This window comes from Schistocerca americana, chromosome 2 (assembly GCF_021461395.2).
Source record: "Schistocerca americana isolate TAMUIC-IGC-003095 chromosome 2, iqSchAmer2.1, whole genome shotgun sequence".
Classification (NCBI taxonomy): Eukaryota; Metazoa; Arthropoda; class Insecta; order Orthoptera; family Acrididae; genus Schistocerca; species Schistocerca americana.
Genome location: NC_060120.1, coordinates 953,805,343 through 953,877,431, shown reverse-complemented (window position 1 = coordinate 953,877,431; position 72,089 = coordinate 953,805,343). Strand labels below are relative to the sequence as shown.

General features: G+C 38.9%; 2 protein-coding genes and 1 non-coding gene across 3 annotated transcripts; 2 read left to right on the top strand and 1 right to left on the bottom strand.

Moving 5' to 3' along the window:
• The first annotated feature begins 39,195 nt into the window (after positions 1 to 39,195).
• Positions 39,196 to 59,905, top strand: LOC124593764. Its single transcript, XM_047132112.1, has 3 exons — positions 39,196 to 39,329; positions 39,470 to 39,652; positions 57,573 to 59,905. Exons 1-3 carry the CDS (start codon positions 39,263 to 39,265, stop codon positions 57,791 to 57,793), a joined length of 471 nt encoding a protein of 156 aa, XP_046988068.1. The 5' UTR covers positions 39,196 to 39,262; the 3' UTR covers positions 57,794 to 59,905.
• Positions 52,741 to 52,815, bottom strand: Trnat-ugu. The gene has a single exon. It is a non-coding gene; the product is annotated as a tRNA-Thr (tRNA).
• A 9,284-nt stretch (positions 59,906 to 69,189) lies between the features above and the next one.
• LOC124595903 lies at positions 69,190 to 70,369 on the top strand. The gene is made up of 2 exons (XM_047134813.1): positions 69,190 to 69,407; positions 69,492 to 70,369. The coding sequence occupies exons 1-2, from the start codon at positions 69,206 to 69,208 to the stop codon at positions 69,989 to 69,991; spliced, it is 702 nt and encodes a 233-aa protein (XP_046990769.1). The 5' UTR covers positions 69,190 to 69,205; the 3' UTR covers positions 69,992 to 70,369.
• The last annotated feature ends 1,720 nt before the right edge of the window (positions 70,370 to 72,089 follow it).

Here is a 72,089-nt window from a genome sequence, read left to right as displayed (position 1 = left end):
AGTCAGTTATTAATGTTTGATGGTTTCCAGTCTTGCCCAAGGATGGCTGTGTCATCTGCGTAGATGGAAACCATCGTGTTTTGTGTCATTGGAATATCAATAAGTAGAGATTAAACAAGAGGGGCCCTAGGATGCTACCTTGGGGTACCCCTGCTTGGATAATATCTGTTGATGAGGTATGAGTGTGTGAGACATAAGAGTCCATTGGGGAACCCAGTGTCCGTGAGTTTGCGGATGAGGCCATTGTGTCAGAGATGATCGAAAGCTTTCTCGATGTCAAGGAACACTGACCCAGTTGCTTTGTTCGTTTTGTAGCGATGTGTTATGTATTCTACGACTCTCAGTAGTTGTTGTGTTGTCGAGTGGTGGTTCCTGAATCCAAATTGCTCCGTGCGCAGGGGTGTCATTGTCAATGCAAAACCGAGTGAATCGTTTTAGAATCACCTTCTCAACGACCTTACTGAGCACGCTCAGCAGGCTGATGGGTCGGTAATTTTGTTGGAGGGAGTGGTCTTTCCCTGGCTTCCTGAACATCAGGACTTTGGCCGCCTTCTAACAGGCAGGGAAGTGTTCGTGTTTGAGGATGGCATTCGTAATGTAGGTGAGATATTCTATGGATTTGACTGTGAGCTCCTGGAGGACGCGGTTCTGAATGCCGTCGTGACCAGGTGCTTTCCTAGGTGTGGAGTGCATAATAGCCCATGTGATTTCATTTGTTGTTGTGCGTCTGTTTTCGGAGCACGCTGGCTGGGCTACAAGCTGTGTAACCACCTGGTCAGTTTCAAGTGTGAACGCTGGGTCAGAAGGAGTTGCTAATGTGGTGGCCATGAGCTCCGCCTTCTCCTCCGCGGAGTCGGCGGGGCCGTCCGGTCCCTGTAGCGTTGGGGTGTAGTGTTTTTCCCTGGTGAAGTGTCGGGCTAGCTGCCACACTCCAGGACGTTTGGTATCTATTCCAGCGAGTTATGAAAGGGTTGGCACAGAAATGGAATTAATGGCAGGCCACATTGAACTGAATTGTATTTTATTTGATGCTGTAGGATTACCTGGTATATAGTAAATTTAAATGTAATAGGGACATATAAAAAACAGAAAGCACTCATTATCTCACTCTTCACAACCATTTTTCTTACATTTCAACATCATTGATTATAAATAACAATACATACAAATTTGTTTTCCACGAGAGAGTAATTGAAATTCTCTGGAAAGTTAGTTTCATGTACACTGCCATGCAAGTTTGTAGAAGACTTCTGAGTGATTTGCTACCTGAGTACTGAGGTATTTTTCAAGCATTGTCAGTTGGTGGGGGATGCTTCATATGTCATTCTTCCTCCGTGTGTTGTGGGAGTGTACACTAGTATTTGTAATCCACTCTTTTGTGACATATATTATTGTTTTATCTATGTACAAAGATGTATAACTTAAATCCAAAATGCCTAAATTTTTGAAGAAGTGTCTACTTGTTTGAGAAGTGTTAAAATGATCTTAATTGCTTGTTTGTAATGTGAACACACTTTTTGTTTCCTGAATATTTGAGTCCCCCCCTCTCCACTGTGACTCCATATTGTGAAGGTATGGATCAAAGAGTCAATAGTATACTGTGCACAGCTGTTTGTCTGCATACTGCGACAGCTGTTTCATTATTAATATGATGGAGCTGAGTTTCTAATGGACAGAATTAATATTTTGTTTCCATTTCAGTTCGTTATCCACAGTAATACCCTAAGAGTCTAGTGGATTCTACTTTTCCAGACTTGGTTCAACCAAGTTGCAAAAATACACTTATTTAAAAAGGCAGCTAAAAAGTACCTGTTATGCAATACATTTTATACATTGAAGGATTACTTAGATAAAACAAAGTAGGGGTTTGATAAAAAAAAGTTATACAAATTAATAATAATAATAATAATAATAATGATTATAAAACATCCAATGTTCCACATAACACCTTCCCTTTATGTTTTTTACTTCTTTTTTTTTTCTTTCTAAAATACTTACCCCCAAGCTATGCAAAGCAAAATACTAACACCTCTTCCTTTTTCTGAGCTAAACATCTCACTCATTATGTAGGAATGCTGACTCAGTTTTTCAGGATAGCAAATGGGAAGTTGCGGTACAGAAAACGGCCCAGAGATCAACTGTGTGTGTGTGTGTGTGTGTGTGTGTGTGTGTGTGTGTGTGTGTGTGTTATGAAACAATGTGTGTATAGTGTGTGTGCAGTGACTGAGAGTAAGATATGATTGAACAGTATGGCATTACATTATTTAATAAGTTATTTGTAAAAAAAAAAAAAAAAAAAAAAAAAAAAAAAAAAAAAAAAAAAAAAAAAACAGGAGTAAATCTAATGATTGTCTCTAACTAGAAGTCTATAAGTATATGTGTATATGAATTAGCTTATTTTAAATTGGTCTAAACTCGTAAATACTTTGACATGTCCTATATCCTTGTACAAAGAGATCTATGGATGAATAAAGCTACCACCACCACTACCACTAAACCCATGTGCCCATCTCCTCTAGGCTTATAACCAGTCCATTTTCCAAGAGCCATTGAGGTGAGATGTTTGCAGAACTGTATGCTCTTCTCTCAAGCTGTTCCACATTTTGGTCACTGCTCAGTATCATCATACCATCTGCATACAATATTTTCTTCTCACCCTCATCAACAAATATATATTTTAAACAAACAGATGAAGCAACGATAGTGACACCCCATATTTGATGCCTTTGGTTTCTGACTGATATGCATTTCCTGTTGATACATATTTTTGAATAAGTATGATTTTGTCCACTCCCTTGCTCATCCTCACATACCATAGTTTTCCCATTGTTGTATCAGTATTTTCTAGCCAATGGTTCAAATGCTTTGGAGAGATCCAGAAACATTGCAGATACAACTTTTTTTCATGTAAGGACTGTATAATCTATTCTGTCAGACTGACAGTTGCTGATTCTGTTGATTTACCTTTTTTGAAACTATGCTAATGATTGTGTAAGAATATTTGTCCAGACACTCATCTAATCTGTTATACATAAGCATTTGCAGGACTTTTGAGAAACCTGGTATCAGTTAAACTGACCTGTAGTTGCTGTGGTTGTCCTTATCCCATTTCTTGTGCAATGGCACTACCACACTTGTCTTCATTTTTTATGCATAGATTTCCGTCTCTGAAAGAGTTGTTAGCTATGTCCAGCAATGATGTGATTATTTTCTCAATTACTAGCTGTATGATGTGATTCAATATTTCATCACCACTGGCTGATTTCTTGGACTTCAGTTTCTGTACAGTTGACAGTTGTCTTTAATTCATCTTTTGTGACTGGTTTCAAGAATATGTTTCTGCTTTACTTTTTGATACCATAGCAACTTCTTGTTTGGACGGTGAGTATGTTAACTATTTCTCTACTATCTGTAACCACTGTGTTGTCTGTTTTCATTGACCTGGTCTCTGTTTCTTTGTTTGATCCATATTTTTCCTTTTTTCCACCATTAATTACATTCCAAGCTGACATTATCTTGTTTTTGAGTTCATTATGGTGGTGTTGATTGCCCTTGCTTTTGGATCTCTTTTTGTTTTTCTGTACTTCTTTTGTAGTATTTTACAGTGTCAGCTTTGCCCATGCACCTTAGAGCCTGCAGCTTCCTATACCTAAGGCCCAGGTGACAAGAGGGGGGGGGGGGGGGGGGCTTTTAAGTGTCTTTGTTTTTTGGAATTGGGAGCTGTTAGCTGTTTTAGAGGAGTAGACTGCCCAGGAGACCTGTTTGTGGATAAGATCTGTGGGAGATCCTTGGAAGATGATGTTAGTTTAAATAATGAGATTCAGTTGTAGAGCAGATATGTTTACTGCATATTACTAGACTCTATGGAAGGAGCATTTGCAGTGGATCGGGTGGCAGCTATCAGAGAGTTTGTACTGGTGCATATTGGTTGGCTTTAAGTGGGCCGAAGTTTGAATATAAGCTTTAGTTAGATGGAGGTCAACAGCAAAGATGGTAGCTTCACATTTGGAAAAGGACCAGGTGAGTTTGAGTTGGAAAAGAGTGCTTAGCTGTCATCAGAAGCAGAGGATTTCTTCTTCCCCATGAGCCAGGCCACAAATATGTGACAGGTAACCACAGGAGGGACTTGTTGTGTCCATGGATCAGCCTCGCCAGTCAACACAAGTGTGGAATTGTCCATTTGCTTTTGAATTGCTGTTTCATATTTGTGGCTATATGTTTGGCATTTACCTGTAAATGGCGAAAGTGACTGGCATGTTGCCTCTTGTATTTTGTGATACTTTTTCTTATGGTGTGGACTGTTTTTATGTCACCTCAGTACTTTGTGAGACTATTCTGCTTGATACTAAAATGAAAGCAGTGGTTGCTTTACAGTATAATTGCACATCTGTCTGTTGTTATACTTCTTGTCTCTCTCTGCGCGTAGACATGCCCAGAGGCAAAAGATGTTATGAATGTGGATGGCTGCATTGACTTGTTTGATTATTTGTCTCAGCATCGGAAACTCACATGATCATTTTTGTTTATTGCCCTTTCTTTTCTTACTGCAATATTTTTCTTTGAGATCACAAGAGCAGTTTACCCAGAATTCTTGTATGGAGCAAGTGATTTGTGTTTCATGGGCTGCTTTAACCTAATCTGCTGCATGTTGCCTGCCTACTGAATGCAAGTGCTAGTGGCCATATTGCTGACACATAAACCACTCTTAGGGGTTTGGGATGTATGGCCACTCTAACAAAGGAATTATAGTTTAATGTGCTACAGTATGTTTTGCAAGTCAAAAGTTATAGTAAAGGTAGCAGACTTTTCAGGCTTGCCGATGACCCACTTCACATTTTTTCTGGATGCCTGTTACCCATTCATCAGTCTATTCCATATTATTTACCTATGGCAGAAAGTACAATAATCCAGCAGTTCGTTTAGCTAAATCTAGTTTGTTGTTTCCTAAGTGTAGCCAATCTTTTTGTCAAGTATCATGAATTTTACACCAAATGAGAAGGTAATATTGTACATATGATTCCTACAAGTCTTTATAGTAGTTCTACTGCCTGTTTTGTTTCTCTTGGTTGTCATGCTTGCTGGCTGCTAATAGAATGAGAATATCTTCTTATGTCTATGTAGAAAGGCAAAGGAGATTTGGTTGGTGTCAATTGACTTGTTTGCTGGATGCTTGATGCAGTCTGTCCAGTCATGGCTGGTAAACGACACAGATCTAGTAATAAAGTAATAGTAATGAAAATAATGGAAACACACACAGTCCACAACTCAGCATATTAGACAGTGGGGGCAATGATCAAATGTCATTTGTTGTTGTGTTGAAGGCATTATACTACGAGTGGGAGTTGTAAAGTTTTAATTATCGCCTCGGAAACATCACGCTATGACCATGAATCTTGAGACAGTGTTAGACGTTCTCTATATGTTCACCCTTCAATGTGAAATATTTTTCCTCAACAATATATAACATGGAGGGTACCTTGGTTGTAGAAGTGTGCATTTCATTAGCTCAGGAAAATTTCCTGAACTGCTGAAATGCACACTTTAATCATTTAATGATCCACCTCTAAAATCACCCTGTAGAGTATGGAAGAGGGGGCAGGATGGGGAGGCAAAATTTTGAATGTTTGGGCAGACATAAGCTTCACACTCTTGTTTTTAGCAAAGATCTTGGAAAGTTCTTGACCAGTTTACTTATGCGTATAACACTGATCGTTCATTTTTCAGTCGAGCAAAATCAAACACATCCCTATGAGTTTGTCTCAGCTTTTCAAATGCAGATGTAGGGAAATTTGTTCTGTACGTTTCATACATCTTTGGTCCAACAAAGATATGAATTCAAGTTGACGCAATAATTCAAATCTTTCTTCAATTTGCACCACTAAATTGTCAACAATATCACAGTAGAGGGACCTTCTGAAAATAGAGGGAAGTCCATTACAATACTGCCATTTAGCAGGAGGTCCATCTTCAGCATCAGCATGTTGTGCCTGAGTGTCACTCCACACCAAATCAGCCTGGAAACTATGGTTCAGTATTTCCCTTTTCGTATCTTCAATCTTTTGTGAACAATACAGAATGTCTAGGTGCTTAGACTGAAGAATATTGAAAACTACATCTGCAAAACAAAAAATTCTGCTGAATTTCAGTTCCAAAAAAAATTGTTTCAGGGCTAGTCATAAATTTCAAAAATCCTTGAGCTGCAATTACTGTTTCATTGTCCCAAACTGAGCTTTAATTCAGTATGTGTTCAAAGAATTCAACAAATGAGGTTCACTGATCTTTCACAGTGGGAACCAAACGGGGTGAAAAATTCCATCATATTGGGATATGTCTTAGCATTCTTTTCACTGTAAATTCATTTACTGCATGCCTTTTTGAGGATTTGTGGAAAAATGACCCCAAACCTGTTAGCGTCTGAAAAAATATTTTCTTTTATACAAGAAACTGACTGAGACAGAACTATATTTAAGCTGTGGCTAAAACAATGAACAAATATGGCCTTTGGATATAGTTTTTGAACTTTAGTTCTTAGTCTACCCGAATGGCCGGTCATCACAACTGCACCGTCAAATATTTGAGCAACCAGTTTAGGACTTAAATCAAATTCTTCGACAATCTTGACCACATGCTGAAGTAACCCACAGGCTGTTCTATCTGCACTAACATCAGTAAATAAGAAAATCTTTCATGAACTTCTCCAGTTTCAGAATTCACGTGCCTTTGTGTCATTAGGGGTTGAGAAGAATTCATTATATCTGATGTTTTGTGTAATAACAAAGCAACGAATGTTGACTTTGTAATTTCTTCTTTAATTTTTTTAGAAGTACTTCACTGACAGCAAGTATTATGTCATTTTGTATTCTGTTTGAAGTTCCGCGAAATCTTCTGGACGTCTGAAGATGATTACTTAATGTAGCATCATACTGAGATAGTAACTCAATGAGAACCAAGTAAACACCCTTGTTCAGAGAATCTTCTCCCTCATTATGTCCACGAAACGGAAGCTCATGAACAGCAATGGCACGTACAGCGTCCATTAATCTTTTCAGTACTTCTCTAGTTTTCCTAACAGATTCATTACGATGTGCAATATCAGTCCGTAACTGTGTATCAAGCTGAATATCTATACGTGTAGTGCTCAAAGTTTTATGTTGCAGCATGGGTAAAATGTGAGAGTGAGATTTCTTGTTGTTCTGTATGGCGTTGTACAAATTGTTCAGGTTGTTATATCCATTGTTTGATCATAGAGTTTGTTCTTTTGTGAAAAATAAAAATGGGCAGCAAAAAAGTTGGTTAAGCATCAAACTCCCTGCGATCCAGTCTGCCTTGCTATATTGAGACATTTGGAAATGTCGAATGTATTCTTGGCTTTTATCTTTGTGAGCTGCCTTCAGAGTAGGCAGTTCTGGGCAAGGTCTACCAGATTGCACAATTTCTTGTTTTTCATTAAACCCCTTAGATGAAACGGTCTTCGCAACAATAGTTGTATTATATACTCCACCTCCACTGTACTGTAATTAGAGAATAAAGAAAAATGTAATCAATAAATGAAATTTTCTTGATTCCTGAGACATCTTTATAGTCTTATGTATCAGTGATATATGTATGAGACTGAAGCAAAGAAATAAAATTTTTGCTGATGCTAAGATTCGAACCCAGTACTCCAATTACCAGCCAGACACCCTATCCATTACATCACCCCCATGCTCGAAAGCTTGTGCACGGAAGGGAATTACAAATTTAAAAAGCTTTGCGTGAATATTAATTTGTCGTATAAGTCTCAAATATTTCAGACTATAGTTGTTTATCGTATCCTAATCAACAAACCAGCCCAATGAAACATAAAATAAATAAATGAGTACCATACTTACATTTTACTGATATTGTGTTCTGAACTTCGAACGTCTTCATGCAACAATTCTAATTCAAATTTCTCTTTCACTCCAAAGAAATAAATTGTTTTCTGAACTTTTAATATCCTCTAACACAGCTCCCAATTCCAAAAAACAAAAGCACTTAAAAGCAACCACCCCCCACCCCCCCCCGGTCCCCCTCTTGTCACCCAGGCCTTGAGTGCCTCAATTCCTTACTTTGTCAAGGCTATGACTTCCTAAAGTCAAGCCTGAAAATACTCACTGATATTTTCCCACTAACTGTTGCCTTCTTTTGCAATTCTAACCTCTGTAGCATCCTAGTCAAGCTACACAGGGTGGTCCACTGATAGTGACCTGGCCAAATATCTCACGAAATAAGCCTCAAATGAAAAAACTACAAAGAACGAAACTCATCTAGCTAGAAACCAGATGGCGCTATGCTTGGCCCGCTAGATGGCGCTGCCATAGGTCAAATAGATATCAACTGCGTTTTTTTTTTTAAATAGGAACCCCCATTTTTTTTTTTTTTTTTTACATATTCGTGTAGTACGTAAAGAAATATGAATGTTTGAGTTGGACCACTTTTTTCACTTTGTGATAGATGACACTGTAATAGTCACAAACGTATAAGTACGTGGTATCACGTAACATTCAGCCAGTGCGGACGATATTTGCTTTGTGATACATTACCTGTGTTAAAATGGACCGTTTACCAATTGCGGAAAAGGTCAATATAGTGTTGATGTATGGCTATTGTGATCAAAATGCCCAACGGGCGTGTGCTATGTATGCTGCTCGGTATCCTGGACATCATCATCCAAGTGTCCAAACCGTTCGGCAGGTAGTTGCGTTATTTAAGGAAACAGGAAGTGTTCGGCCACATGTGAAATGTCAACCATGACCTGCAACAAATGATGATGCCCAAGTAGGTGTTTTAGCTGCTGTTGTGGCTAATTCGCACATCAGTAGCAGACAAATTGTGCGAGAATCGGGAATCTCAGAAACATCGGTGTTGAGAATGCTACAGCATCATCAATTGCACCTGTACCATATTTCTATGCACCAGGAATTGCATGGCAATGACTTTGAATGTTGTGTACAGTTCTGCCACTGGGCGCAGAAGAAATTACAGGATGATGGCAGATTTTTGCACGCTTTCTATTTCGCAACAAAGCATCGTTCACCAACAGCGGTAACGTAAACCGGCATAATATGCAGTACTGGGCAATGGAAAATCCACGATGGCTGTGACAAATGGAACATCAGTGACCTTGGCGGGTTAATGTATGGTGCGGCATTATGGGAGGAAGCATGATTGGCCTCCATTTTATCGATGCCAATCTAAATGGTGCAATGTATGCTGATTTCCTATGTAATGTTCTACCGATGTTACTGCAAGATGTTTCACTGCATGACAGAATGGCGATGTACTTCCAACATGATGGATGTGCAGCACATAGCTCGCGTGTGGTTGAAGCGTTATCAAATAGCATATTTCATGACAGGTGGATTGGTCGTCGAAGCACCATACCATGGCCCGCATGTTCACCGGATCTGAAGTCTCCGGATTTCTTTCTGTGGGGAAAGTTGAAGGATATTTGCTCTCGCGATCCACCGACAACGCCTGACAACATGTGTCAGCGCATTGTCAATGCATGTGCAAAAATGAAGGCGAACTACTCGCTGTTGAGAGAAATGTCGTTACACGTATTGCCAAATGCATTGAGGTTGATGGACATCATTTTGACCATTTATTGCATTAATGTGGTATTTACAGGTAATCACGCTGTAACAGCATGCGTTCTCAGAAATGATAAGTTCACAAAGGTACATGTATCACATTAGAACAACTGAAATAAAATGTTCAAACATACTTACGTTCTGTATTTTAATTTAAAAAACCTATCTCTTACCAACTGTTCGTCTAAAATTGTGAGCCATATGTTTGTGACTATTACAGTGCCATCTATCACAAAGCGAAAAAAGTGGTCCAACTAAAACATTCATATTTCTTTACGTACTACACGAATATGTAATAAAAATGGGGGTTCCTATTTTAAAAAATTAAGTTGATATCCGTTTGACCTATGGCAGCACCATCTAGTAGCCCAACCATAGCGCCATCTGGTTTCCCCCTTCAAGCTAGACAAGTTTTGTTCTTTGTAATTTTTTTTCTTTTGTTTGACACTTATTTCATAAGATATTTGGCCCAGTCATGATATATGGACCACCCTGTATAACATCCCTACCCTAACACTCTTATCCCTGAAAACATTCCCATTGTAAAACTCGACCCATACACACATCAACTGCCACTTGCTTCAGCCCCACAACATGTAAATCCATCAATATCAAAGGAAGAGCAATTTGTGAAACCACATTCATTGTCTACCAACTAACTTGTGCCCACTCCATACTATTATATATAGGAATAAGTACCCCAAATTGGTTACAGGTATGAAGAACTGTTTGTCTTGGACACTCAGTATCCAGTTGCTGAACATGCTCCTCAGTATGGCTCAAGGGACATGAGTGCCTGCTAGACCACACAAGCTATCCTCCTACCTGACACTAGTTTCCTAGAATTCGAAACAGAGCCTCAAGTCCTGACACTATCCTGGATTTTTAATTATCTCGTTATTTTGTTTATTGGTTTACTTTTTATCTTAATTGTCCCTTCCCTCTTTCTCATTTTTTTCCCTTCCTAATTCTTAACTGCACTACTTGTTTCTCTTCATTTAATCCATACTTACTTCTCACTTTGTCAAACTAATCTATATTTTGAATGAATATTTCACCCAGCACTACAGTGTGTGCTTGTGTGAAACATCTGACAAATTAAAATTGTAGGCTCACATAGGGCTCAAACCTGGACCCTTATCTTACATTGCAAGGCTCTGAACTATACACACGAGATTCATGAGCCACACCATTGTTCCTTTCCTATAAAGGACACTAGTGTCGGTAAGTGCACAAGAGAACTTTTGTGGAGTTCGGAAGATAGGACAAGGTACTCACAGAATGGAAAATGTGAAGGTAGATCACGAGCTGAGCCTTGATGGATCAGCAGGTAAGAAGGCTATCGTCATAACTTGACTTTCACTTGAAAAAAATTTGTCACGATACGTTAGCTAGCTAACTGTACAGCGGAAGGCTCAGAGCTTTCCATGCGCACGCCACGCATGAGCTAACAGGGCAGCAGAAGCGTCACAGCTTCCTCGAGTCGTTCAAAATCTCGCCTGTGTGCATGCGCACACCCATGCACTTGCATGCGCACACCCATGCGCTCCACACGCGTATCGCACAACAGCAGCTCTTAGCTCAGTGGGAAGAGTTGCAGCTTTTCCATTGCAGAAACACGAGTTGTGGAAGGAACATTTGTGTTTCCAGAACACAGAGGACTCATAACAGAAAAATTTGAGTTATTTTCAATACTGAAAATTCGTATGGGTAAGCAGTGCTTATCTAGCATTCCCGGATTGCGTGCCTCTGGTGTGTCTATATTTATATACACCACCTGGAAATGGTGTACCTGCAATGACAAGAACTCCATTGGTCAGTATGCTGAGGTTTGAGGGTCTCACCGAGACCGTAGACAGACGCTATCCCCCAGATCTCCTCCACAAACAGATATCCCCCATGCCATTTCCACTCACATCCCCAATCATTCTACCACCCCCAAGAACCAGCCACATAGGAGTGCCCCCTTCATCACCCAGTATCACCCCAGACTGAAACAATTGAACCACGTCCTTCACCAGGGCTTTGATTACCTATCATCATGCCCTGAAATGAGGGACATCCTACCCAAGATACTTCCCATCTCCCCCATAGTGGTGTTCCATTGCCCACTCAACCTCCACAACATGATATTTCATCACCATGCCATTCCCAATCCCAAACCCTTGCCACAAGGGTATATCCCAGTGGAAGACTACCCAGCATTTCCTATGGTCCTGTCACAGGATGTCATAAGGGCCTGGGCCACCTGTCAAAGCAAACATGTTATTTACCAGCTCTGCTGCAATCATTGCATAGCTTTTTATATTGATATGACTACCAACCAGCGTGCACTAGGATGTACAGACACCGCCAAACTGTGGCCAAGAGCGAAGCAGACCACCCTGTGGCACAACATGCAGCTGAGCAAAACATACTTGATTTCAATGGCTGCTTCACTATCCATACCATCTGGATTCCTCCCTCCACCACTAGCTTTTCTGAACTGTGCAGATGGGAGATATCCTTACAACGCATTCTGTGCTCCTGTAATTATCCTGCCCGCAAATGACAGTAACATAATGTCCCCACACCCTCCATCCAACAGTTTCCGCCTCCTGTGTCCTATCATCTCCTCGCCATTCTCGTCTCCCACCCTGTTTATTTGCCGCCCTCTGCCAACGCACTCGCCCATCTTTCTGGTTCCTCTTCTTTTTCCTCACCTCCCTTCCCCGCAACCTCCTGAGGCTGTGCCTGTTGGCATTCTAGCCCCTGCTCATTCCACTAGACAGCATTCATCTCTCTCCCCACCTGTACACTACTATCCCTTCCCTTTCCCTGCTTCCTCTAGACTGCTGCTTGCATCCCACAAGATAGTTGCATTCTGGCTGAAGATGATGGAGTTGGGAGGTGGCGGTCATGTGTGCTTGGGGTGTGCTTGCTTGTGCGTATGAATGGAACATGTTTGTCTTTTGCTGATGAAAGTTGTGGCTGAAAGCTTTATGTAAGTGTCTTAATTTTGTGCTACTGTGTGTGAGTGTGTTTGTCTAGGCTCAGTGTATGATTCCTCCATTCATTATTATGCCTCTCTTGTTGTTATCTTTCTTCATCTGATCTTATCAACCATAGCATAAACTACTTTGACATCGGGATGAGAAGTTCTGCCTTATGCAAGACACCTTTTTTGTTTTGTTTCACCCATACATGTTTCCGCACTTTTGTGTTATCGTCAGTGGGTTCAATTTTTTATTTGTTATTGTAAATTTGTTGTTACATATTAACATTTGTGTTGTTTACAACATTATGTAGAAGTTGCATTTATAACTTAATTGGCGAAAAGTGGGTGTAAGCATTAGATAACATACCTTACATGATGTTATTGTCCTCTTCAACTTTTGTAGTCCTGTCTTCCTCAGTTGCGTGTAATATTAGGGTATATTGATAACTTTTACTTATGGACCGTCTGACAGCAACTGAATTGAACACAATTTTAGTGCCATACGCGTTTCGCCTTTATTTTCTGCAAGGCATCATCAGTGGCAGGTTGCGTGGACAGTTTCTTACATATTACGCTCCTGTTGCATTTTTGGTGTTGTTGTTCTTGTTATGAACGCCAGTTTGCGGTTTTTTCCACATTCCACAGCACTATGCACTGAATGCTTGTTTTAATGCATTGAAACAAGCGTTCAGTGCATAGTGCTGTGGAATGTGGAAAAAACCGCAAACTGGCGTTCATAACAAGAACAACAACACCAAAAATGCAACAGGAGCGTAATATGTAAGAAACTGTCCACGCAACCTGCCACTGATGATGCCTTGCAGAAAATAAAGGCGAAACGCATATGGCACTAAAATTGTGTTCAATTCAGTTGCTGTCAGACGGTCCATAAGTAAAAGTTATCAATATACCGTAATGTTATTGTCCATTTATTTTGGTAGCTATTCTGCTACACAATATACAACTTGTCATCTGCAAACAGCAAAACGTAATTTATTTTTCTGTTTGTTATGCATTCACGAACGGAAATAAGACTGGATCATGTTTTCTGTCTTTTCTGTCTGTAACTTACAGTTTTGAAGTTGTGGTGCGTTCTCCTGTGTTGTTGGCAAAGTAAATAGGATTATTTCTTTGCCTACGTTCGTGTGGTAATGCACTTTTTCCGATTACTTAAAACATAAGTAGAGTTTTTGCTGCCATTACGTGTTGTTGTGGCTGTGTGGCGTTCATTTGTTTCGTAGCGTGTTTTGCTGGGTGAGGCGCATGAGTTTGAATTGTATTTGGCGTCAGTGGTGTGGTTTGTGTGAGTTGCATGTGTGTGTTGAGTACTGGGGCAGAGAGAGAGAGAGAGAGAGAGAGAGAGAGAGAGAAGAACTGCACCACAAGATGATTCTTTGACATCATGGCTCGATGTCAGTAACATCCGCTATCTCATATTGAAGTGTAAATATTGAAATAAAATCTCTGTCATTTCATCCTCTTTCAACAGTCCATCAAGATACGCATTCTTATCCCCAGTGGCGTTGAGTGAAGTCCTTGATTGCTTTGTCTGTCCTAGTGTTAATACTGCTTATTTAGCTGTCTACTGACAGTTGTGTGACCACCTTTTTCCCCCAAGAAAGTCACTATAGAATTTTTATGTTTCATGCTCTTCTTTCACACTTATGCCTCATGCATGTGCTTCTCGTAGATTTCTTCATCTGTATTGTATCCAGAACAATAAATTCAGCTACCTGTGCCACTGTACTAACCTTTTTAATTTTTGCTTCAAGTTCAATATACTGGCTCTGGACTAATAATTTTGGTTAAAGATGTGCTGATGCTGATACCTTTGCATTCACAATTTTGGATTTTTATTGGATTGGCTAAATTGTTTGTGGTTTCCTGACAAGAGTGAATTTGTTAGCTCAATTGAAATTCATCTTGCTACACTGTACTTATTTTCTTCATATGTTTGATCTGAAATTCTTAGCACAGTGCTGTCTGACTTTTTGTAAGCAACGCTGTAACTCTTTCATCTCATAGTTTGGCTTTTCTTATTCTGTTATTTTTTGCTCCATTGCGACAATGTTTTCCATTTTTTGCTCATTTGCATTTCTTAGCTTTCATTTTATTTCTTGATTACTTCTTACTAAAATATTAGCTGGTCTCGAATTTTTCTCAGGTGCACCTTCTTCGCTGGCCGGGGTGGCCGAGCGGTTCTAGGCACTACAGTCTGGAACCGCGCAACAGCTACGGTCGCAGGTTCGAATCCTGCCTTGGGCATGGATGTTTGTGCTGTCCTTAGGTTAGTTAGGTTTAAGTAGTCTTAAGTTCTGGGGGACTGATGACCTCAGAAGTTAAGTCCCATAGTGCTCAGAGCCATTTGAACCATTTTGCACCTTCTTCCTTTCTTCTTATTCTTTTCTCCTCCTCCTCCTCCTCCTCCTTGTTCTTCCATTTTTTAAATCATCTCAAGTTTCTGATACAAACTTTTCAAAATACACAATAATATGCTGCTGCTAAAACATGTTGATATTGCATCATTACACACCTGCAGTTTCAAGGTAATAATTATTGACATCACAAACTATATATTTGATATTTAAATGTGAACACATTTTAATATGTTGCAATTAATTTCTAGCACTTTTTTGCCTTGATTTACTTCTGTCATCTGTACTTCACTAAGTTCTAATGTATTCTGTTCCACACTAGGCATTTGTCAATGTTCAGGCACTAAATTGTCCTACATTTAATTACAGTTGATCTACAAAATGTCACTTCTCAACAGTTATCTTCATACCAATTGCTCTCCAGCCGTCTCCTGTCCAACGTTGGTTCAAATTCTACTCAGTGCAGTGTGACACCTCTGCTGCAAACACTCTGGATTGTTTTGATGTCATTGACTGTCTTAAAAAATGCATCAGTAGTCAACATACATGCAAATGTCACCCATGGAGGGCTCTGCAGAACTTGATTTTGAAACAGTAAATGACACTTCTTTGTGAGACTTGATAACAGACACTTGAATTGAAATTCCAGAGTAGCGACATTAATGTTGATGTTGATGGGACTTCATTTGTGAACGTCACTGCCGCTAACACTGGGCATCCAGTTGTGGGCACTACCAAAAGTCATGCATCAACCGCATCCAAGCCACTGTTGGGACATGCTGCCGACTGACTACAGTACACATATGGCCACACTGCCAGCAGCCTGACCATCATCCAGTAAGTGACTGGCACTAAAGCACAGTACTCCCTCGAAGTCTACCTGCCAATTCCATTTGTCTGTTAGGAAACACACTGAGCAAGGTGGCACGGTGGTTAGCACACTGGACTTGGTTAAAACTCACATCCGGCAATTCTGATTGGAGTTTTCTGATTTATTTCAGTTGCTCCAGGCAAATGCCAGGATGGTTCCTTTGAAAATGTGCTGCTGATTTCTTCACCCATCCTTGAAACAATCAGAGTTTGTGCTCTGTCTCTAATGACTTCAATGTCAGTGGGACATTAAATTCCTGATCTTCTTTGTCCTTTGGGGGTGGGGTGGGGGGGGGGGCAATCTAGGTAACAACCCTGGAAGTTTTATTTAATTAATAAAGGGTATACTGTTATTTTGTTTCATTAGTAACAGTGATTTATAAAGTTTTTATACCCATGTTATAATAATAGTTTGTCAGAATTAATGTTCACGACAATTTATCAGTAGACTTAAGAACTGAATGCAAGTGTGCATGTTGTATGTTGTTTGGATGTGCTTATCATTTCAGGTACTGTTTCAAATGTGATTTTCTGTGTTCGAATATTCTGTGCCATATGTGTTGTCTCAGTGTTGCAGACCAGCATTGTGTTGTTGTTTTTTGTGACTTATTTTTGAAGATATTAGGATACATTTCTCCTGTTGAATCAACCAGATAGTGTAGTGAAGGTAATAACTGAATATAATTGATGATTTTGAAGTCTGTAACAAATGAAGATGAGCTCAGATGAAATTATGGTAGAAGCAAGTTGTATGATGGGAATTTCAGAAGGGAGCCTGACTGAAAGAGTGACACTGCATAGAAAGAGTACCAGTAGTGATATAAATTGCAGGGACACAACTTAACCCAGAATTATGGTAGAAAAAGAAAATACAAATGAAATTGTATGTGATCTTAAAGGATGGTACTGATTGCAGAGAGGTACAGCTCATAGAGCACTTGAATTCAAAATTTTCAGTATTGCGAAACAATATTGGAGCAGAACAGAAGTCAGAAAATGTGACGATGATGCACACTGTAATTCCATACACGAAATAACTGAGGCAAAGGTACAGCAGCAAGTAGAAAATGACTGGATGTTAGTGATAGCAGACTTGAGTGAACAAAATATGAGCAATATCTGTGAAAGAACCTTTGACAGTGCATTACAGTCTGACAAAGCCTCTGATAAAATTAATTTTGTGCTAAATCAAGTGACCAGTGTGTCAATGCAGGAAACAATTGTGGCACAATGCAAAGTTTATGAGTAAGTTAGCAGCAGACCTCCTGGAATATGCAGCAGTCCAGACTGTAGTAAGAGCCTGATTTGGAGAGGTGTGAGGCCACGGTGTTGCATGTTTTAACACAATTGCAACATATATTAATTGATGCAATGATGGAGAATGAATTCTGCACAATTTTTAGATTGTTAAATGACACGTAGCAGACAAGAAACCTGAGGTTGCAGAAAAGACCTAAAAAATGGGAATGCACATACCCTAGAAATTCCCAGATTAATTTAAATTTGTGCACAAGGAACACAAAAACAAATGATTTGACATTAAATATGAAACAGACTTAGACAATGTTTAAGCGGTGTCTTGATCTGACTACTGGCTAGTGAGCTTTGTTAATGATTAAACAGAACTGAATGTGGATGTGATGTATAGTAGAGTTGGTGAGACAGTTGCACACACTTGCATTCAGAAGAATGATATTTCAAATCTGAGTCCAACCATCCAGATATAGGTTTTCTGTGATTTTCCTAAATCAATCCAGACAAATGCCGAGATGGTTCCTTTGACAGGACACGTACAATTTCCTTCCCTGTCCTTGAAACATTTCAAGCTAGTGCTTCATCTCTAATGGCCATCACATCGACTGCCCTAATGACCTTCATGTTGACTGGACGTTAAACCCTAATCTTTCTGACAGTTGCGGTGGCCTTGGTGCAGCTGCTTCGCGAGCCTACCTCAACCAGTCAAGTAACACAATTTTGTGTATGTCTCTGTGGTGACACGTTAGTGTTCTCACAGCTCTATAGACAATATTGTTTTCACCTGCAGCCGTTAGTGCTTCTCAGTTGAAAGCTAGCAACAGCACTACCAGCTGCTGGGTGTCATCTCTCATCAACTCGTCAGTAGGAATGTTAGCATTATTTTGTGTTTCTGTAATCAAAAATACTGAAAAGTGAGGAAGATTTCAGTTTGATAGTGATAAGGAGTATAATGATAAGAAGTAACGTTGGTACTAGAATATGAAAATGAGAATAAATATAATAAGAAGATAGTAAGTATAAGAACACAAATTTATTCAGCAGAAGGTATATGTCAGTTGAACAATTGGCAAAATTTCAATAAGGGTTTGGAGGTTATTAGAGCATTTCAAGTCGCATTGAGACCAGATATAGTGAAAAGCTATGTGTAAATTATCTCAAATTCCTTGGATTTTAAACTGCAAGAAAAAGAATATGGCCAGTGCATGAAAAAATAAGGAAAGTAGTAAACATGGAAAACTGTCGATAATCCTAGTATTGTGCCAGTTTTTGTGAGTATTTTCTTTCTGTCATGGACATATGCTGAATTTTGCACATTATTGGTTCCAGTGTGTGAAGCACACAAACAAGAGAGGGAATGGACATGGAGTGAGGAGCAAGAGTTGTCTTTTAAATGAGCCAAGGAAGTGTTCCAGGATTGTGATGTCTAGCACATCTATACTGCACTAAAGCCTTCCACTTATATTGCAGTCCAAGCATTATTTGCATCAGAATGTGGTTACTAGTTGAAGTGGAAGGGAATTTGCGAGTAGTAGTGACATGCAGCCACACAATATTGCACAACAGGATGAGGGGTGCTAGCCATAGTGTTTGTCATAAAAAATTCAGAGGTCATACGGTGGCAAGAAAGACATATCTGAATACTGACCACCAAGTACTGACATTTCCAGCATCAGTGAGATTCACATGCAGCCATATAATGGTGATCCAAGAATATGCCCTCAATGTTAGATTCTGTAAGGTAGGGGGAAAGAAAGCAAGCTGACTGGATCATCTGTATTCCAATGTAGGGCGTCAGAGATGACCATTGTTTGTGGCAAAGTGATGAGGTACTGATGACAATGGTAACACTCTAGAACCAGACATGCATCCATAATTATGGAAAAAAGATTGTAACTGCACAAGACCTGCAGTCAAACATAAGGAGAATAAAAGACTTCGTCCAGAATGGAGAATGGTGTGGGGGAGAGGATATAAGGACATGAAATACTGCCTTAATGTACACAAACAACAAAGGTATCTGCGTCAAAAGGAATGTGATGCATCAAAGGTGGAAGATTTGGGTACCAGAGGATTTATTTCAGGATGTGGTTAGAATGTATCACTGTTATCTTGGTTACAGTGATACTAAACAACTGTACAAAACTACTGATATAAAATGGGATGCAAGGCATTATGTAAAAGGATCGCAACAATCATTAAGAGTTGTGGCATGTCAGTGCATAAAGATGTACATCCAGGTGAGAGTAAAAATCACCGAGTCGCTCTCAAGAACCTTCTAGTGCAAAACTTGCAAGTTTACAGGGATTTGAGAGTTACTTCTTGAGTTTGAAATGTGGCTGCCCAATAGCTTATGAAGCACAAGTCAGACACTAGTGGACTCACGCACATGTGCGTGAGTGCGAGTGTATACCTGTCCTTTTTTCCCCCTAAGGTAAGTCTTTCCGCTCCCGGGATTGGAATGACTCCTTACCCTCTCCCTTAAAACCCACTTCCTTTCGTCTTCCCCTCTCCTTCCCTCTTTCCTGATGAGGCAACAGTTTGTTGCGAAAGCTTGAATTTTGTGTGTATGTTTGTGTTTGTTTGTGTGTCTATCGACCTGCCAGCGCTTTCGTTCGGTAAGTCACCTCATCTTTGTTTTTATATATAAACAATATTCTTTGTGTGGTTTCCTTTGGACCACTACCTTAAGGGTGATTTGGGAGACAATATATCTTTGTATTGGTAGATGCATTCACTAAACACATACATCTGTTAGTTGTATACAGATATAAATGTTCAGTGAATGTGTGTAATAAACTAACTGGACTATGATGACACACTGTCTTCAGATTCTGATACAACTGTGCATACCAGATGCAGGAGCATGCCTCAATATGCACGTCATAGAAGTGGGAGATTTAACTGATAAAGAATGGAATAAAAGTAGCGTTCTCATCAATCTGCAACCACCAGTCAAATGTAGCCGAACAGTACTTGCAACAATTGGGTGTATATTTTAGGATATTAGTGTTGGATAAGCACTCGAAATAGAGATTCTTCTATGAAGAAGTACATTGCAGTACAGGATATAGGCTTGTTGATTTATACTTCAAGAAAAGAAACCAAATTGTCGCCAAGAAGATTGTAAAGGTCAAATCATAGATGGGGTTGAAAACCTCACAGAGTGAATCAAAAAGGCACAAGAGTATGTACTAGATAAGGCTAACAGGAGAGCAGAAAGAGTGGGGGGTTGAGCAAAAGAAGGCTTACAAAGTGGGAGACAACATCCTCATCAAAAACCATGAACTATTTGACACGAGGAGAAAAGAAATAGCAAAGTTCTTCTACATGTATATTTAGCCTCATACAGCTGAAAAGGTTGTAGTGTCGAACACTTATCAGTTAGAAGAACGCATGAGGGAAGTCGGAACCTTCAGTGCAAGAAATATGAGAGAGTATTTCATAGTGTAAGGGTATATTTATGAAAGTTAACATCAAGTATGAATTGGGTGGCGTTATAGTTAATGAGAGGCCTGTGAAAGTGATAATTTTGCTGTATAAAAGAAGTGGGCAAAAGAGGTTTGTGAGTTGAAAATTAGGGGACTATGAAGGTAAAGAACTTTCATAACAGTCAACTGGAACTGATGAAAATGAAAAAAAAGACAAATATGAGAAAACAGTGACAAAGGACATTGTAGATGAAAATCAATGAAAGAACTATAATATCCACATCAGTTGTGTTTACTTATGAGAGTGATTAATTATTTTCTTACATTTGATTTTCTGTGGATTACTGTATTTAGTTTCATGTCTCTTGTATAGTTATATGTATTCTGTGTGTGTATGAACATCTGACGTGAACTTGTCACCAAAACACATGAAAAATATTTTCTTTAATTTTGATATAAACTATAATTTTGGGCCACAGAAATTAAAGTATTTTTGTTTTCACTTTGAACATATTTTTAAAATTGTATATGCTTGACATTATAAAGTTAGGGGGCGATCTAGATTAATGTAGAAACAGAAGTACAATTTCAAACAGCCAAGATTGCCATTGTACAACATGTATTGTGATGACCGGTTTCAGCAAACTATGTTGTCATCACCAAATCTTCTGCAGTACATTTCACTGAATTGTGATCAAATGCATACTGCATCACATATCATAGAATGATGTTTCATGAACATGAGGACAACAAGGCAAGCATTGCCGATATACTATTATCATGGTGTCTAGAATTTTGCTTAAGTGTGTGAGACGCATACCAAATAGGACTAACATGGAATATTGAATATATGCAGTGAAGTGCAGCACAAATGGGCTCACATTTGTTTGAACCGTGGGAGAGGAAATGAACTGGAAGACTCTTGCAGATACACGTAAACTATCCTGAGAAATTCTGTTAACAAAGTTTTAAGAACCAGCTTTAAATGATGACTCCAGGAATATGCTTCAATCCCCTACATATCATTCACATAAGGATCATGAGGATAAGACTAGAATAATCACATCGTGCACAGAGACATTCTTCCCGTGCTCCATATGTGAATGGAATGGGAAGCAACCAAATAACTGGTGCAAGAGGACATACCCTCTGCCATGCACTTCACAGTGGTTTTTCAGAGCATAGATGTAGATATGTTGCCCTATTATATATCTACACTATGTGATCAAAAGTATTCAGACACCCTCAAAAACATACGTTTTTCATATTAGGTTCATTGTGCTGCAACCTACTGCCAGGTACTTTATATCAGCGACCTCAGTAGTCAGTAGACATTGTGAGAGAGCAGAAAGGGGTGCTCTGCAGAAGTCAAAGATTTCGAATGTGGTCAGGTGACTGGCTGTCACTTGTGTCATACATCTGCGTGCGAGATTTCCACATTCCTAAACATCACTAGCTCGACTGTTTCCGATGTGATAGTGAAGGGGAAACGTGAAGGGACACGTACAGCACAAAAGCATACAGGCCCGACCTCATCTGTTGACTGATAGAGACCGCCTACATTTGAAGAGGGTTGTAATGTGTAACAGACTGACTTCTATCCAGACCATTACACAGGAATTCCAAACAGCATTAGGATCCACTGCAAGTACTCTGATAGTTAGGCAGGAGGTGAGAAAACTTGGATTTCATGGTCGAACAGCTGCTCATAAGCCTCACATCATGCCAGTAAATGCCAAGCAATGATGCCTCGCTTGGTGTAGGGAGCGTAAACATTGCACAATTGAACAGTGGAAAAACGTTGTGTGGAGTGACGAAACATGGTACACAATGTGGCGATCCGATGGAAGGGTATGGATATGGTGAATGCCTGGTGAACGTCATCTGCCAGCATGTGTAGTGCCAACAGTAAAATTTGGAGGCAGTGGTGTTATGGTGTGGTTGTGGTTTTCATGAGGGGCTTGCACCCCTTGCTGTTTTGCATGGCACTATCACAGCATAGGCCTACATTGATATGCTTCCCACTGTTGAAGAGCAATTTGGGGATGGCGATTGCACCTTTCAACACGATCGAGTACCTGTTCGTGATGTACGGCCTATGGCAGAGTGGTTACACGACAATAACATCCCTGTAATGGACTGGCCTGCACAGAGTCCTGACCTGAATCCTATAGAATACCTTTGGGATGTTTTGGAACACTGACTTACTGCCGCGCCTCACCTACCGATATCGATACCTCTCCTCAGTGCAGCACTTTGTGAAGAATGGGCTGCCATTCCCCCAAGAAACCCTCCAGCACCTGATTAAATGTATGCCTGTGAGAGTGGAACTTGTCATCAAGGCTAAGGATGGGCCAACACCATATTGAATTCCAGTGTTACTGACATATGGCGCCATGAACTTGTAAGTAATTTTCAGCCAGATGTCCCGATACTGTTGATCATTGTAGCAGGAAATGTCAAATGTTATGGTTATCTTAAATGAAACCTTTAATAACTTCGAGAAAAAGTAGTAGTGCAAATAGTTAAGTATGTGTGCATCATGGAGAGATAACAACAACTTACATGCAAGAAATTTTTCATGCTGTTAAAAATACTGATCATTTAAGTCAGGAACTATGCAATATATCAGCCACACCAGGTACTCAAACTGCTGTCCAGACACAGTAGCCATCTGGTACTGAAGCTGGGAAATGCCTTTGCAAAGCTGGGAAATGCCTTTGCAGTTTGGACCTGAGTAAAGCCATAGAGCGTTCCGTCAGTCTCTGTTGTACTTCCAAACAAGAAGTGGACTGGTTGCCAACCCACACCACAAACTGGAGTAAAAACAGATGTTTGTAGATTTAAATGTGCTTTTGGGGGGCAGGGATGACAAATGGACACAGTATGTCTGTACTTAAAGGGCAAGATGCAACTTGCCAAGTGAAGGAATGCCTTCTAGAAATAACTTACTTGGCAGTTGTCTGTATTCTTTCTTGTGCGCAGTACACAACAGTTAAGAAAAATTACAAAATGATTTAACTAGACAGAAGGAGATCATAAGCTGGCCGGTCGGATGCATGGACATATCCATGGAGATCTCTGCATACCTTGATTCTGAGACAGCAAAGAAGACACTTCCCACTGAGCCTTAATAGCAGAGATAACAGCTGGAGATACCAGAGAAGGGACATTAATGATGACCTTGCTGTCTTAGCTTCTGAATATCGCTGCCATTAACGTTGGACATCCATTTCTGGTTGCTGCTGATAGACACACATGTACATGCCACTGCTGGGATATGCTGCAAACTGACACCATTGCACATTCAGCTGTGCCACCAACAGCCTGATGTTTGCCCGTAAATGACCTGCACAAATCACAGCTCTCCCTCAAAGTCTACCTGCCATTTCTGTTAGTCTCTTTGCAAACATCAATAAAGTCCAGGTTATGACCCTGGGATTTTTATTTTGCTTATAAATTATTTGCTGCAATAGTCCAAAATACTGTAGTTTGTCAAAATGGGACAATATATTACATTCTTTTATCTGAAATTCCTAATCTCTTTATTTAGTATGCAAATGCTGCATTCAAGTGCAAATAAAATTAAATGATTTGTAGCTAATGATATACTCGTGTTTTGCATTTATCTATGCTCCACAATACACTGTACCATGGTAGCACACAATACATGGTGTGGTAGAATCTGCTGTGTCCTCGTCAATGGATGCAACTGGAGCTGTCATGCTGAGACAGTTTCCAACAGGCACCACGGGCAGCACTTTGAAATTTACCATCAGCCATGAGCGTGGCTCAATCAGCAGCCTCCGCACTGCTGTCAGTGACATGGACTTCTACATTGTGAAAAATGGCAACCACAGTCAGCAACAGCCCGTATTGGGCATTGGCATACAACAGTTCTAGTACAGAGTTCCAGTCTTTCAGTTAGTAGCTGTAGTTTATAGTGGAGATCAGCGTGTGTGACTTAGACTACAAGAAGAGTCACCTGTAGCCTTCACATAGGGACAACTGTTTACAACAACGATTGACAGTGTTGTCCCCAGGACAGACATAATCTTGTTGACATTGTATTCAGTAACATACGCCTTGAGAGGCCACTGCTTAGTTGTATCTGCCAACAAGCAAATCCAACGTGTTGCTATACAACTTATGTAAAGTGTTGCAGCTCAATAAAGTGTATATTTGTGTGCTACTAATTTGTTTGCACTGTCGGAGTTCCTCCATCCACCTCCGAGCACCGAAACCTAATATGACGTGTGCGAGCCGTTCTACCCAAGCAACTCGTACACATCAGAATCGTTACCCCCTCTCCTCCTTTCCTGTTCCATTTCCAGTTGATGAGCAGGAAGAAAGATTACTGGCATCCCTCTGTATACACAAAAATTCCTCTAATTTTAATCTTATAGCCATCGAAGATAGAAAGTCATAAAAAAAATTTTTTTTTCACTTGTATTATAAATAGGTCACTGAAACTTTGCACCTGATGCATGCATTTCAAGATGGCAGTGTAACAAGTGAAGATTGAGAGGCACAAACCAATCACAGTGCTGTAACAACTGCCGTTTGTGATGTGACATCAAAGCTCCTGAATTGCCAGCTTCGTTTCGTGTGAACATGATAATGTGCGTTGTAAATGGTTTCTACTGTGTACCTGTGTTGTACTGTGCTTTGTTTTGCTGTGATTTTACAAGTTCTGGTACTTGGAAAATCCCACTGAAAATACTTCATTCACCTAGTGTCAATCCTTTGCATTGGGATGTGCTGAAAAATAGCCAGGCAGTGTGGAGTTAGTACAGAGAACTCATGAGGTTTATGAGCAGAAGAAAGTGCACAATCATCAATTCCTGGCGATAAAATTGTTAAATGAACATCAAAAGTGCTTGGAGTTAGATCAAGAACAGTAGTTAGTAAGGGAATGTTACTGCAAAAGTTGAAAGATTGAGACCTCAGCCATGATTCTGAGCCATCTGGATCAAATAACATATATGTAGAGACCCCTGGGAAGAAGCAAAAGCAGTCCCGTCCTGTCACCAACTTGCTCCTTTTCAGACTAACACAATTCACAAGCATTTTTTATGTTTACTGCAGCATGAAAGACTATCATAACGTAGCAAAGTTGCTAATGTCATTAAAGGAAATTGGACTTTTCAGGGGTGGCAAAACAACACTAAAAATTGTGCTGAAAAGTATGGATTTCCATTACAAAATGCTAGAAGGATGCAAAGTCCTGTGAGAAAAGATGCATAATGTAATGGCTCATGGCATTTTGTTACTCAAAATTGTGGGCAACAACATTCATTTCATAATATGGCTAGATGAAATATGGGTTAATGCTGGGGAAGTTGTAAGTAAATGCTGGTCCAGTGACACTCCAAGCAGTAGTGGTCATCAGTGGATGCGAAGAGTAGCTTGATTAATCGTGGTCCATGGGCTCTTCCAGTGATTTTTGTCCCCATTGCACTTACAGCCTCTTGGTACAAAAACACAGGTGATTACTGTAAAAACATGGTCCACACATGAATTGTTGAGTGGTTCAGTAATCTTTTAAAACAGTTTCCTGTCCCTACAGCAGTTGTAATGGACAACTCAGTGATATAGAATAAAGCCCCAATCACAAATGATTGCAGAGAACTTATGGTGCAGTAGTTATAGGTGTGAAACGTTACTTCTAATGCATGATGAGATTTCTTTTCTATTCACTTGTTAAACGTAATACGTAAGCCTATGACACCTACATTTGTAGTAGATGAAATCATTAAGAATCAGCATCGTATTGTAATAAGTTTGCCACCATATCACTGTCATTTTGATGCCAGTGAGTTAGTTTGGAGTGATGTTAAGATGTACATAAGGAATAGAAATAAGTCCTTTACAATAACTGAGGTCGAAGGGCTGTCGCATGAAGCTCTTGCGACTATGAATGCTGCCTCATAGAGGGAAAAGGTCGAGCATGTTGAAAAATTTATTCGAGCAACACACACAATGAAAGGTATCATCAGTTATCACGAAAAGCTAATAATTTGTCTTAGTGATGACAACAAAGAAGGCAGTTTTGGTGCTGATTCTGACAGCAGTGACAGTGGGAAGCTGGATGGAATTGTGCCAGTGTTGCCATAAACTGGCGAGAGAAAAACTATGAATGTCGGCTATTTATTGCATCAGTGTCATTATAAAATATAGAGTGAGAAGTTACAACCTCAGTTGTTATGTATTTTGTAAACTACATACAGCATTGTTGTCAAGATATCAGTCGTCATCAAAGGCTAATTTTCTGTATTTCTTTGTGCCTTTATCAAAAGTGTACTTAGTTATGCTTGTATCTACAGTACTATGCAGTTGTTATTGTAGTAGTAACTCAAAAATGAATTCTTATATACGTTGTTATTACTCAATAGCTTAAATTTACGAGATGCAATGGAAAACCTTATCGGCTGTTACGTGTATAGAAGCTACTGTTGCAATATCATTGTTCCAGTGTGTCAACCTAACTTGATGTAATGCAAACTGTCAAGTACAATGTTTCTCCATGGCAGGTAGAGGATGGCGGTTGGAATTTTGAAAGTAAGACTTTGTCATGTCTATGATGGGTAGTCTGAAGGCTGTAGTTATAAAAGGGTGTATACGACCCGGGAAAAACCCGGGAATTTTTTTGAATTCCGGGAGTTTTTCATTGTTTTAGTTTTCAGTTGAATTTTGGTAGTTTTGACTGGTAAGAACCATTACTCTAACGAAGGATATTACTGTGTCCCGCTACTGCAGAATAACACTTCAACAATAAAACACGAACGAGAGAAAAAAACAACTTAAATTGTAAAGGGAATGCGCCATATACAACGACACACAGTGCTCATGCAAGCGTCTGCCAACAGCAAAGACTTTAGGAGGATTCTGCAATGCTTCTTAACAACAAATTGCTTCCTATGAGCGTGAAGTCACAACTGTTTACTAGTGATGGGGAGCTCGTGAATGAGTCGTTCAAATGAACTCTTCACTCCAGTGAAGTGTGAACTAACCACTCAATTTCAATGAACTGGCACTTCAAACTCTTCACAGATAGCACACTCCACACTTTTGTCTAGTTCACTCACTCTCTTCCCCTCTCCCTCTCCCGCAACATCGGCGCTACGTCACTCATTCTCCCTTCACTTCAGTCCTCCCTCTACTGCCTGTCGACGAATCGCGCGGTGAAATAGACTTAGAGCAACAGTTGCACTTTGCTTTCCCATCACCTAAACCGGCGAAGAAACCCCAAATTTCACTACTTTTAGGCGATCGTGAGTTGCTAACCATTGTATAAGCGTGAACAGAAACAAAAACTGCTTGCCGAATAAAATAATGAGGGATTTTACCTGAAATCGTACCAATGACTACAGGTGACAGTTTACGTTTTGAATTTAGAGCGTTATTATTCTCAACAAAAATAAAATATACAGGAAAACTTCTGAATAATTATGTAACGTAGGTTTATAGACTTTGTGACAGTGGTAAACATACCCATTCCATTTTGGATTAAATTTTAAAAGGAACATAAAATTGGACTGCATTTCGTTGGTATCCCTAGTTTTCAGTCCATGAATTAAACAAATAAGGTTTCACTTGGCAGATCAAGACTTTTTTTGGCGCTACATGAGAAAATGTCGAGCAAGATTAAACGTAATAGCTTCTTTATATGTGACATGCTTCTCTGTTTATCTTTCCTTTGTCCCCTTCGACTATGCTCCATTTAAGTTAACTCACGTCAGACGCTGTAAGACGCAAAACGTTGCGTGCACGTTACAGCATAGTTCGGCCATCTGCTGGTAAAATGAAGTATTACGAAGCTTTATTGTACGAGCGAGGCGAAGCGAGCTGAGCGGCGAACTGGGCAACTTCGCTAGGCTTCCGTACTTCACGAATGAACTACTTCATTTGAACGCTTCACGGCAAAGAGTGAAATGAATGAAGTAGTTCACGGGAATGAACAAGTTCGACCCATCTCTACTGTTTACATTACATTAGTTTAAGCAGTTACGAGAGGGCTCATGCGCATGCGCAGTTGCGTCGCGTTTGAGTAGTAGATTCTCCCACTTCTGGCTACAGGAATCTTGTTTCACAAAGCGCCTAGCATCCAGCGCACGTTGATCTATCAATTATTCATATTATTTTGAAACGCATCCCTGTTGGTTTCTGAACATTTTTGAACACATTTTAAGTCGATTTCTGAATGAATCTTAACCCTTTGTTGCCTGACGGTACTTAAAAGTACCAGTAAGTTTTGACTCTCATTATTTTCTCGTGGTGCAGTTTCGTGATCTGAAAGCCTGTCGGTACGTAACAGTAACTCTGCTCTACTGTTTCATAGATGTTATTGTGCAATACATAGACCTCTCTTGCGGTCAGAGCTTGAAATTGCTTTTCGCGCGCTGCTGTGAAAACAGAAGATTGTATGTGCTTGTTTCCATTGTGTTGCCTGAATTTGTGTGCAATTTATTGAAACTTCCGTTGAGTTTTCCATTGTACGTACTTACCTTCTTTGTTTTTTTATAATAGTTTGAAGCATTACGTTAGAAGTGAATGAGATAAAGTGGAAATTATAAGGCGGACTTATTAGTACCGTCAGGTTGTGCGAACACTTTATTGTAGCAACAATGCGTTACCTCTCACTAGTTGTTCTGTCCACTTTTTCTCACACAGAAATCCGTAAATACATTTGCCTGTGGAACAATTAGAACAAACAGGAAAGGTTTACCAGGTAATTTACCTAAATAAAAATGTCTAAACCATGGGGAATCAAATCACAGAGATTCATCGTTAGACCTAACAGTATTTCAATGAAGGGAAAATAAAGTAGTGTATTTTGCGTCAAACTTCCATGGCACTGAACAGAGCGTAGTGACAAGAAAACAGAAAGATGGAACTAGTATGACTATACCATGACCAGTTACTGTATGTGATTACAATAAACACATGGGTGGTGTGGATCATGCAGACAGATTATGTTCAACTTATGGTCTTGACAGGCAATCGAAGAAATGGTGGCACCGTCTCACCTGGGGAGCAATAGAAATTGCTTTTGCCAATGCTTACGTAATTTTCAGTGATCTACATGGGGCACTGCCACTGCTGGAATTCAGGAGTGCTGTGGCACTAGGGCTAATGAATGAACAGCAAGTGCCAAATCTCAAAAAGAGAAACTCTGGTAAAGATGAAATAACCCCCCCAAAGAGAAGGAAGGATAACTTTTCTGTTCCGAAGAATGTACGTCTTGGAAACTGAGAAAACCATTATGTAGTGTTCAGTTGTAAAAGAGGACGATGCGAAATGTGTGCGAAAAATAAAATTCAGTCGACAGCACATTCACAATGTAGCACATGTAAAGTGTATTTGTGCTACAATGAGAAAAAGAACTGTTACCTACAATTTCATGAGGTATCACTAACACTAAATATGTGACATGTATATACTGTCATAAATGTATAGCTAAGTTACTATGTATTGTGAAGTTGCTCTAGAATAAATTTATGCAAAATTAAAAAAAAAACATTCAAAAATATCATATTTCTGTTAATTAATTCTCTAATGTAAAAATATTTAATATTTATGTGGAATAAAGTACAAGTTATAAAAATTGGAGCACTTTTCTGCGCATATTGTGATTCTGTCTATGGAGTCTGACGGTACTTCTGAGTACCAGGAGAGAAAAAAGTTGTGAAAAATAAAATAAAATTTTAGAAAAATTCCTACCGTCATTTGAGGCCACAATAGCATAAATTCTGCAAAGAAAATGTTAAAAAGTAAATTTTTTCTTATGTCAGGAAACAAAGGGTTAAGTTGATTTTTGGATGCATGCATTGTGTACGTGATGTGTCTGTCAGGTGAATCCTTGTCGCATCTACAAATAAACTTTCCGCAGACGAAGGGGGACGGGGCTATACGAACTGATCGGAATAAAACCGAACGGATGAATGCCAATCGCTGTCTGATTTTGTGAATGATTAGCGTTGTTATAATTACTAGTGAAATGCATAGATTCGGACTACCAGAGTGGAAATAAATGACTAGCAGGAATAACAGGCAAGAAAGATTACGTATTATCTTCTCGGTGTATCCAAGAAAACGATTTGAAATAAGTTTTGACAATGGCAGGAATAGTTACAGAATTAGTGATGACAAGATTGTTTGTTAGAATGAGGAAGGAGAAGGAACGAGGACATCACACAATTCATGGAAGAATATGACGATTCCAAATTTATATAAACATTTCTTACTACTACTTTTCGATCTCATACTGGAGAAACTGGAGCATGTGAATGAAACATGAAACTATTTCCTAACAGAAAGCTTTTTGCCTGTAGTTGGCACTTCATGAATTATATTCTGTCGTGTTATAAAAATGACCATTTGCGTCAAAACAGTTTCATTTATTTTGTGTGTGTTACAGTTGCTGCAACATTAGAAAGGCCTATTTTGTTTTATCTAGCAGATAATGAATGTAATCTTTCAACGTGTTCACATAGGGGAAGTCCACGACTTGTTAGCTTCTTCACTATTGTAAATACCCTTTCAAAACACTGCGCTAGTAGATTTCTCCTGTCTCAGCATATTACTCGAAATGGTTATCTATTGTTCCAAGTGACTTTTTTCTTGTTAAGAGTGATAACTCAGAATTTTTGTTTTCAAGTGAATTCTCATGATGAGATAAAATATTAGATATATTTTTCCAATCTGCAATACCATTAGCAACAATCGCAGCCTTACCTCCAAACAATTTACATGGTGCACAAAAAACAGCCCTGATGGTATAAGAGTATACTAGAAAATCACGCAGAGTTGATTTGCCATTTAAAAGTTTACGGTAAAATACATTTTTATTCATATATCTGGTTTTACCGCCTATTGATCTTCTTCAATTAGAAAAATCATCGTTACAATTTTGATTAATGCCACGTTGTAAGAGGATGTTGATTGTTGATTCATTGACACACCATTCTGCAGGGTCATCACTAACGAGGTTATTTCCTTTTGTAATGTCTGACTCGACACACAGTTTTTCGTGAAACTCGAAATCAGGAACAATTTGCTTTTCATTTTTAACTTCTGTTTTTGCAGTGCCAGAAATATCACATGTACTACTATAACCAGCAACATTTTCTGTGAAAAATTATCTATCCTGCCAAGCGTTTTTAGATCGTTGGCTTCTCGTTTTCGCCTTTCCTTCGATAATTTAATGCCACCCCACTTAATATTGCACATTTGGTTTTTTCACTGTTATTCATGTCAAGGCACTTGTAAAATTGTCAACCAACAGACAAAACAAAAGAATAGAATTCTAAAAGGAAAGAAACAAAGACTGTATCCAGATCAAATCGTACTACACCGCACATGAGCACAAAGCTTTTTACTTTAAATACGGCACCCGAACACAAAGATTTTTCCTTTAAACATGAAGTGATGAACTGACCAACTTGGATTACTGGACGGTACTGTGCTATGAAAGAACGACAATGCAGAATAATTTAATTTCATTGTGGCCTGTTTCTCTGTTGTCAGTGCACAGTAGAAGCACACCCGCTAGCTGGAATTCGTGTTGTAAAGAAAATGGAAGAGTCCCTTTTTTGGCTTTGTTTCCTGCATTACAGGAATTTTAGCTGGGACGCAAATATGTTCTGAATATTCTTGAGACTGTCTTTCTAATTTAAAAATCAAATAATTTTTGCAATTTCTTGCAGTGAGGTGCGCTGGATCGTCTCCTATCCCACTTATTCTTACAACATTTTATCGGTTTCTGTGGGCAGAGAAGACAGACTTCAAAGTTTAAGCAGTCTTGTTGGCAGTTGATGTGGTGTGTTATCATTTCTATGAACTCTTGTGTTATGTCTACACACAAATGCACCTTTTGTTCCAATATAAAATAAAAATAACTTTCCTCGAAGAAAAAAAGCTTAGTCAAGAAATTCAATATAAAATTTGCAATGCCAAGTACTATTCGATTGCACAGAGTGGCAACTTTGATACTGTGCACAATAAATGAGACAAACGAACGTTGGTTTCTTCTTCTTTTTTCGCCAAAAAAAGTAACCAAGTAAATAAATAAATAACATTTTTAAACTGTTGTGAAGTGTATTTCACACATTATTAGATATTCTGCTTATGTTCTTTTCATATAAACATGTGTTTAAAAATGTAAAACATTCTCTGTATTAACATGTTGTGTTAAATGGATGTCATTAAATCAAAGCTCAGATATTGAGGATGTTAATTACAGTAATGGAGTCATGAGTTCATACTTCCCTGTAATTTATACAAGAAATTTAAGTAGAGTCGGGTTTTATATGCTGAGGCCCACACACGTTACAGCATTTAAGAAACTGCTGATTAGTTTATCACAGCTTTTCAGGGGTCTCGGCATTTTCATGGGGAAAATATGGTAAGGTTAAGTAGAAGCTGACAACATTCTCGGAATAACAGCATTTCAAACATTGTATTGTAGATTGCCGTCCTGGCAGCTTCAAAATATTTTGAACAATCATGAAGACGATATCAGACAGAAACTCAATGTTAAATTTCCATTCAGTCACCAAGTAAACTATGTAAATTTCCGAACTTGTATTGTCGTGGTTCATTCTTAAGGCTTATTTAAACTAGCAAGTTGTTTAACAATATTAAAAATTTTTGTCGTTCGTAAGCACAGTTGTTTTAAAATGTAAAAGGTTAAAATTAGTAAAGAGCAAAAAATGCCGCCCCCCCCCCTTAACGTGCCGCCCCTAGGCCTGTGCCGCCACTGTGTGTGACAAGTTTTTAAATGTCACGCCACCCATTCGGAATGCAGCTACATATACACATAACTGCCACCACCACCACCCACCCGCCCAATACGAGTGGTCAGTTTGCGAGAGCGCGCGCCACGCTGCTGTACACATAGGGCATTATTGTATGGTTTGTCGAATCAGACACAACAGAATGCGCTGTTCAAGCTGTTTTTAATTTAATCAAGGCCTGCTTTCGTTTGTATTTGTCAGATTTTCAGAAAAATTACATCGAAACTTAGACAAGGGAGTCTTCGTTGTTTTTCACTGAAAAGGAAGAAAGAAGAGGTAGAATCGAGCGAAAATGAACCAGTAAGACCTGAAAACAATATCGGTGACTTATCATTGTCGACTCAACGTTCAGCAGGTACAACTTTCTGATTATTTTGCATGTAATTGCATGAAATTCACACAAACACGATTAGTAGACTTTGTGACTTATTATTGGGTTCAGTTGGTTGATCTTTCAGTTGTTGTGGTGTGGGTGGCTGTGGAATGGACTCTGGATCAGTATTGTGAAGTTAGTAATTTTTCCCACTAAATTTGATAGTTTTGAGTATCTGCCTAGTGTGCAGAATTTGCATCTAATGGCTGGCGTGAATTATGGTCGATTTTCAAACGATGTTGGTTGTTTATAGTAAAATTATTTTGTAAAATCACTTTATCCATTCTACATACAGCAAACAACACTATTTAATTTGCTAACGTCTAGTAGTTCTTAAATTTATATCACCTAAACATTTATAATACACGGTATTTTATCTTCATTTCCGTGTTGTTTTGTAGCTTTATTGTTATGCACCCATTTTGTTATGCACTCTACTATTAATAAATCTGCAATTGAATTCACAGCGCATATCTGTAGTGGCTGTGGTAATGTGGTGCTTCAAAAATCACTTGCTGCTGTTTTAGTGCTAAACACATATAAAGTAAAGGGACACTATACCGAAAAATTTCGTGCAGAATCGCTACATGATAGTAAATTTGCAGACTGACTAGAAAGAATTCAAGGTGATGACACAAGAGCATATCGTAAATTTTGCCATAATGTTTTATTAGCGTGTTCTACCGCCATAATAAGCCACAGTGATGTAAAAAAAGACACAAGACAGTGACAGCACCATTTCATTGGAAAATACCTTTCAAAACCGTGAAAGAGTATTCAGAAGTGAATCAAGCTGAGGGTTCCCTTGCATTATTTGTTTCCACCCATTGTCTGATCATGTCATGTCATCACTTAACTAATTTGTGCAAGAGAAAATTCACAAACAGCAAAATTGCCAGGAAACTTAAAACATGTACAACAAAACGTAGTGCAGCTACAAACATGTAATAAGGCAGTATTTTGTGGAAAATTTGTGGCAAGATGTCGGTGACAGCATGTATATTATTATAATTAATGAATCAACATACATTAGTGTGACCAAATTTTTAGGAGTAACAATAATATATTTCAGTGCTGGAACCAATGCAATCATTTCAATGTTTTTGAAATTAGCTGATCTCGAACATTATAATACACAGTCTAGTACAACAGCAATTAAAGACATGCCTCAAGAATTCAATTAGATCTAAACAAGCTGCAGTGTCTTGGCACAGACAATACAAATGTAATTGTAGTTGTTCACATTGGTGTCAATCAAATTTTGAAAAATGTAATTCTGGATTTGATTGTTATAAAATGTGTAAGCTATTCAGTTCAACTTGCTACTTCTGCTGCAAGTGAGATTCTCCAGTAAACCTGGACTTATTAGTTATTGAAACATAATTTGGTTTTTGCATTCTTCAACTCACCAATTGTTGAATAATGATGTTTATCAGTGTTTCAAAGGTGCAAGATGCCTTAAAACTCCATACACATGTGATACACGATAGTTGTCCATAGAGCCTGCGATAACAAGAACTACAGACCAGCAGTTAGACCTTAGAATGCACATTGAAATAAAGTGAATCAAAGACAACTGTTACACTGCAGAAATGCTTTATTCAGTGTTTTCTGATGAATCCAGTTAGGTGTATTTAAATATTTTCCAAGACAAGTCTTTCAAATTTACATCTAGTTAATAAAATTTTGAACCCAACACAGAGGACCTGTTAAATAACGCAAACAGAATTATTAATAAAAAAAGTTTTTGTCCCTACATATGCTATGCAAAGAATATTAAATTTAGACTTTGAAAACGGCTTAGATCCCAAAACATTTGTAGGATATTAGTTCGTTAATAAGATTAATGAATTGAGAAAATCTTAATTATACTCAGAACAAGAATAGTCCTATGTCTGAAATGCATCTGGTTTGTGTACCAATTAATAATTCAGTTCTTGCAACGACTTTCAGACACCAATGAAATTTTGAGGAGAATTTCACTTCTTCCAGTGTCCAAAGCTCTTCATGTCGTTAAAGAGTCATTGAGTCCTCTCCTTGAATCATGTAATATTGATTACAGCACCCTAACAACAACTGATTTTCAGTGACAAAATTCACTCTTGTCAAATGGTCTGAAACAGACGCTGTTAATTTCTGGTGTGAAGTGTTTCAACACAGAGATGAAAATTACATCAACCCATTTCACGAATTGACAACTTTTGTGCTGCCACGACTAATGTTACCATGGTCGAATGTGGAAGTGGAAAGACTTTTTAGCCAGATGAACATTACTAAAACGAAAGCGAGAAATAAAATGAAATCCGAAATGATGAATCCGCGTTTGTCGATTCGAACAGGAATCGGAAAGAAGAAATAATGTTGCCACAATAATGAACAGCCAACAGAAGTGCTGACGCAGGTAGGAACTCGCTACTTTGTAACATGGGCAGTTGCAACCATTGAAATACATGGTGACTAGAAACTGAATGAAACCGCAGACAGCTGTTAACTGATGGTTTATTGGCCCGACCGGTTTCGCTGCGCTAAAGCAGCATATTCGGGTGTAAGTGGTGTCACATAAATTAGCACATGGAGCTGCTCCCAACGTTCATAGTCAGAGAATTCACTAGTGCTTTACCTTTACGACTACTGACTACAGTTGCCGCATCCCCTGCACTATTCGCCCCAATGTTTCGCCGATTTTTATTCGTTGAACACTTCCCCTCTTCATGGGATCGAATTATCTGACTACGAACGTTGAGGGCGTCGCCATGTGCTAATTTATGTGACACCACTTACACCTGAAAATGTGTTTTAACGCAGTGAAGCCGATCGTATTAACAGACAATCAGTTAACAGCTGTTTGCGGTTTCATTCAATTTCATGTGACCTGATAGGAACTGTTGACGACATGTAAAGCATCTGAACATACTTTATCCGCTACTACCTCTGCCTCTGGTGTTGACAAAGACGTTGATAACCCTGAGCTCTTCATTTTCTCTTAGATAAGTTTGCTGTTCCACATTCCATAATTTTGTTCTACCTTTAAAAAAAGGGATAAATTGAATTGTCTCATACTTTTAGTTACTCTACAAACTCAGTGCTTAAAAAATAACAATCTAACGGTTTTGTTCAAGGGACGATAAAAAACAAAAATTCTTCGAGCGCTGGATCCTCTATACCTGCCCTACAAGGGACAGCGTGAAGTAATATTTAGCGTAAATGATGTAATGTAATATCAATCATCTTGTTTGTTCGGTTTTGAATTCTTTTTAAACTAGTACACTGAGTGATGAAATCAGCCAAGGAAAATTTCGAGCACTTTTAAAATTTCGCGTTTAGTCAGGTTATTCATCTCTCCAAAACCATTTATAGACAGCGCCAAAAATGCTACATATCTGAACAAAACAACTCAGAACCAGCTGATTGATTGTTGCCATTCTGTCATTATGAAAAATGTATTCGACAAAGTCAAAGAAGCAAAATATGCTGTCCTTGGCGACTAAACAACGGTTGCCACGGTACAGAACAACTCAGTTTATGTATCAGGTATCTGAATTTACAAAAAAGCACAATACATGAAGACTTCATAAGCTTTCTGTCTGCAGCTGACAGAACTGGTGCTGCATTAAGCGATCAAATCGTTCAAGAATTAAAACAAGTCGGCCTACAAGTTAAGATTTTGAGAGGTCAAGGTTAGGATGGAGGTGCTAACATGTCTGGAAAGTTCAGTGGTGTACAATCCCGAATAAAGCAGCTCAAACCGCTTGCGACTTGTATACATTGTGTAGCACAAACTAAACCTATCTATCTAGAGGGACTGCAGCTTGCCTAGAATTCGCAATTGTTGGGAGTTGTAAGTGTGTTACTAATTTTGTGTGTGAGTCAGCAACAAGGTTGGAACATATCAAGCGAACTATCCTTGAGAAACACCCAGAGGCGAAAAGGGTTAATTTACAAAGTCTTGGTAGTACACACTGGCGTGAAAGGCATGATACACTCATTCAATTCAAATAACTATTTGACTCTGTCATACAGTTCCTTGAAGAAATGGACAGAACTTCTCTGCCATCGGAAATTGCAAGTCTTCTGGCTTCTATTCAGCGTTATGACTTTGTCTTAACTTTGACGGTAACCGCCAGTGTGTTTGAGATTACCATTTCGCTTTCACGGTAACTTCAGGCTCTTGCATTAGAATTCAACCTCTGGTATGAGATGGTAGACAGTGGTAGACACTGGAACGATACAGAGAAATGAAATATGAAGTAATTTTCCAAGAGGCGTGTCATATTGTAGAACCTTTGGACATCCCACTGCAGGCACCCAGACTCGCCAAACGTTCCCTTCATCCCTCAAATATGGAAGCACCTGATGCTAAGGAATACTACAAGTAAAGTAAACCTTTAATACATACACACACTTTTTGCTTGCTGCAGAATTTCTTTCTTTTCTGTTCTTTCGAGATCGAGAATAATGTCATGTCATGTTTTGTTTCAGTTTGAATTAATTCTTTCCTTTCATCGATTTTGTATTGAAACAGTTGAGGAGTCGCTTTCTGAGAGCAGAGCACTCTTCAGCAACTCTTACGAAGGAGCTCTGGAAAGACAGGGAACATCCCTCCCCCAAACAGCAGCAGAGGCACATCGAGAGACAAATGAATTTTTCCCTAATATAAAAATTCTTTAGAAGATTCTCGATATATTACCAGTATCTGCTTGTAGTGTGGAACGTATCTTCTCTTCGCTTAAACTGGTAAAGTCGTATCTTCATACGACAATGACGAATGACTGGTTGAATGGTTTGGCTGTCATGTATATTCACCGAGATATATCTGGCAGCCTACAACCTGTCGTACTCATTGAAGAATTTCCCAAGCGTTGTCCGAGGAGATTCTCTATGTGTTAAATGACCAAAATAAAATTATGTGTGCTTTTTAGTACAATAATCTTTATTTTGAGAAAGCCTACGCACAGTTGAGTCAAGCCCCTCCCAAAACAAATTCCTGGATGTGTCACTGCCAGCCGCTGACCGGAGTTTCGCGAATTGAATTGACGGACAGTGTGAAAACTCCTTAACGAGGCGGTGACGTGAAGCAACGGTCAGTGTGAATTGACCTTCGACACTTGTAGCAGGCAAATGAAATGACCTCGCATTCATTTCTTAAAAGCTTTAAGCCAAGGTCATTCCAGATATGAAATTCAAACTATGAAGATGGCTATGAGACGCATATGCTTAATAAATGGCGCTTCTGAACGGGATGTGCCTGTACTAGCGAAGTTAGTGGCATTTAAAATCTTCAGAGCGTTTAAGTACAAACTTCTTCCCCACCATAATCTCGTAACTGTCGACGTCTATGTATGTTAGCGGCTAAAATTCTGTCCTGTGTATCTGAATTCTCACTCAATGAATATTTCTATTCTACGCAGATCAACGGAGACACAAAAACAGCTCTATGGTAGAATCACTTGCGCAAGCTGGCGATAGTTCACAAGGCAAAGATAAAGCACGCTGCTGTATGAAAGTGCGCATGTTATCTATGCGTCAACAAGTGGGTGGTGGGTGTTGGCTGTTAGTTTGTATGTGGATACAATGTTGTCAAACATTACGCATTGTTTTTGGCTTATGTTTATCCTATTGGTGTTGTTCGTACCAGCAGGTTAGAGATAATTCAATGTGTGAATTTTCGTTAGGATTATTAATACTTTGTTGATAATCACTTCACAGATCAATCACCCCTCTCATTACATTGATCGTTTTTTCTAATGAATGGCTCAATTTTAAATACATACATTTCAGGCGAAGCTATACGATGTTACCAATGTTCATCAGCCGAGGATCTGAAAGGAGAAGATAACTGTGGAGCATACAAAAAATTTGACAAGAGTCGTCATATCGCAGTTGATTGCGGCAGCGATGAATCTCATGTTCTTGGAACATTTTGTGTCAAGAAAACTCAGCAGGGTCCCAAAGGCTTCATATGTAAGTACACTGCACGTTGATATTGTCTGTTAAAATTTGCACCACACTATTAAGCATTTGTTTTCTCGCTTGAGTTCAAAACTGCAGATCACAAATACTCAATTTCTAGAATATCGCGTATACAGATAAACTTATGATTTACAATGGGATAGGAATCTTGTATAAAAAATAAAATCCATGTGTGACATATCCATCTCAGTTCACAGTCTGATTGTGTTTCGAATTGTTTAAAAATAACTGTCATTTAGGAAACAAAACTTTTCTGAAAGTAATACGTTTCATTCTCATTTCGCCTGACAGATACTTGCGAGCATTCTTTAATAACCTATTTTTGGCGTGCCCGTACCGTTTCACCCACTGATTAACAGTTTGACCAAGCTCTGACAGATTAGTCCGGACATGAAAGTTGCCTGTTAAATAGTGCAGTTCAGTGAATAGTATGATTTTTTTCGACAATTTAAACCTATATCATTGTCTTCTTCCAAATATTGTCACTGTTGTTAAACCCCATCATTAGTAGTTCTGCCAAATTTCGTTTGGAAATCAGAAAGAACACCATAACTTATATTAGAAAAAAATAATGTTTTGTATCTATCATTGAACAGTACACTGATAATACTGGTATTTAATTTATGTACATGCTATTTTCTGGAAAGTATGTTGTGGTGACAGACTGATTTGTATCAAGGTCTAGGTTAGTTGACGAAATGGTATCAAACGCCTCAGTTTATCCTTAGGCCTATTTGTTTACTTTCATTGCCATTAGATTAAGACCATCCTAGTACTAGATTCAGTAGGCCAACTTGTTTTTGGGGCAATTAATTTCTTGTTATATGGCATGAGAAAATATTATGAGCTAAATGTAGTGTTAATGGAAAGACCATTTCTTAGCACTGTGTGAAGGCAGTAGTAGGAGTTAACTACCCATGTTTAATGATTTGTAATATTTAGTTGCCTGGTGTAAGCCTAACCCCAACATAAATTTCACTCTTGGAGTCTGATGTGAGCATGGGAGAGATGCTGTTCACTTGCTTTGTAGAACATGTTTATCACACTGGACATTACGTTGTTGTCTTCATAAGATTTCATACATTCTTATTTATCAGCCCAAACTTGAATGTTGTGCACACCACACCGCCACCTTCATGATCCTGCTTCACAGTTGTTGAACTTGTGTTGTAATGCTTATCCAGTGGTAACCAACCCAAGTATATGCTGCTTAGTTAGTTGTGGTGAAGTATCTACAGCTGTCACCTGCTAAGAAGTGTAAAAAGTGTGACAGCATGCTCTTTTAACTATCAGATATATTAAGGTTGCTTTACAGCTAACTCACAGATGGTTTGTTAGTATGTTATCATCTCTGCAATCTCAGTGACATTTATACCTAGGCTGCCGCATTTGTAGTTTTTACTTTGAGTACCTAAACAGATTTATGCTAGAATGAGATTTTCACTCTACAATGTAGTGTGCGCTGATATGAAACTTCCTGGCAGATTAAAACTGTGCGCTGGACCGAGACTCGAACTCAGGATCTTTGACTTTCATGGGCAAGTGTTCTACCATCTGAGCATCCCCAGCATGACTCACGCCCCGTCCTCACAGCTTTACTTCCACCAGTACCTCGTCTCCTACCTTCCAAACTTCACAGAAGCTCTCCTGCGAACCTTGCAGAACTAGGAATCCTCGAAGAAAGGATATTGTGGAGACTTGGCTTAGCCACAGCCTGGGGGATGTTTCAAGAATGAGATTTTCACTGTGCAGTGGAGTGTGCACTAATATGAAACTTCTTGGTGGATTAAAACTGTGTGCTGGACCGAGACTGGAACTTGGGGCCTTTGCCTTTCACGAACAAGTGTCCTGCCATCTGAGCTACCCAAGCACGACTCATGCCGTTCAAGTCTCGGTCCAGCACACAGTTTTAATCTGCCAGGAAGTTTCAGATTTTTGTTAGATATAGTGTCTAAAAAGTGGGAGCAGTGTTTCTGTTGTATGCAGCTCCATTTTAGTCTGTGTACTCACGTTGGGGAATGGGGATTGACTCCTCATCTAATCATCCTGAGTTAGTTTTTCCATTGTTTCTATAAATTGATTCATGTAAACACTAGAATGGATTCCTCTTGAAAAGAACACAGGTAATTCCCTTCTGTATCCTCATTGTACTCATGCTTCTTGTTGATGGACATTCTAGTTTGCTGACACACAGCTTTCATGTCGATTTTCTTGGTGAACCTGGTCTTCCTCAACCACAAGCCACCTTCCTCGATCTCCACCTCAAAGATGGGTACATCAGTACCACTGTCCATACCAAACCTACCAACCACCACCAATACCTCCACTTCGACAGCTGCCACCCATTCCATACCAAGAAATCCCTGCCAAACAGCCTAGCCACCCATGGCTATTTCATCTTTCGTGATAAGCAATCCCTCTTGAAATATATCAAGGGTCTTACTGAGGCCTTCACAGACCATAATTAACCTTCTAACATTGTACAGAAACAGATCTTACATGCCTTATATCACAAGTCACCCACCACCTTCCAAAGTCCCACTGTCTGGCCACAGAGGAGCATTCCTCTCATGACTTAGTACCACCTACGACTTGAGCAACTGAATCACCTTTTTTGCCAATGTTTCTACTACCTCTCGTCATGCCCTGAAATTAGAAATGCTCTACCAACTATCCACCCCACCTCTTCCACAGTGGTACTCCACCGTTCACTGAGCCTACACAATATCCTCACCTATCCCTACACAACCTTTGCTCCCAACCTTTTGCCTCATGGCCCATATCCCTGTAATAGACCTAGATGCAATAACTGTGCCACACATCCTCCCACCCCCCCATGAACCATGGACCTTGCCGTTGGTGGGGAGGCTTGCGTGCCTCAGTGATACAGATGGCTGTACTGTAGGTGCAACCACAACGGAGGGGTATCTGTTGAGAGGCCAGACAAACATGTGGTTCCTGAAGAGGGCAGCAGCCTTTTCTGTAGTTGCAGAGGCAACAGTCTGGATGATTGACTGATCTGGCCTTGTAACATTAACCAAAATGGCCTTGCTGTGCTGGTACTGCGAACGGCTGAAAGCAAGGGGAAACTACAGCCGTATTTTTTCCTGAGGACATGCAGCTTTACTGTATGATTAAATGATGATGGCGTCCACTTGGGTAAAATATTCCGGAGGTAAAATAGTCCCCCATTCGGATCTCCGGGCGGGGACTACTCAAGAGGACGTCGTTATCAGGAGAAAGAAAACTGGCGTTCTACGGATCGGAGCGTGGAATGTCAGATCCCTTAATCGGGCAGGTAGGTTAGAAAATTTAAAAAGGGAAATGGATAGGTTAAAGTTAGATATAGTGAGAATTAGTGAAGTTCGGCGGCAGGAGGAACAAGACTTTTGGTCTGGTGATTACAGGGTTATAAATACAAAATCAAATAGGGGTAATGCAGGAGTAGGTTTAATAATGAATAAAAAATAGGGGTGCGGGTTAGCTACTACAAACAGCATAGTGAACGCATTATTGTGGCCAAGATAGACACAAAGCCCATGCCTACTACAGTAGTACAAGTTTATATGCCAACTAGCTCTGCAGATGATGAAGAAATAGATGAAATGGATGACGAGATAAAAGAAATTATTCAGGTAGTGAAGGGAGATGAAAATTTAATAGTCATGGGTGACTTGAATTCATCAGTAGGAAAAGGGAGAGAAGGAAACATAGTAGGTGAATATGGATTGGGCGGAAGAAATGAAAGAGGAAGCCGCCTTGTAGAATTTTGCACAGAGCATAACTTAATCATTACTAACACTTGGTTCAAGAATCATAAAAGAAGGTTATATACCTGGAAGAATCCTGGAGATACTAAAAGGTATCAGATAGATTATACACTCCTGGAAATGGAAAAAAGAACACATTGACACCGGTGTGTCAGACCCACCATACTTGCTCCGGACACTGCGAGAGGGCTGTACAAGCAATGATCACACGCACGGCACAACGGACACACCAGGAACCGCGGTGTTGGCCGTCGAATGGCGCTAGCTGCGCAGCATTTGTGCACCGCCGCCGTCAGTGTCAGCCAGTTTGCCGTGGCATACGGAGCTCCATCGCAGTCTTTAACACTGGTGGCATGCCGCGACAGCGTGGACGTGAACCGTATGTGCAGTTGACGGACTTTGAGCGAGGGCATATAGTGGGCATGCGGGAGGCCGGGTGGATGTACCACCGAATTGCTCAACACGTGGGGCGTGAGGTCTCCACAGTACATCGATGTTGTCGCCAGTGGTCGGCGGAAGGTGCACGTGCCCGTCGACCTGGGACCGGATCGCAGCGACGCACGGATGCACGCCAAGACCGTAGGATCCTACGCAGTGCCGTAGGGGACCGCACCGCCACTTCCCAGCAAATTAGGGACACTGTTGCTCCTGGGGTATCGGCGAGGACCATTCGCAACCGTCTCCATGAAGCTGGGCTACGGTCCCGCACACCGTTAGGCCGTCTTCCGCTCACGCCCCAACATCGTGCAGCCCGCCTCCAGTGGTGTCGCGACAGGCGTGAATGGAGGGACGAATGGAGACGTGTCGTCTTCAGCGATGAGAGTCGCTTCTGCCTTGGTGCCAATGATGGGCGTATGCGTGTTTGGCGCCGTGCAGGTGAGCGCCACAATCAGGACTGCATACGACCGAGGCACACAGGGCCAACACCCGGCATCATGGTGTGGGGAGCGATCTCCTACACTGGCCGTACACCACTGGTGATCGTCGAGGGGACACTGAATAGTGCACGGTACATCCAAACCGTCATCGAACCCATCGTTCTACCATTCCTAGACCGGCAAGGGAACTTGATGTTCCAACAGGACAATGCACGTCCGCATGTATCCCGTGCCACCCAACATGCTCTAGAAGGTGTAAGTCAACTACCCTGGCCAGCAAGATCTCTGGATCTGTCCCCCATTGAGCATGTTTGGGACTGGATGAAGCGTCGTCTCACGCGGTCTGCACATCCAGCACGAACGCTGGTCCAACTGAGGCGCCAGGTGAAAATGGCATGGCAAGCCGTTCCACAGGACTACATCCAGCATCTCTACGATCGTCTCCATGGGAGAATAGCAGCCTGCATTGCTGCGAAAGGTGGATATACACTGTACTAGTGCCGACATTGTGCATGCTCTGTTGCCTGTGTCTATGTGCCTGTGGTTCTGTCAGTGTGATCATGTGATGTATCTGACCCCAGGAATGTGTCAATAAAGTTTCCCCTCCCTGGGACAATGAATTCACAGTGTTCTTATTTCAATTTCCAGGAGTGTATAATGGTAAGACAGAGATTTAGGAACCAGGTTTTAAATTGTAAGACATTTCCAGGGGCAGATGTGGATTCTGACCACAATCTATTGGTTATAAACTGCAGATTGAAACTGAAGAAACTGCAAAAAGGTGGGAATTTAAGGAGATGGGACCTGGATAAACTGAAAGAACCAGAGGTTGTAGAGAGTTTCAGGGAGAGCATAAAGGGAACAATTGACAGGAATGGGGGAAAGAAATACAGTAGAAGAAGAATGGGTAGCTCTGAGGGATGAAGTAGTGAAGGCAGCAGACGATCAAGTAGGTAAAAAGACGAGGGCTAATAGAAATCCTTGGGTAACAGAAGAAATATTGAATTTAATTGATGAAAGGAGAAAATATAAAAATGCTGTAAATGAAGCAGGCAAAAAGGAATACAAACGTCTCAAAAATGAGATCGACAGGAAGTGCAAAATGGCTAAGCACGGATGGCTAGAGGACAAATGTAAGGATGTAGAGGATTGTCTCACTAGGGGTAAGATAGATACTGCCTACAGGAAAATTAAAGAGACCTTTGGAGATAAGAGAACCACTTGTATGAATATCAAGAGCTCAGATGGCAACCCAGTTCTAAGCAAAGAAGGGAAGGCAGAAAGGTGGAAGGAGTATATAGAGGGTTTATACAAGGGCAATGTACTTGAGGACAATATTATGGAAATGGAAGAGGAAGTAGATGAAGACGAAATGGGAGATAAGATACTGCGTGAAGAGTTTGACGGAGCACTGAAAGACCTGAGTCGAAACAAGGCCCCGGGAGTAGACAACATTCCATTAGAACTACTGATGGCCTTGGGAGAGCCAGTCATGACAAAACTCTACCATCTGGTGAGCAAGATGTATGAGACAGGCGAAATACCCTCAGACTTCAAGAAGAATATAATAATTCCAATCCCAAAGAAAGCAGGTGTTGACAGATGTGAAAATTACCAAACTATCAGTTTAATAAGTCACAGCTGCAAAATACTAACGCGAATTCTTTACAGACGAATGGAAAAACTGGTAGAAGCGGACCTCGGGGAAGATCAGTTTGGATTCCGTAGAAATGTTGGAACACGTGAGGCAATACTAACCTTACGACTTATCTTAGAAGAAAGATTAAGAAAAGGCAAACCTACATTTCTAGCATTTGTAGACTTAGAGAAAGCTTTTGGCAATGTTAACTGGAATACTCTCTTTCAAGTTCTGAAGGTGGCAGGGGTAAAATACAGGGAGCGAAAGGCTATTTACAATTTGTACAGAAACCAGATGGCAGTTATAAGAGTCGAGGGGCATGAAAGGGAAGCAGTGGTTGGGGATGGAGTGAGACAGGGTTGTAGCCTCTCCCCGATGTTATTCAATCTGTATATTGAGCAAGCAGTAAAGGAAACAAAAGAAAAATTCGGAGTAGGTATTAAAATTCACGGAGAAGAAGTAAAAATTTTGAGGTTCGCCGATGACACTTAAAGTAGTAAAGGGGTTTCGCTATTTAGGGAGTAAAATAACTGATGATGGTTGAAGTAGAGAGGATATAAAATGTAGACTGGCAATGGCAAGGAAATCGTTTCTGAAGAAGAGAAATTTGTTAACATCGAGTATAGATTTAAGTGTCAGGAAGTCGTTTCTGAAAGTATTTGTATGGAGTGTAGCCATGTATGGAAGTGAAATGATAACTAGTTTGGACAAGAAGAGAATAGAAGCTTTCGAAATGTGGTGCTACAGAAGAATGCTGAAGATAAGGTGGGTAGATCACGTAACTAATGAGGAGGTATTGAATAGAATTGGGGAGAAGAGGAGTTTGTGGCACAACTTGACAAGAAGAAGGGACCGGTTGGTAGGACATGTTCTGAGGCATCAAGGGATCACCAATTTAGTATTGGAGGGCAGCGTGGAGGGTAAAAATGGTAGAGGGAGACCAAGAGATGAATACACTAAGCAGATTCAGAAGGACGTAGGTTGCAGTGAGTACTGGGAGATGAAGAAGCTTGCACAGGATAGAGTAGCATGGAGAGCTGCATCAAACCAGTCTCAGGACTGAAGACCACAACAACAACAACAACAACAACATCCTCCCACCACCACCTACTCCAGTCCAGTCACAAGCATCACCTGTCCTGTCAAAGGCAGGGCTACCTGTGAAAACAGTCATGTGATCTGCAAGTTAAGCTGCAACAACTGTGCTTCATTCTACATGTGCTTGACAACTAACAAGCTGTCTGTCCGCACGAATGGCCACTGACGAACGGTGGAGAAGAAACAGCTGGACAATCCAGTTGCTGAGTGCACCACCCAACACAGCGTTCTTAATTTTAATGACTGCTTTGCAGCTTGTGCCAACTAGGTCCTTCCTACCAACACCAGCTCTTCTGAAGTGTATTAGTGGGAACTCTCCCTGCAATATGTCCTATGTTCCCGTAACTGGCCTGGTCTTGACGTTCATTAGTCATTGTTCTTCACCTATCCCCTGTCCGCCTCATTAGCTGAATGGTCAGTGCGTTGGGCCACACACGGGGGCCCAGGTTCGATTCCCGGTGGGGGTGGGAGATTTTCTTCCCTCAGGGACTGAGTGTTGTAATGTTCTCATCATCATTTCATCCCCATTGTCGACGCCAAGTTGCCCAGTGTGGTGTCGCACTCAATAAGACTGGCACTTGGTGGCTAAACTTCCTGCCTGGGAACTCCTGGCCACTGATGCCATGCGATCATTTCCATTTTTAGCTATCCCCTTCCGTGTTCCAACTCCACAGCCTTCTGTTCCACAAGCACATCCACAATCTTCTTACTTCCCTCCTTTTCCGCTGCTCCCGCCATCTATCTCCGAACTGCACCTAGCTGCGGTACTTTCCCTCCACCTCATACCTGTATTATGCTCCCACAAACAGCACTTGACCATCCCCCTCCCCACCCCTGACTCTTCCTTACCCCTATCACCCAGATTGCCTCTCCCATCACGCGCAGTTGCTCATAGTTTGGCCCCAGTTGCCGGAGGTAGTCGTGTGTGTGAACTGCATTTGCATGAATGTGTGTGGTTTATTTCGGAAGAATGCCTTCTGCCAAAAGTTTACATGTTTAGCAGACTTTTTGTTGTGTCTGTTTGCAACTCGGCATCTCTGCTACACGCTGAGTAGCAATCTATCCTTTCCATAATATGGTCATTATTGCATCCTGGAGTTTCTGTTGTTTCACATTGGCTTGAATGTCGTTTGTCTTCAGAGTTAACCCTTCATGTAAATATCTGCACTTTGTTGTTTTATGTTAGGTTCATACTGATAACACCAAATCGTGCTACCCATGATAATTTTTTCCAGCAAAGAATTGTCTGTTTTGCATGTCAATCAAGCCACAGCCTGCATCGTTGTTTTTGTTCAGGAGTCGACATGTGCAGGACAACTTTCCACTCACTTTTCCTATTAAACATTCTGGAGAATGTCTTGAACATTTCATTTAGAGATGTTGCTCCATTCCAATTTGCAACAACCTTGACACATTCCAGCCATACATCCACTACTTAATGCTGCCTGCTCACAATTGACTGATAAGAGTCCACTTCTGTCGTTTACAGTTGTTACTTCAAGCTGCCACCATTGTTACTGCATTGACATCACATATGTGCCAGAAATAAAATCAGTCTTGGAAATTCTTGGCTGGACGGTGTAGAGCTTAGGTCAACCAAGGCTAGTCCTGTTATCTGTTTTCTTCAGTAAGAGCCAAGATTTGGCTGCTTCAACATTTTCTTGGTCTGCAGACTTTTGGTGGGTGTGTTTTGGTACAATGATGCCTAATGAGCAGTTCAGTATGAGTCATTGATGCAGTTTGTATAGAAGCTGTAAGAGCAATACTGGATGATAGTACTTCTGGGGATGTGGGTCTTTCCCAGGCTTTAATATTGCCGCTATCTTTGCTTTTCTCCACGTCTTTGGGGGCCATTCCATGTCGAATCATCCAGAAATTTTAGGAAATGACACCCATCATCATGCAAATCTTCGAAATTTTGGGTAGTGGAAGTTTACCTACATATGTTCACGTTTGCAAAATGTAAATGTTGCAGGTCAATTACTTTTCACTTATGATAAAAAGAAGTTGTGTAGATTCAGGAATCCAGTCTCTCATAGACAAGCGCCTTTATAATTTAAAAATGCTATAGTTCCCACAGTTTTTGCGGTGGAAGCTTGAATTTTTTTTTGTTTTAGTTAAAGAAGAAGGTTTATATTTTTATAGTTGTGCTTCTTATAATGAATATCCATCATCTGCAGCTCAGAAAATATTGTAAATAATTTCTTTTAAACAAAATCCATGCATGGACATAATAATTTTTTGAAGGTATTGTCCCCTCATACCTTTGAAAAATTTACAATATTATTATAAATACTCCATTATGTCACACTAAAAGAATAATTTTGTAGAAATAATGGGAAGTGTGAAAAACAATGTTATTGTAAAAGAAATATGGGAGTTCCTAATTCATGACTACCATGTCACCACTAAAAAATTTGGCTATACTGGATTTCCTTAGGAAATCATATCTGAGAACACTGTTTTATTGCCACTACATGTACTGCATCATCCATTTCCTTTGTTTTGAGTTATGTGTTCACTGAGCATGCAGTTCTGAGCTCTTGTACTGAGTTGTATCCAGAGTCAGTTATTGGTTAAAAATTCAATTGTTGCAGTTTTTAACTATTCATTCCAAAACAAAAGTTAAGTCCCTTAAAGTTACAAGAATAATGTGAACTACTTTTGTTATGAAACAATGGAATAGAATGATTTTTCATTATTTAATTACTTTTTAGGTTACGCCAATCATCTTTTTAATTATTTACAACAAATATTGGTTTTATGACTGAAGCAATATGGAAAGTACAAGTAAGCAGTGTTTTCTTGGACAATATCTGCAAGATATATGTGATAATGCCCTGACTTGTGTGAATGAACTGACCAGTGAAGAACAAGAACTTTTATTATGGCGAAGCAAGAGTCATTCATACTGTGATTTAAATGTTTCATGTGTGTGTGTGTGTTAAACACAAAGACTGGTACCTGCGCAGATTCTCTCTACATAAGAAAATTTGCTGTGATCCCTTCAAGCACCATAAACCATCTGTTTCATCTGGATTGCATGAAATTAGTTTTGAAAAAGGCAAAGACCTTCAAAATGAGAGGCTTTAGCATTACCCTTGGGGAGAAAATGTGCCCAACCTGTATCAAACTTATTAATGAAAAATAAGCAAGTGACGACTCATCACCAGACTATATAAATGACAGTAATGTGAAGGTGCAGACACCTGAAAAATCTGTGCTTAATACTAGCTTGACTAGCTTAGGAGTATCTCCTGCAAAGCTGCATTCAGTTGCTCGGCATGGTCGGTATGCAGCAGCCAAACGAAAATTGGAATCAGCAGCTGGGGCTCTGCAACTAAAATTTCACATACATATCAAGTTGAGCTGGCTGCTGATGCAAGCACTATCCCTGACAGTGATTTAGCAGAACTGGAAGCAAAGGCAAAACATCTTGATGAACTCATGGACAAAATCAAACAGGAAATTGAAAATGCAAATAATTGTGAAAAAATTCAGTTACGTACTCCTGTGCCGCCAACTTGATCTCGACAGAAAGTCAGTTCCAAATTTCCGGTTTCTGAATATCTGGTACGTTAAGCGAGAGCTCTTTTAATGGAGAAGGGTATTTTATCGATAACAGTGTATACTTGCAGGTTCATCAGGAACATATACCGTATGTGTATGCATTTACCACCAGAATGTTAAATTGATTCTAAATTCCATTTCTATTAAAGAAACATACCAAGCTCTAATTAAAATAATAACACGTGATATAAATAACTGAGGTTGTATGCTTAGTCTGTATGAAAAATGCCCCATCAGTTCATTGCTTAAACCCACTTAGAAAATGAAATAGAAGACTATGATCTTGATGAGATGGGTCAGTACAGTCAATGGGTAGCATCTGATAAAATGACTTTAAGTGTTCCAATCACTTCTCTATCAGAATTGCGTGACATACTAATTAAGAAAATTGAAAAACTTACTCCACACTCTTTTATTTCTAAATCAAAATCTGATTATCTGAAAATGAAAAGGGAAACACAAAATGAAGTTGAAAACACTTGCTGAAGGATTAGTGTTAATTTTAATGGAGTTCAGTAAAAATCTCAACTTCGTTGTTCAAGATGAAGTACAGGAGTACCATTGAAACAATGGCAGCTGCACTCTTCACACTGTCCATATATATTACAAAAAGGACAAACTGTCGCATGTGAAAAGCATTTGTATTGTTCCTGATGATGTAGAACATGATGTTGCCTTGGTGTACCAGACTTACGACTGTACTGAATTTTTGTAAATGTGGATTTCCAGAAATTCATCTTGCATTTGTTGAATATTTCACTGATGTTTGTTCTACACAATATAAAAAAATTGTAAGAATTTCAGAAATATCTGCTACCATGAACACAACTTCAACATAAAGTGCAGCTGGTCCATTATTGCTACCAGCCATGACAAATCTCCCTGAAATGGTATTGGTGGCACTGTTACAAGACTTGTAACAAAAACAAGTTTGCAAAGAGTTAATAAAGATCAAATACTTACAGCTTCACAGGTACTTGAATTCTGTCAAGAGAACCTGCAAAGCATTTCAGTTCTCTTTGTTTCAAAAGATGAAATTGTACAAGTCAGACATTATCTCTCTCAGCACTTCACAAGTGCAAAAACAGTTTGTGGAACACGATCCATGCATCACATTGTACCAATATCACCAACCAAGATTGGAGAAAAAAAAAAGTCTGAGCTGTGATACGGGTTTTAGTATTGTGCATGTTTCTCAGATGCGCTTCTGCCACTAATGCCGGAATGCACTGTGCAGCCCAACTGCTATGTTGCATATAGATATGACTCTTCTTGATATTTGGGAATTGTTGAGAAGGTGAATTGTGAAGGAGGAGATGTTGCAGTAAGGTTAATGCATTCTCATGGACCATCCCCATCTTTTATTGGCCTGATAATGATGTTTGTGTTGTTTCTTTCTCTCATATTCCATGTGAAGTTGATATCACCACAGCAACAGGGCATACTTAATCTCTGAGCAAAGAGTCCTTAAAGTTGGTGGAAGAAAAGTGGTTCTCATAAAAATAATAATAATAAAAAAAAAATTCTAAGCATCAAAGTGTCTCGTCACATGTGTAATTCCGAATCAACTTGAATGCAGATTGGTACCAGCATTTTGTGCAGTGTTGACAACATTGGCTTTTGACAAAATGGTTATGGCAGAAGAAAGAAAGTGTTCATATATCATGTAATGTACAAGTTTCCCTATATTTTATAATGTGTAATTTTGTTTCATATATTGCAATTTTTGTTCAGTTTGAATATTGTTATGTGTACGTATGTTGTTAAAGCCTCTTGGGTAGTAATATAATTTTTTTCCCCAGTGTCGTTCATTTCTCAAAACTGATTTTTTGTGCGATGAAACTTTATTATTTGTAGAGCACTTTCTAATTTTTTCAGTGTTTTCCAGAGGGGGGGGGGGGGGGGGGAGGGGGCAATTGTCCAAAAATTTATTCTAATTTAACAATAAAATTATCTAAACTTTACAAAAATTTTGTTGGACAATTCTAACATGTTTTCAGAAACTACATGTCTGAAAGGATATTCAGGGAAAAAACAGTCAGCCTACTATTTTTTACAATGAAATGAACACCCTTAGCTGCTTACAGGCATTGACATACGTCAACGGGGACAGATGAATATATGTGTCCCGACCGGGACTCGAACCCAGGATCTCCTGCTTACATGGCAGACGCTCTATCCATCTGAGCCACCGAGGACACAGAGGATAGTGCGACTGCAGGGATTTATGTCTAGCACGCCTCTGGCGAAACCCACATTCTCAATGTATTGTCCCACACTACATTCATAGTGCCCCCGCCCATTATACTCATTACTCGCGGCGTGTTCCCGATTCCCATAAGAGTTTGGGCACTGTTTGTGCATTCGCACAGAAGAAGAAGATGGTCAAGTGGCCGGTGAGCCTTAACTATATGTATATATTATGATGGTATCTGTTCTTTCGGACATTTGAAAATTGGCTGCAGTTTTTAAACAAAAAATAGTATACTAAGATGGTATCTGTTCTTTCGGACATGTCCGAAAGAACAGATACCATCGGTGACCATGCAGCTCAGATGGATAGAGCGTCTGCCATGTAAGCAGGAGATCCCAGGTTCGAGTCCTGGTCGGGGCACACATTTTCATCTGTTCCCGTTGACGTATGTCAATGCCTGTAAGCAGCTAAGGGTGTTCATTTCATTGTAATTTCATTCTAACGAGCTGCATGGTCAACGATGGTGTTCTTTCAGACATGTCCGAAAGAACAGATACCATCTTAGTATACTATATTTTTTGTTTAAAAACTGCAGCCAATTTTCAAATTTTTACAATTTGCTTTGAAGTAACGCATTGCATCGAACTTTCAGCAATTGCTACCAACAGAATGTATATAAAGCAATAAATATTGGCAAAAGTTCATGATACTAGAAACTAAAGCAGTACACAAGATCTAAGTTCACAACTGGATAATGGGTGTCATGGCCTGGATGACTTGACATGGAATGACCCTGGAATCTTGCATATTTTGGGGTAGTGGTTGACAAAGCCCAGACTCCATTGTTCGCTCCAGGACCAAAGTGTTTTATGTTTCACACAGATGTCATTCTCCCCGATTGCTTTTCTTTTTTCATTGAGGTTAGCCCTATGTTGAGTTCTTTTAAGGCAATTGCTACATTTTAGTTATTTGATGCTGAAAGTGGGCTCCTGCTGATTTTGGACTTCAGTCTCTCTTGTTGGATTTTCCAGTGAGTTGGTGTTACTTTGGATGATTTTTGACTACTTTAGGCTTACAGCTCTTCATCTTGTCTTTTCTGAACCATTATTTCCAATAGTGCTATTCCACTAAAACCTTAATATTGTGAGGTATTGGTAGCATTTATTGGTGTTTCACACGAATGTTTTGTGGAGTCTTCTGCAGGGCTTGAGTGAATAAAGAGTAACATAATCAAAAATAACTGTGTACGCATTCCATACAGAGTCAGCTCCATTTGTCAATGCCTCTGCTGTGTAATGCGGGCAGTACTGTTTAGGGGGACCTTACAGTTATAACACAATGAATTGCCTTCTCAGATAACCATTTAATAATTCTTTGAAAAACATAGTTTACTAACTCTTCTAGTGTTTTCTCTCTAGTGGAATTTATTATAACACTAGTATTGTGTACAAAAAGTACAAATTTTGCTTGTTGAATGTTAAGTGGTAGGTCATTCACATGTATAAGTAGTAGGAGGTGGACCCAGAATTGAACGCTGTGGGATTCCCTGTGCGATTTTACTCCAGTCACTAAAATTTTCTACAATTCCTACATTGTCTGAATTATTCAGTTTGTCAAGTACGATTCAAACCAGATATGTGTAAAGCCATCAGTTCCATAGAACTTCTAGTTTTTGAAGAAAGTATTCTGATCTACACAATCGAAGGCTTGGAGAGATCACAAAAAAAAAAATACCAGCTGGTGATATATTATTATTTGAGATGTGTTCTGTTAGATGAGTGAATGTATAAATAGCATTCTCAGTCGAGCAAGCTTTCTGGAAAGCAAGCTGTGATGTGCTAAGTAAATGGTCTCCACTTACGTGTTCGACCACTCTTGAATACATTATTTTTTCAAATATTTTGGAAAAAGATGTCAGTAAGGAAATTGACATTGTTTACTTAATACTTATTAAGTTGGAACAACTTTTCAGAATTCTATTTGAAATTTCACCAGCCCCACAATAACTTTCATTTTTTAGAATTTTTACAATTGTATTAATTTCAGTGAATGATATTGTATTAATTTCAGTGCTTAGTTTTGTGGAATGACATTTTTAATATTTTGTCTTGCTTCCTCAACTGAAATTTTTAATCCTGTATTTGCTGCTACATTTAGAAACTTATTGTTAAAAGTATTTGCAACTTGTCAATTATTAGTCATAATATAGCCATTTAGTTTAATTATTACTGAATCGTCTACACTGGCTGTCCTCTCTCCTATTTGACAATGTGTCATTGACACAAATTGACTGTGGAATACATTTTGACATAAGCATCTCTTCCTACGTATACCTCATTCCATATCAACCCTCTTGTTGTTGTTGTTGTTGTGGTCTTCAGTCCTGAGACTGGTTTGATGCAGCTCTCCATGCTACTCTATCCTGTGCAAGCTTCTTCATCTCCCAGTACCTACTGCAACCTACATCCTTCTGAATCTGCTTAGTGTATTCATCTCTTGGTCTCCCCCTATGATTTTTACCCTCCACGCTGCCCTGCAATACTAAATTGGTGATCCCTTGATGCCTCAGAACATGTCCTACCAACCGATCCCTTCTTCTGGTCAAGTTGTGCCACAAACTTCTCTTCTCCCCAATCCTATTCAATACTTCCTCATTAGTTATGTGATCTACCCATCTAATCTTCAGCATTCTTCTGTAGCACCACATTTCAAAAGCTTCTATTCTCTTCTTGTCCAAACTATTTACCGTCCATGTTTCACTTCCATACATGGCCACACTCCATACAAATACTTTCAGAAATAACTTCCTGACACTTAAATCTATACTCGATGTTAACAAATTTCTCCTCTTCAGAAACACTTTCCTTGCCATTGCCAGTCTACATTTTATATCCTCTCTACTTCGTCCATCATCAGTTATTTTGCTCCCCAAATAGCAAAACTCCTGTACTACTTTAAGTGTCTCATTTCCTAATCTAATACCCTCAGCATCACCCGACTTAACTCGACTACATTCCATTATCCTCGTTTTGCTTTTGTTGATGTTCATCTTATATCCTCCCTTCAAGACACCATCCATTCCGTTCAACTGCTCTTCCAAGTCCTTTGCTGTCTCTGACAGAATTACAATGTCATCGGTGAACCTCAAAGTTTTTATTTCTTCTCCATGGATTTTAATACCTACTCCAAATTTTTCTTTTGTTTCCTTTACTGCTTGCTCAATATAGAGATTGAATAACATCGGGGAGAGGCTACAACCCTGTCTTACTCCCTTCCCAACCACTGCTTCCCTTTCATGTCCCTCAACTCTTATAACTGCCATCTGGTTTCTGTACAAGTTGTAAATAGCCTTTTGCTCCCTGTATTTTACCCCTGCCACCTTTAGAATTTGAAAGAGAGTATTCCAGTCAACACTGTCAAAAGCTTTCTCTAAGTCTACAAATGCTAGAAACGTAGGTTTGCCTTTCCTTAATCTTTCTTCTAAGATAAGTCGTAAGGTCAGTATTGCCTCACGTGTTCCAGTATTTCTACGGAATCCAAACTGATCTTCCCCGAGGTTGGCTTCTACTAGTTTTCCATTCGTCTGTAAAAAATTCGTGTTAGTACTTTGCAGCTGTGGCTTATTAAACTTATTAAACCCTCTTAGCTTACTCTTAAAACATTGTATTCTGTTCATATTAATAAGCCTCACTGCTTTGTATGAACCAGCCTCCCAAGTTGAAAGGTCCCATATTGTTTATTTCCATTAATTGTACATCATGATAAGGTAGCCCGTTAGCAGTTGGGTACACACTAATTGTTTCAACCTGAGCATTGTCTATAAAAATGTGGTCTATCCGTGATCTGCTTTTTTGCTGCACATAAGTGATTACTGAAATTAGATTGAAACACCCAAATGGTAATTCTGTTCATTTTTCCTATCCATATCTTTTAAGAAATCCACATTGAAGTCCCCACAAGTTACTAACTGTTTATTCTTGCTTGACATGTAGCTCAATAATGCATCTAGATTCCTCATAGATATCTAAAGTTTCCTTGCAATCTGTAGACAGTTACAATTATCATAGAAGTATTCTGCAGTAACAACTCATAAGAACATGCTTCTACATTTCAATCAACACAAAAACTATTTGTTTCTATATTTTTCACCAGCTTTTACATACTTTGCAACTCCTTTCTCAAAGTTAACTCAACACAAAAATGATGCTAATCTATAATCCTTCATAACTTATTCCACCATTGGCCACAATCTACAATTGTTTGCAGTTTGTGCCTTTAATTGCTGGTTCTTCAAACTTTCTAAGCAGGCATTCACAGGATACTTTCTGTCTACCTTCAGACGTTTGCCACTTCAGTTTTGTATGTGCAGCTCTGAATTATGAGGCGAGTAGACCTAATCGACTATCAAAAATATGGGCAAATATGTTATTGACATTTCTGTATTTTCCAGTCAGGTTCAGGTTTATGTTAAAGGTACAACTGCTAAGTATTTATTAAGAAATTTAAAAGTACATAACATGTTTCAAAACTTTAGTCATTTGCTGCTGCTTCTGTTTAACAGAATCTTGCCATTGTTCCAAAACTCTTAGTATTTAGAACACAGCATAGTCTGCAATTCAAGTCTCTCACATGTCTTTTTGTATTTATTTACAATCTCTTTTTATCTTTGTATGTGTTTTGTATTGTTAATGAGCACTATTTCCGTCATGAGTGAACCACATGTAAAACACATAGTATATGAAACTTTCATGTGCATTTTCAGGGGATGGGCGATGGCGTCAGGTTATCCGTCAGTGTGCGTCTGTGGCAACTTATGGAGTGACTGGAGTATGCAACTGGGGTGTCTATGACAATGGTGTGTACTGGGAAGAATGTTACTGCTCTGAGGATGGATGCAATTTAGCACCATCATCAAAAATATCAAAGCCGTTGCTTATGATCTTATCTACTGTCGCATTGTTGACTTACATGTGGCTTCAGTGAAGCTTTTCCATGTACCTCACATTTAAATATGTGGACAGGATCTTGTTATTGAGAGTTGAATCTCAGAATCAGCAAGTAGCCTGTTACACATTTGCCAGTATTTTATAAGCATTTTTGGTTCCAGTCAACTGTATTGGTAATATGGAAAGTGGCATCCTAGAAAGCATTCATGCACAGTTGATGTAGTAGAACCATTGCAAATTGTTGTAAAGTTTGTAAATATACTTTTTGTTTAAGTTTTATGGGTGACACAGCACTATCAAGCTGTATTTTGTATTTATATTTTAGGGCAGCTGAAGACAGAATTATGTTTGTAGATGATATGAAGTTACTCATTCCCTTAGGCAGGGGACCAGATGATTTAGTCAATGAACAATTCAATATGTATTTAGGTTCTAGAAACTAATGTATTACCTGAAGGTTTTAATGTTCATACATTTGTATTCAATTGCTCCATCTTAAATTTTGTGCTGTGTTATGAAAATATTTAATGGTGGTCACATAATTTTTAACTGTTCATTGACAAATGAGATAAGTTTCTCTTATGAAATAACTGAAAATGACTATTAGTTGTTCTGGTTAGCCACTGCCTATCCGTCCACTTCCTAGTATATATTAGTTAAATTTGTAGTTGGGCTTGCTGATGATTGTCCAGCTATAATCATGGTATACCTCACTGACTACTCATTTCCCCATAAATGAGTAGTAACGTACGATTCAGACTTTACAGACATATTTTTTCACATTCCAGAGACTGATGATATAGTTGTCATTTCAGCCCATGATTTCACTGTTATTTGCAGTTGCCACTGCCAGAGGCATGTCATAAGTTAGCAGACTTTTTTATATTGAGTGTGAATACCATGTTGTTTAGGTGTCAAACACATTGTTATTTCCTTAAGGCAGCTGTTTTGTTTGTGTCATGTGTCTTACAAAATTCAAGGGGCTATAATGGACTACCCGTGTAACCTATCCAAGTGAATGATGTGCCTGGTATAACACTGGGACGTTCTCAAATTATTTTTTCCATGTGCTAGTAGTGCTGAACAGTTAAAACTGAATGTCTTTCTGTCTTGTACATTTACTTTCTTGTCCTGTGAAAGAGAATTATTCTATCTATGAGACATTATTGCTTTACATTTATGCTGAGTATTCATATAGCTTTCAGTCTCTCTTATGAACCACAACTTGCCAGTGTACTGCCTTCATCACCAGGCACCCACTTCACTTGGTTGCACTGTAGTAAACTAAAAATCATATCTGAAAAAAAATTAAAAATGTGGTTTTTGTAAAGAAAACATAAATATTTTTTGGTACTGAACTCTAATACAGCAAGTGATAAAATTACGTGGTACATGAAAATATACTGTAATGCCCATGAATAAATTGAATACCAAAATTGGGATGCCATTTCAGTCAAAAGATGATCTGACAATACTTTTACTGAATATGCTGTGACATGTAGCACTGATCTTTCTGCTCAAACTTCATACTTAAATCCATTAGTTTCCCAGATGTAAGATTATTAGTTATACTCATTGACAGTTTCTCACTCCAAAAATGCACTCTGGCAAAATGCACATTATTAAAATGAGTATAGAAGACATCAGATAAAAAAAAAAGCCTTACTCAGCTACTTTGCTTTGTGAAGGATTATTTGATTCCAGTCACTCTGTAATATTGTGACATTGTGTACAACAGACTCAAAAGAGGTGGATGCATGTCAACCTTGTTAAGTAACAACAACTGGCCTGGTTTTTACCTCAGTCACTGTGCAGCTGCACAAATTAATAAAAATTTGAAAATACGTATTATATTTGGCATTGCAAAACATGCTTGTACTGTTGTTTTATGTTGTAGGTTTATTTGCATGTGAATCATATGTTTCAGTATTTTGGAATTTCTGACAAAAAATTACATTTCATTTAAACTTATTTTAAGATTATGTCAAAATATGAAGTTTATCATGTTAGATGGAATTTTTATTTTCTTTCACTACTTATATTCTGCATAACTCATCTAATGCAGCAAACATTAATTTTATTGTAATTTAACATAATTTCAATTTTTCTAGATTCATTTCCTTAAAGTGGTTTTACAAATTTACATTAGACGATCTGAGAACTGCTTTCCTGCTCAAACAATCTGATGCCCTTATTTGCTAAGATACTTTAAATGATCTGTGTTTTATGTGTAAGAGTTGACATAAAATTAATGACTGTGTAGGAAAGTGGTTACTATGTGATACTAATATTACATTTTTCCGTCCGTTCATGAAGGTAGATCTGTACAGGAAAGTGGTTCTATATGAAACTAATATTACATTTTTCCGTCCGTTCACGAAGGTACATCTGTCGACATTGTGAAAAAAAGTATTTTCTTTATAAAAGAATGAATACTTCTTACAGTTTGTATCAATATTAGCAGTTAAGTGTTTTACACATATTTTTATATATTTTTTCTATAAGAAAATAAATATTTTCCAAACACATACTTTGTTTCGTAATAACAAAACCTGAGCGAGCCCTAAAATATCCCTTTCTGCCATTCTTGTTGTATTGCTCTCATTTTGCATATTGTAATATCAAGTTATCTTAGTAGAAAGATTAAAGAAAGGCAAACCTACGTTTCTAGCATTTGTAGACTTAGAGAAAGCTTTTGACAATGTTGACTGGAATACTCTCTTTCAAATTCTGAAGACGGCAGGTGAAAATACAGGGAGCGAAAGGCTATTTACAATTTGTACAGAAAGCAGATGGCAGTTATAAGAGTCGAGGGACATGAAAGGGAAGCAGCGGTTGGGAAGGGAGTGAGACAGGGTTGTAGCCTCTCCCTGATGTTATTCAATCTGTATATTGAGCAAGCAGTAAAGGAAACAAAAGAAAAATTCGGAGTAGGTATTAAAATCCATGGAGAAGAAATAAAAACTTTGAGGTTCGCCGATGACATTGTAATTCTGTCACAGACAACAAAGGACTTGGAAGTGCAGTTGAAGGGAATGGACAGTGTCTTGACAGGAGGATGTAAGATGAACATCAACAAAAGCAAAATGAGGATCATGGAATGTAGTCAAATTAAGTCGGGTGATGCTGAGGGAATTAGATTAGGAAATGAGACACTTAAAGTAGTTAAGGGGTTTTGCTATTTGGGGAGCAAAATAACTGATGATGGTCGAACTAGAGAGGATATAAAATGTAGACTGGCAATGGCAAGGAAAGCGTTTCTGAAGAAGAGAAATTTGTTAACATCGAGTATAGATTTAAGTGGCAGGAAGTCGTTTCTGAAAGTATTTGTATGGAGGGTAGCCATGTATGGAAGTGAAACATGGACGATAAATAGTTTGGACAAGAAGAGAATAGAAGCTTTCGAACGAATGTGGTGCTACAGAAGAATGCTGAAGATTAGATGGGTAGATCACATAACTAATGAGGAGGTATTGAATAGAATTGGGGAGAAGAGGAGTTTGTGGCACAACTTGACAAGAAGAAGGGACCGGTTGGTAGGACATGTTCTGAGGCATCAAGGGATCACAAATTTAGCATTGGAGGGCAGCGTGGAGGGTAAAAATCGTAGAGGGAGTCCAAGAGATGAATACACTAAGCAGATTCAGAAGGATGTAGGTTGCAGTAGGTACTGAGAGATCAAGAAGCGTGCACAGGATAGAGTAGCATGGAGAGCTGCATCAAACCAGTCTCAGGACTGAAGACCACAACAACAACAACAATATCAAGTGTACTTCCTCATAAGAAACACACACCATTGTTTTCCTCAGGCATACAAGATCATTTAGTACGAGTTATACATGCTGGTGTTGCTACGAAACTTCACTCCTATATGCTGAACATTCACACTCAGGGGTTCTCCCACCACTATTGCAAATGAATGCAGGTGAAAGTGTGTGGTATACTTTGCCAACCATGGGGTATTTTACATATGTCTGAAACATGAAACAAGTTCCCAGAAGTAAAGCTGTGAGGACGGGGCGTGAGTCTTGCTTGGGTAGCTCAGTTGGTAGAGCACTTGCCTGTGAAAGGCAAAGGTCCCGAGTTCGAGTCTCGGTCCGGCACACAGTTTTAATCTGCCGGGAAGTTTCATGAAATAAGTTAATTATGTGACACTTGCATATTATTGCAATAAACACATTTTATGTCTATCAGAAGTAACCATTCAAAACGGTTTCTTTGCAGTAGTGGGAAAGTCTCAGCGTTCAAAGTGCTTGTGGAAAGATGGCAGGCCAGGTTTCAGCCATGGTCCTGACACATATGTTACATTCGCACTTAAATATAAGAACAGTATTTGGTTTTCGATCTATGTTGAGTGTTAACACAACAGCACTTATGATTTACCGTTATCTCATTATCTTTCAAATGCCTGAACTTTCTTGAAAATGTTTTCTTTATTTAAAGCATATTCCCATATTCGTCAGTTATGTTGTAAATTGGTAACTGTTTGCAAGGGGTGAACAGCATCCTCTGTAAAGCTGTGTTAAGTGCATGTACAAAAGGTTCTAGAGAAGAGGTGGATGTTATGCATGAAAAATTACTACACCTTATTAATGCCAATCACATCTTACAACAATTCCTCTGAATCTAATCAATGAAAGGATGACTGTTGAGAATGTGGTGTGTTATACAATGAAATTTCAGTCCCTATGCTGAATAATACTACTGCAGTGTTATATGTGGAAGACATAGGCTGAAAAGAATCGGATGAGTCATAAATCAGTGAATCATACAATTAGATGTCAACAAGAGATGACATTTGCTTCATGTGCATAAAATACTGCTACAGATGGTCGGAAGTTATTATTTATTTTTTAGATAGTTTACGAACATTTGTCGTGCTATGGGTGTGTTTGTATTCTTTTGTGTAGTTAAACCCTGGAGAGCAGCCAAGATTCTTGTGGAAGAAATTAGTTTTTCAGTACAGTAAACTATCTGTGGATTCACAAAAGAAATGTCATTCTTGATTTGAGGTTGGACTACAATAGTGATTGAAAATCTATGTGGTGCTAGATAAATGAATGCCATCTCCCCAATTGTGTAATCTAGTTTCATAGCAGGCAAACTACTGGAGTGATGGTCTGTTTTATGTTGGGTAACATGAGCAACCACATCTGATTGTAATTGAATATACTCTCAACAACAGTAATTCTAGGGAAATCATCTAGCCGAAAAATGTACTCTTCTTGCAAGAGGATAGGCACACCCATGTGTTACAAAGAGCACCCCAACTATTCTTCGCTAGGTAACAAGTCCTGATTGTTTTTTAGCCTTGACACTCATGAAACATATCTGAGATTTCTTCCACCATTGACTAATCTATCCAGTTGGTGAAACAAGGTAGACTTAAAAATTAAATCCGTTTGGGATGCAGCACAAACATATTCAATTTATTTTAAATTAAACTACACAACTTATTGATTCACATCAAATGCTCGTTTTGGTCATGTAATATTGTTTCAGTTTACTATACACGTAAGTAGTTTTGTTTTTTTCCGTAACCATAGAATGCAACAAAAGAAACACAGTCAAAATTTTAGCTGCTAAGATGCACAGCAAGTATTTTTTTAAAACTGTTAAGTTACTCATTTTTGTCACATCAAAAACAGTGTATGACGACGGTTTGTACAGCCCTTCCTGCCTAGTACATGATCGGCCATGACAAGAGAGTGTAGCATCATACAGTACTAATATCTGAAGCAATAGAAGTGAAACTGATGCACCTAAATCATATGTAACATATCATTAATGTTTTAAATAAGAGATAATGCATATCAACAGCTAAACTCCTGCACACGTAATTCTTACAAAGACGACTAGCAGAGGAAAATAAATCAAGGCAGTGTTTAATGTCGCATTACAGATGACGTCCCTCAATCATAGCTTAATTTATTGAAATGAAATATTTCTAACACATACACCATTTTATAACAATTTCTGTAGCACAGTTATTATTCTTATGCACAATCTATGTTTTAGTAACAATGAAACAGTTCGTTGTTTATTCCCCATAGTCATTACAATGAAGTTCTGTGTCACTGGAATTATGGAAACGAAAAAATATTTTCCTTACACCACGCACACCTGATAAAAGAAAAATTCACATTTTCAGGCACATCATAGCAATTATTGGTCTTATTTAGACTGAACAGTGTGGAGTGAGAAATAGTTGGCCTTTGCTATGCTTATTGTGCTGCATATCGAGCATATATAAAGCTATTCATAAAATGTGTCGATGCAAACAATGCACAAATGACTGAATTTAAGAATTCTGCTCTCCTGAACTTCAAATGACATGGAGCTTTCCGATATCTTATTGTTCAACTATTATTTTTAAATACTTTCCAAAGTCAAAAAAAGAGAATTTCCTAAAAAAAATACTCGTCACAAAGAAAAAATTCTTTATCAGTAGTCACGTCAGCAATGTATTAATGGCATCTGCTCTATTTGATTACACCACTGTTAATTATGCTCCTCTGATAGTTTGTTGTTCTGCAATATTTTTTATGAATATTTGATTTCCCTCTGGTTCTATGGTTGTGTACATTTTTGTCCTGTAGCAGTTTGTCTGTTTTCAGGAGGTAGTTCTTAGTGAACAAGATAGTTTCATAAGTGAATAAACTTGTAACATTTAGAACACCGAACTCAGTAAAATGGGATTTACAGGACTCCATCTTTTTAATGCCACAAATTATTCTTAGAACTCTTTTTTTGCATTCTAAAAACCATTACACTGTGAGTTGAATATCCCCAGAAAACGATCCCATATCGGACTAGTGTGTGGAACTGTGCATAGTATGCCTGCAGTACTGTTGTTTTGCTTGTTGTAGCCTTTAAAATTCTTAGGCCATAGCACACAGATGATAGTTTTCTAGACAAGTTATTTATATGTGTGTCCCACTTTAAGTCTTGCTGAACCCATAGACCCAAAAATTTTGTGACACATTTTCTAGGGGATCATTTTTTAATTTTGCTTGAAGAGGCATTTGATTAGTTGGAGGAATTAAATGAAAATCGACAACCACAGTTTTTTCAGTATTTATAATGAGTTTGTTTTTTGTGAATCACTCAGAAAGCCTTTTCATAGAACTTTCTGCTGTGGACTGCAAAGTTCCTGGACTGGATCCAGTGAGCAATATGCTGGTGTCATCGGCAAACAGGATAGTTTTTGTCGGACTCATATATTCAACTAAGTCGTCCACATAAATCAAGAAGAGTAGTGGAACTAAGATTGAGCCCTATGGTACACCATATTTAATTGGTAATTCGATAGAAAGAAAGGAGTTGTTTCTTGTTTTATTCATTTTGTTGAATTCATAGTGAAGTGATACTTTCTGCCTGCTGTTTTTTTAGGTTTGAACACAACCACCTTTGTGCAACACCTATTACTCCCCGTCTTTCTAATTTTTCGAGCAGAATGTTATGGTTCAGGACGTCAAAGGCTTTTGATAGATGTAGAAAAATACCTGCAGCTAATTTATGTTGATCGAGACATTTTAAAATGCAGTCTTAAGAATTCAAAAATCACTGTCTGTGTAGATTTAGACTTTCTACAACCATGTTGTACTGTAAGAGGTGCATATTTATTTATGAAACTTAAAAGCCTGCCATAGAAGAGTTTTTCTAGAATTTTTGAGAAGGAACTTAACTGTGACATGGGTCGGTAGTTTGACATTTTTTTAGAAGAACCTTTTTTTAGCAGTGGTGAAACTTTTGCTCTTTTAAAAAATCTGGAAATACACCAGTTTTTAAAGAGCGGTTGAAAATTTTTGGCAAGGGGTTTGCTACGTGGTGAGTACACGCTTTTAATATGAAATCAGGTACTTCATCAAGACCACTTGACTTTTATTGCTTAATGATTTAATTTTACTTATAATTTCATTGGGGTTTGTTTCATAAACATACATAGAAGCAGTCAAGATCACTGACTTGCTGGAGAAACTTGGGACCGGTCCTTGACAGTGTACTTGAATGAGGTCTTCAGCTAGTCAAGTCAAGTATTCATTGAAATTTTCCACAACTGAATTGCGGTCTGTGACTTTTGAGCCTTCTGATGTTAATGATACATTCTTTTTCTCTGGTGCTGAACTACAAGTTTGTTTTTTAATAACGCTCCACGTGGATCTCATTTTTTAAGATGAGTTTCTTATCAAATTGTCATTCCACATAATTTTTGCCTCTTTGACTACTCTACCATAGATTCTTTTGTAGGCTTTTGAATAATCTGCAAATTCTTGGGTTACTCTTAATGTCTTACAACAGTACTACACTTTTACTTGAAGTAAACTTCATTGTTTTACGACTTCCTATACTAAACGATTTCTCGAATCTGCTTAACCAGTCTGAAGAAGACTAGAAATCTGCAGTAGTCATCTCAACTGTGATTCGGAGGGCCCAGTCTCTTAGATCTCCTTCAAAAACAGTGCACTCTCTCATGAGAAGCTCTATATGGTTCGTATATCAAAAACACTTATCTAAAGAACTGTTGTTCATGTTATTTTTTCAAGTTTAGAGGTTTGCATTGGTTATTAATGGGAGGCTATGGAACTTTGTGGCCAACCTGTACAGTTAAGTCTTTTGGATAGATTCTACACAGCTTAGCAATTTTCATTTTGGTGCATATTTATTCCTTCATGTAACTCTTTCCTTCATTTATAGTTCCCAGTCAGATTTTACAAAGCAAAACTGGGCTTGCACACTGTTTAACATTAAGCATTAAAAATAATGCTACCACAAAACATACATGTAATAATTATGGCTATTAAATGAGTGGCAAATATAAGTGAACAGTAACTGTGGACAATAGTTTCAGAGAAACAATCGACAAAAACTGAAATTCATTTTACAGGTTACAATCGCGCCATTATGTTATCTGATTATGGATGTGCCGTCAATCAAACATATGTGCCTGCCTTGTTGAGATTGCCCGGTCTGCTACAGCTCTGGTAGGCACGGACATTCTCCAGCTGCATGGTGAACTGGCAATTTTCTACATAACACACACACAAAAACCTGTATTGTGACTTAGCAGCTAAAATTTTGACAGTGTTTTTCTTTCAGTGTATTCTTCCTGTATTAAAAAAAGTTTCAGGGCATGTCTCAACATGTCAGATTGGACCATTCCCTTGTAAGTCTACTACTATGTCAAGATGGTCGGCTGCCTCATCACCTCCGTGAACTGACAAACCTAAGATGATGATGGTCTGGGTTAAGGGGAATAGGTAGTTTTCTTGCAGTGATCCACAAATCTGCTCTGATAATCTTCGATGCTGTCTTGCACTTGTTCCTTTACTAACCTATGAAGTTATCATTGGTCTGTTTTGTAGCTTTACTTATTTCTCTTCTGTAATTTAATTCCAGTAACAGATAGACTAGCCTGTAGGTATTTTAGTTTATAAAGATAACCAGTGTACCACCTAGTTATGCACCTTTTCTGCTCTTATTTAAATATGACATTTTGATGTTTGTAGTAGGACAGCATGTATTAATGGTGTGTACTGTAGCGTGTAAGGAGTTTTTATAACTTCACAAGAAACTGATATTTGTTGACTATGGAATCCCAGTTAATACACTGCAGATCATGTCTGAAGTTTATTATGCATGTATCATGCAGTAGTCTCGCTCTTCTAGTCTAACATTTGGGACTATTTCTAACTCCAAACAGCCTCAGGTGTACATCACAAAGGTCACAGTGCAGTGGCTTAAGATATACTATACATACAGGGTTATTCATAAATACCTCTGGTATTGCAGAAAACAACTGCACAAACACTACAGGAAATACTGAAAATAGACACATATCTACGGACAGAACATCTCGCCAAGTTTTTTATGTGCATTACGCATGCTCAATATGGGCACTGTTTGTGATGTGGCAAATGTAAACGTGTACATGCAACTCACTGAAGCTGCCCAGAAAGTTGCAACAACAGCAGTCTGCTTTGAAAATTGTTCTTTGGGTTGCCTATCTGCAGATGTGAAGTAATTCACTGTTAAAATACAGAGGGGGTGATTTTTCTGTATGCTCCGACATGGCTGCCCACTATTAGCAGGCTCTGCAACAAAACCACAGTGTGTATCACGAATCAAAACTTGGAGAAATGCTGTATCCACCAGTATGTTCCTTTTTCTGTATGCCACGTAGTTTTTGTCCAGTCCTCTGTTGAAACTTCAAAGGTACTTACAAATAAGCCTGTATTTGAAATATCTGACATTTTGTCTAGTAAGGTGTAAAAGTTGGTGACCTTAGAGTATCTAGAGTTGGTCTAGTCTCAGATTTTTTGCTATCACATCTAAATTAACATCACTAATGATAAAGATTCTGTTAATCTTATATCTACTGTAAGTAACAATAGTGACGGATTATCCATGCACTCCATAAAAACGTTAAAGCCAATTTTGGGGAAATAGTAAACACACATTATTAGAGACCGGATTATATGCATTTGCATATTTTCACCGGTTATTGCATATTTTAACTAAAAACTAGTGATAATGCATATTTTCCATTTAAGTTTACACTATTTTAAAAATTTAGACGGGCGGTATCTAGCTTGATCTAGTTTTGATTGCTCACAGATTGACCGCAACCTTGAAATGTGTGTAATCGCTAACCGAGAGGCCACTGCCTAGCACAATCATTACCAAAGAGGAACAGGAACATTCAGAGTTAATGCTCCTGCACCCGCACTCCCGGTTAATTCCCCTGCTATCATACCGTATACGCGTCGGCAAGAATTAAATTTAAACTATGCAAGCTTTTATTCACACGTCCATTGTTTCAGTTTAGCTTTCTATTTACTTGTACACTGTTGAACGTGTTTACGGCGTGTAGTGTGTAATGTGTTGTGCGCCATGCCGCCCGAAAAAAGAAACGTCGTTTCACGGATAGCTGACCAACCTCGAACATTTACACAGATGGAATTGTTTTATATTGTAGATTTTGCAAGAAAAACGTTTTGTGGAAGAAAACGAAAAGTTTCAAATAGACCAGCATGTCAAGACAAGTCTTCATATCGCAGGGATGCAAATGAAAGGACCACGACAACTTCTGACATCAAGTTGCTGTAGCGGGGGTTTACCCAAAGATAACCAAAAAAGTCGGTTTAACATGGATCTTTGTGAACATTCACAGCAAGCAATATTCCTCTTCAGAAACATACAAACCCTATCCTCAAAGGCTTCCTGCGCAAATATTATTAACACATTCCGGTCGTTGCCCGTAGAAACTACGAGCGCGCATTTATTGCTGTAACAGTCGGCGCTCGGAGATTCTCCGAGCGCCGCCTTCTCGATTATTATTTCAGGTTGCGGCGCATTATATCCGTGCAGTGACATCTGGAGTTGAGTGTTTCGGTCTTGTAGTACATCGGACGACCGCTGGATGGTGTTCCTGCATCCTCTAAGCGCTATGTCACTCAAAAAAGGCGCCAAAACAATTCCCGCGCATTCACTCTTGCAGTGTGCTTATGTAGTTGTCTTTATCGCAAACGTTTGTCGTAAAATGGGGGACAGTTTGACTGAAGAGGAAATTCTGAGGCTGCTGGAAGAATCTGGATCTGAAATTGACGATGATGGATTTCAAACTGAAAATAGTTCTTCTGAAATAGATGGTAATTATAATGGTCAGTCATTGTGTTTACGAATCACAATTATAATCTCGGCAGTTTCACTGACTTATGTCATTTATTTCGAAGGTAACAACGAGTGGTCCGAAAATGAAAATGAGCCATCAGACGTATTAGAAGAGTGTGAAGCTCCCATTCAAAAAGGCAGAGGCAGAATACAACAACAGCAGTCCCAAAACAACGTTGTTGAATGGGTAAATGACGATGTCCTACAACAATTACCGCTCTTTGAAGGCGTAAGTAATGTCTTGGCACCTTTGAGCGCCGAAAGCACTGAATTTGACTGTTGGAGCGTCTTTATTGACGCAAATGTCATCAAAAATATAAAGACAGAAACAAACCGCTACGCTGCAGCAACAATTTCCAAATTGCGGATGCAAAATAAAATAACTTCCAGGTCGCTTTGGGCCAATTGGTCTGCTGTGAAGCTACATGAGATGTATCAGTTTTTTGCTATAATTATTCACATGTGCCTTGTACACAAACCAAATATTACGGACTATTGGAGCAATGACCTAATGCTAGATTCCTCCTTACCTGCAAAAATCATGAAAAAGAGACAGATTTAGGTCAATTTACTTTATGCTTCACGTAAATAACAACGACAATTATGTACGAAGGGGTCAACCAAACCATGATCCTATACACAAAATCCGACCTTTTTTTGATAACTTTGTACTGAAAAGCAAGAACAGTTTTTCTCCTGGCGAGAATCTCACAGTTGATGAAGGTTTATGTCCATTCAGAGGGAGAATTCGATTTCGAGTATATATCAAGAACAAACCGAGCAGGTATGGTATAAAATTTTTCATTCTAAGTGATTCAGCAACAGGATATGTTTTGAACTGTGAAGTGTACACCGGTGCAGGTGAAAAAGACAACAGTGCAGATTCAGTGGTGCTACGTTTGTGCAACAGTTATCTACGTAAGGGTCATACATTGTACATGGACCGCTTTTATACTTCTGTAAAATAATTTGAAAAGTTGTTTGATGAGGGCACATCTGCTGTTGGCACAGTAATGAGAAACAGAAGAGGCCTACCACAGGAATTCAAACAGAATAAACTAAGAAGAGGTGAAATCGTATTCAAGAGAAAAAATTCCGTGCTAGCACTTCACTGGAAAGATACTAGGGATGTGTTTGCCCTTTCTACCAAACATAGAATGACAAGTAGTGTTACTAAGACAAAATCCAAGGCTGGAATGGTAGAAAAACTGAAGCCTGATCTCATACTTGATTATAATAAAAATAAAACTGGTGTTGATCATGGAGATCAGCTGGTGACCTACTATTATTTTCAACGACGAACAATGAAATGGTGGAAAAAGGTATTTTTTCATGTATTTATGATGTGCGTGGTCAATTCTTACATTCTGTACAAGAAACTTCGGCCTGTCTCTCACAAACGAACCAGCTTGTTTACTTTTATGGTGAACCTGGGAAAACAAATACTGGAGAAATCCGGCGAAGTTTTCAACGAAAATGAAAAGCAGGGTTCAGCAGCAAACAGGCTAACAGCAAGGCATTTCCCCACTCACGTCCCATCGACAACAAGCAAGAAATATGCATCAAGATATTGCATTGTTTGCTCTGAGAAGGGCGCACGGAGTACTGGCAAACGAGTGAGAAGGGAGACGAGATGGTGGTGTGAAGAATGTAATGTAGGATTGTGTCTACCTGACTGTTTCAAGCAATATCACACAAAGACAAATTTTACTCAATGAAAAGAGTTGTAAAAATTCAATGAAATAATTTTGTACATTTATTTTATAATAAATTCTGATTTCTTGCAATTTCAAACTTTTTTTCTACCTCTGAATCATCTCATTTTCAAAATATAATAATTCTGTAAATATATGATATCTTACAAAAAACTTTAAACAAATGTTTAGATATAGGATGATAACCATCAGTTAAAAGGTTTTGCTTTCCTTCATTACCTTTTGGTCAGGAGCCATGTAAAAAAGGCGCAAAAGTCTACGACTTCTGAGGGATTGCAGTAGTATCTGTGGCCCGACTGCAATGTGTTAAACCAAAATATACCAGATGAATAAACATTGCGTAAAAATTACATACCAACAATATACGTAAATGTTCTGGAAGAAATATGTAATCAACTCAAGAACAGCATTATCTGGATTTCAGTTGACAAAACTACAGACACTTTTGGCTGTTACATTGCAAATTTTGTTGTTGGTGCTTTAAAAGAAGAGCCTTGTTCTTCCTATTTAACGGTCTGCAGAGAACTTGAAAAGTAAATCATTCTACAATCACCGTATTTGTGAATGAATGACACATGTCCTGTGACTAATTATCATCTTTCATCATCTGAGATTTTTTGTAGCCAATGTTGTATAGCCAGTTAGAGAGTAATCCCAGCAAAATCGATATTGATCATCTTCAGTGCTTTAGCATACAAATTAAAGCTCGTAGGCACTGGTGTCTAGTTATTAGCAGTAACAGAAGCTATGAAACTATCTGCCTATGAGCTTTAATTTGTACGCTAAAGCACTGAAGATGATCATTATGTGATCGAAAATCAATTTTGCTGCTAATAAATCAACAAAATTACGGCCAACGCTGACCTTCATTCTAATTTTATTTAACATATGGTCGTTGTGCACACAGCACTCTATGGAGCCGCCAATCAATAAAGCTACATTCCT

Coding starts and splice junctions, on each gene's coding strand:
- LOC124593764 (XM_047132112.1), top strand. CDS start 39,263: ATGTTGTCAAACATTACGCATTGTTTTTGGCTTATGTTTATCCTATTG. Junction 39,330..39,469: donor GGTGTTGTTCGTACCAGCAG/GTTAGAGATAAT, acceptor CATACATTTCAG/GCGAAGCTATACGATGTTAC. Junction 39,653..57,572: donor GGGTCCCAAAGGCTTCATAT/GTAAGTACACTG, acceptor GTGCATTTTCAG/GGGATGGGCGATGGCGTCAG.
- LOC124595903 (XM_047134813.1), top strand. CDS start 69,206: ATGTCACTCAAAAAAGGCGCCAAAACAATTCCCGCGCATTCACTCTTG. Junction 69,408..69,491: donor TAGTTCTTCTGAAATAGATG/GTAATTATAATG, acceptor TTTATTTCGAAG/GTAACAACGAGTGGTCCGAA.